The 71,262-nt window shown below is 39.0% G+C and overlaps 5 protein-coding genes across 5 annotated transcripts; all 5 read left to right on the top strand.

Annotated features, from left to right (window-relative positions):
• Positions 1-13,014: 13,014 nt before the first annotated feature.
• On the top strand, positions 13,015-17,706 carry LOC104414756 (protein TIFY 4B). Its single transcript, XM_010025922.3, has 8 exons — positions 13,015-13,240; positions 13,409-13,557; positions 13,657-13,841; positions 14,441-14,531; positions 14,624-14,789; positions 16,077-16,140; positions 16,256-16,410; positions 17,175-17,706. The coding sequence occupies exons 1-8, from the start codon at positions 13,135-13,137 to the stop codon at positions 17,180-17,182; spliced, it is 924 nt and encodes a 307-aa protein (XP_010024224.1). The 5' UTR covers positions 13,015-13,134; the 3' UTR covers positions 17,183-17,706.
• Positions 17,707-19,233: 1,527 nt separating this feature from the next.
• LOC104414755 (1,2-dihydroxy-3-keto-5-methylthiopentene dioxygenase 2) lies at positions 19,234-22,969 on the top strand. The gene is made up of 7 exons (XM_010025921.3): positions 19,234-19,365; positions 21,494-21,605; positions 21,706-21,800; positions 22,004-22,118; positions 22,203-22,327; positions 22,405-22,475; positions 22,564-22,969. Exons 1-7 carry the CDS (start codon positions 19,354-19,356, stop codon positions 22,628-22,630), a joined length of 597 nt encoding a protein of 198 aa, XP_010024223.2. The 5' UTR covers positions 19,234-19,353; the 3' UTR covers positions 22,631-22,969.
• Positions 22,970-28,689: 5,720 nt separating this feature from the next.
• Positions 28,690-31,353, top strand: LOC104414754 (heat stress transcription factor A-6b). Its single transcript, XM_010025919.3, has 2 exons — positions 28,690-29,468; positions 29,956-31,353. Exons 1-2 carry the CDS (start codon positions 29,160-29,162, stop codon positions 30,775-30,777), a joined length of 1,131 nt encoding a protein of 376 aa, XP_010024221.1. The 5' UTR covers positions 28,690-29,159; the 3' UTR covers positions 30,778-31,353.
• A 9,867-nt stretch (positions 31,354-41,220) lies between these two features.
• LOC104414753 (dymeclin) lies at positions 41,221-50,282 on the top strand. Its single transcript, XM_010025918.3, has 18 exons — positions 41,221-41,756; positions 42,522-42,761; positions 43,276-43,339; positions 43,456-43,585; positions 43,658-43,799; positions 44,997-45,245; positions 45,321-45,408; positions 46,559-46,661; positions 47,007-47,132; positions 47,209-47,322; positions 47,860-47,978; positions 48,081-48,168; positions 48,289-48,381; positions 48,485-48,574; positions 48,673-48,792; positions 48,898-48,989; positions 49,196-49,253; positions 49,917-50,282. Exons 1-18 carry the CDS (start codon positions 41,564-41,566, stop codon positions 49,998-50,000), a joined length of 2,193 nt encoding a protein of 730 aa, XP_010024220.3. The 5' UTR covers positions 41,221-41,563; the 3' UTR covers positions 50,001-50,282.
• Positions 50,283-66,949: 16,667 nt separating this feature from the next.
• LOC104414752 (pentatricopeptide repeat-containing protein At5g43790) lies at positions 66,950-71,098 on the top strand. Its single transcript, XM_010025917.3, has 2 exons — positions 66,950-67,105; positions 68,950-71,098. The coding sequence occupies exon 2, from the start codon at positions 69,180-69,182 to the stop codon at positions 70,968-70,970; it is 1,791 nt and encodes a 596-aa protein (XP_010024219.2). The 5' UTR covers positions 66,950-67,105; positions 68,950-69,179; the 3' UTR covers positions 70,971-71,098.
• The last annotated feature ends 164 nt before the right edge of the window (positions 71,099-71,262 follow it).

Genomic DNA, 71,262 nt, shown 5'->3' with positions numbered 1-71,262 from the left:
CTCACTAAAATTCTTTCGACATAATTTCATCAATCATTCTCAACTTTCTCCAAGAAATTTCAAGATTAGTATCTTGAAAGTAGATGATGCAAAAATTGTGAACTTTAGAGTCCAATGAAAAGAATTATGATGTATGCAATTTGAAATTTGAAATTTTAGCCGAATAGAGCATTCGAGGCCTGACCACAACTCCAAGGGAGCCACTATGAGGCCTATCATTGTACCATATGTATGTTTTCTATGATTTTAGTGCATCACGTTCAAACATTCTTTTCAATATAGCTTTCATGATCCAACAAAGCCAATCAATATTCCATTTTCAAATTAAATGAAAATCTTTCTAACTTTTATGTTCGTGACAATTTAAAAGAATATTTGAATATCTGTTACCTGAATTTGTTGATGGTCCATGACCTTACGGCATCTCCTTTTTTATGAGTATTTATCAGACAAAGCCCTTAGCTTACCTCTTATTATCATTTACTATTAGGATTTTTGGTCATTGCGAATATAGACATACTTGCACTATTCCAAATACAAACGTGCCAACGCAAAGTTCATCCCAAGTAACTATTTGTCTATAGATTTTGTGAATATCCAATTATCTATAACCTTGTTTATTTTGCAAAAAATGAATGATTTGGAAAATATTTTCCTAAAAATAACAATACTAAATAATTAAAAAATAAATTTATTACCAACAAATATGTTTAGACATAAATTATTGTCAATAATGAAAATACTTTTCATTCATTAATCATTTCAAGAGTTACAAACTATTTTTTTTAACCACCCACCGCGGTGGCTCGGCCTAGATAGGCACTAGACTTTCATCGAGGAGGTCTAGTGTTCAAAGCTCCCGCAACGCAAGAAGCTCGCAACGCAAGTTGCAGGAAAGCTAACTTTGAGCCCTTTAGCAACTTACTCGGTGACACGTGTGTGGTGGCTAGCACATGTCGCCCCCAATGGTTTATCTCCCACGTCAGGCCGTGCGGGGTTCCATGGGTCACCAAAAAAAAAAAAAACTATTATTTTTAGGAAAATATTTTTCAAATTAATTATTTTCCTCAAAATGAACGGAGTCTAAGTAATTTATAATTCATTTGGTTAAAGTTAATGGTCATCGTGCATTACTTTGCATAGATTTTCATTCAATGTCCACCTTAGAGTCCCTCCTATTAACTAAATAGTCATTGGTCCGACCCACATCAACAATGTATTTCTTCTTTTGGTCAAAATTTGGTTTCAACATGCACACATTTCCTTTTTTTCCCCCTCAATTCAATATTAATTACGTATTGTTAGTAAGCTCATGCACGTTCTCTTAAAGAAAACACCATGAAATTAATAGACAATCATTTCGCTCCCCGTTGCATTGCTTGTAGGGTTACGAAAGCTCGATTTTCAGTGATCCTTTTTTGAGGAATTAAGCTATGCGAATATTAGGATTTTAACAACCAATTCAGTGATTATTCAGTATTCCAATAATTGCAAAAATACAGGAACTTTAAGGGGCTTAATAGACAATCGTTTCACTCCCCATTGCATTGCTTGTAAGGTTACAAAAGCTCAATTCTATCTTGAACTTTTTATTGTCTAAAAGTATCCCTAGTGCTTACTATAATCTCAAATATGTCCACACATCCAAAAATCACCACAATTTTCTTTTCAAAACAACCAACATTAGGGTTGATTAGAGGTTCTTTATCAAACCCATGTTTTCACAAATAGTCTCCCATTTGTATAGAGCAACATCAACCTCATAATATTAATAATCACAAAGAAATCAGTGGTGATTTTTGGACGTGTAGATAGATTTGTACTTACAGTGAAAATTGAGGATTTTTGGGACAAAAATAAGTAGGCACATAATTGTGATTGCACCCAAAATTGGTTTTTTTTTTTTTTTTTTGTTAATCTAAAGAATTACCCCTTTTTTTACACACATAAGAATTTGGTTTAAGGTGCAAGAGCAACAGTGCTTGGACGAGCGTGTCGATCCCCCCACGAAAGGAAAAGATTCGGATGCTGCTGTCCTGCCTCGTACCATACATATTCTCGAACTTGGAAAATCGATTAAGAAAAGAAAAAAGAATATAATTTTTTTTTTAAAAAAAATAGAAAATATAGATGTCCAATTGGTCATACAATATATAACCAAGCCCGGACAACTAGCGGGTGGCTGGTAACTACATATATATAAACCCGTTATAATTTCCACATACAGAGGATATGACATATATTTCAACAGTTGAAAAAGTGATAATATGAAGTTCATACGCTTCAGCCGTGAGAAATGTAAATATTGATTGATTGAGGATACAAATAGCTAATTCGGCTTAGTGTAGTGATTGCCATGAACAAAGATTTTTAGATTCTCCCAAAACAACCCAATAATCTTAAGCCTGTCCATGACCATCGATTCGAAAGTCAAAGATTCAAGGAATAAATTGTCATTTTTACATCCAAAAGTTCGATCTCATAATTTTCAAAAGGGATAATAACACAAGTAGTCCTTAAATTTTAATTATATGCAATACTGTCATTGAACTTTGGTATAATGTATTACATCATCCTTAGACTTATATTTATGTCATTCCTAAACTACTGGTAAATACTCAATAAAGTCGTTAAACTATACGAAAATGTTTAAAAGTTTAAGGACGATATCTCAGAAATCACATCGCACGGATTAAAAATTCAGGTACAACATTATATATTGGATTAGTAGCTCAGAAATACTGAACAAATTAAAAATTTTAAGAACAATGTCTAATCTTAGAAATCACATCAAACAAATTGAAAATCCGGGCATGATATTGCACATTAGATTAATAGTTTCAAAATCATATCATATAAATTAAAAATTGAAAGACAAAATTATACATTGAATTGAAAATTTTTGAATCATTTGCATCATTTTCCATTTCAAGAAGGCGACGATAGTGTTGGAAAAGCTTCCCGATCCAACTACGATTCTTTCTTCGAGGCGATCGATGGATCATTTTCACAAACCTCTGCCGGATTTTCACCTCTCACGCCAAGACATCTCCATTCCATCCGTCCGCGTCCTCTGCGGGGCTTTGCCTAACTACAAAGGACTCGAAGTACAACGTCGACTTTAATTCGGCTTTTGACCGGCGATGGCGATGGTCAATCCAAAGACCCCTCCAAGACCCTTTTCGAAGGCGTGGGGTCCGGCGGGGCGGGGCCTTTCATCAGGTAGGAAGAGACACGACACGTGCGTGGGACGGAGAGGGGGAGGGACAGATCAAGACCCCTCTCGAAGAAAACCCAACACGACACGAACATCTAAAAAGGTAAGTAGAGAGATATGCGATGTCTCTCGCTCGCGAAAGGGGCGACGATACGATCGTGCGATGCGCCACATGATGAGAGTTTGGTGAACAGGGGGTTCCATCAGTTCCCATTTTTAATGAACCCCACCAGCATGATCTTTCTTTCCTTGCATGGTCTCCCGTTATATCATCTAGCGAATTCCTTTTCATTTTAGGGGAAAAGAGAGAAGAAATTATTGCTTGAGGTGCTCCAACTTTGACGCATTTGCACAATGATTCCCAAATTTCGAGCTATCATAGATTATTCTGGTGAATTTCGACACCGTTACATAAGTTATCGATTACACAGATGAAACTTTGATTTTTGTTGAGTGCGTTGAGTTTTCTGCCGTGAAAAGTTATCTAAAAATGGATAGGTGTGAAAAATTACCTAATAAAGTTAAAGAAAGATAAGAGAGAATGCATGGTTGATGAAGTCAAAAAAAATTCAGCAGAGGTTATTTTAGTAAAAAAAGAAGAAGAAAAACTTGCTCCATTTTCGTGTAAAACTAATAATTATGTTGATTGAAAAACTAGTTATTGCCATACAAGTGAAAGTTCATGGGCGTAATTTGTGACTATTTAATGCTCGGGAGTCATCTTGGGAGTTATCATGTAATGATTCCAAAGTTTTTGAGTAATTTCTAGCTTTCGAATATAGAGGTTATTGTGCAATGTCGCCAAAGGTCAGGGAGGTTTCGAGCAATTAACCCTAAAAAATATAATTGATGTCGTAGTTTCTTGTGCAAATTGGACACAACCCACGACCAATATTTCACTGTGCCATGCTATTAGTATGCACATTTAGCAGATCGAATGGTAACTTTTTTTCTAGGTAGTCCAGCAAAGGAAACGATGAGCTATTCACTTATGTCATTAGCAAAGGAGGAATAGTATTCCATCGAGAAGGAGCAATGATGCATCTTTTGGACTTACATCTTCGTCCATTTCCCTCGGGTGGGAAATGGGTTTGGTGGCATTTAATGGTTGAGGGACTCGTCGGAGCATTTATGAAGACCGAGAGAAAAAGGGGTTTCGGTTGGGTCAAATGAGGAATAGTAACAAGGTTGGGAAAAGGAGAATTTCGCAGTTTCCTCTGCGAGGAAAGAGGTAAGGAGGAGGATTCCAAAAGATGGCAGGGAGCTGAGATGACATGAGAGGCCCCCTGGCCTTAGTTTCCCGGAATCCGCTCGGCAAAGATCGCAGAACGCGAAGCCTATAAAGCAGAAGTTGCTTATATCGATCGAGCGAGCGAGCGAGCGAGGGCTGTGCAGTACACACACGTGCACGCATCCGGAATTTACTTGAACTCTGATCCATCTGCTTAGATTCACCTCAGAGGAAATTGGCCCTCTCAATTTAATTGAGTTTCGACAATATTTGGCGGATCGGTACGAACGACAACGACTCCTAATCTGATCGGACTCCGGTTTCTCCTCGACAAATGAGCACGCTGTGGCGAGATTGATCTCTCGTCAGTTCTTATCTTTAGCGGGTTGTCGGCATGACTCGTAGGAATCACCCCGACGTACATGTTGATCGCATCGAGCAGTTGCAATAGTAATGTCTTATCGACGTTTTAACCGGGGGAAGGAGCGACTAATCAAGAAAATGGATCGTATTTTGTATGTCATAAAAAAATTGGAGAAATCATTTCCACATAAAAGATGTGGGGTAAAAAGTTAATGGATATAGGGTAATTTAAAAGGATCGCTAGTTTGTAGATATATAGGCATTGATCATTATGGGCAGACTCAATATGACCGCTAGTGTGTAGATATATAGGCATTAATCATTATGGGAAGACTCAATATTTCGTTGATAATACCGATTTTTGCGACTGAAAATCGCTAGTGTTTATCCAATAATTGTCCCATCCTTTGCTGAATTTCATGACCCAACATTATAATAGCATCACGGTGATGATCTGACTTTTTCGTGCACTTGCTTCAGAAAAATTGAAAGAAAGGTTTATTTCAAGCACCTCTTCAATTTTCTTGCTGAAAATATCGATAGAAAAAAAATCATGCTTAGACTACCAATTCGAATTGTAAATTTTTTCGATGCGTGAGATTAGTGTGCATTTCATATACTAGTTGATCTTCCTCTCTCATTAACAGAAAAAAGAAAATAATTCAATTTTAAAATGCCCGCTATAGCAGCTAGTATTCCCTCATTCAAGTTTGTGCCTACATATATTAGATACAAAACGCCTCTTGGATGTAGATGGAAAGAATATATATTTAGAATATATATAGATATCGCTTGGACATCGGTTCTATTTTTAAGTTCTATTTTTATGAACTTCAAATCAAATTGAAGGTTTGGGTGATTCTCAATTCATTCAAAAATGACAAATCACTACAACTTCACGTCGTTTAATGGAGACGAATTATACGCGTTGATAGAAAAAACAGTGAACCCCCGGGGAAAAGTGAATGTGAATTCGAATTTGAAACTTCATTTTCTTTGTCCTTGTACAATTGTGCTGACGAACAGGAACCTATGCCAATTATACGTATGCTATGCTTAGGTTTTTGCTTCCACGCACTACGCAAAAGCTCTCATGATTGCTTGCGCACGGTGCAACAGTAACCGAAGGGAAAAGGAAACCAGAAACGCGACACCAGAAATCGATGAGGAACAGAGAGGAGAGAGAGAGAGAGAGAGCTTTCAATGCCCATGCAAGAAATCCACAAAGAATAGGAAAAGCGAGAGAGAGAGAGAGAGAGAGAAAAGGGGAAAAGCTACTATCATTTTATGGTTCCTTCTTGCTATTCTCGTGCTTGTCACGCAGACAAAATTCTCGAAAGATAACGACGCAGCAGCTGTCACCACCACCTACCCATTTCTTGCACAAAGCAAGGGGCAAAAGAAAAGGGCAAGAAAATCAAAAAGAAATTGCGCGAGAATTCATTTCGGAGGGGGAATAATATGGCCTAGTGCTGGTGCTAGTCGCTAGTCGGTCGAGACACACGGTGAGAAATGCGTGTCGGTATTCATTCGTTCTCGGGCAATAATGCGGAGGGCAAGAATTAGGTTTCTGACAGAATTAGTCAAATAAAGAAGAAGGGAAAAGAAAGCAAGACGACGAATCTTGTTCTCAGCAAGCGGCTCGTGTGGGCAAAGCAGTGGATCTCGAGCGGTGGGGGGCGAGCCCCAGGCCCGTCCGCGGAATACGCCAAACGCGCGTGGGTGTTTTCCAGAGGGGTGGGTATGAAGTTCCAGAGATAACGCAGGAGGAAAACGAAACTTGCATGCTAGGGTTTTCAGTTCTCAAGACTGAGTTCTCGCTTTCCCTACGGCGAAGAAGCCGAGCTCGCGAAGTATTTTGCTTCGATGCGCGCGTGTTGATGGCTCCTCGAGGCTGCGCCATGGAAGAAGATTGCAGTGGAAAGAGACAGAGTAGATAGATCTAGATGGAGGATTCTATCAGGTGGCCTCTGCCAGAACAGCGTGTCTCGTTGCACCTGAGCTGGAAACCCTCATTGAATCGTTCGACGTCATCGTACTGCGCTCTGCATCCGCGGCAGAGGAACGCATGTGTGCGCAGTTCGGTCGATCTGGTGGGAGGAATTTCCCCCCTCCATCGATTCGGATCGTGGGGGCAAGAAGGATGAGAATTCGTGGGCCGAGCGAAGGAAAAGGAGTCGAGAGGCGTTTGCCTCGGTTTGAATTCAAGAAACGCCAACCCCACGAGAAATAGGGGAGGCCCGGCATAGACATAGTTGTAATGTGACTTTATTTGTGTTGCAATAGCCCTCTCTCTCTCTCTCTCTCTCTCTCTCTCTTCTGACTATAGTCTATGGATAGGAAAAACTTATTTTCTTAGGTGGGGATGTTAGAAGAAAGATGATGTGGGTATATCATGATCGAGGGGAATGAAGTCGTGACATCAACCATGTACAAACGAGTCGAGTTAAGTTGCGATTGTAACTCGGATTATGGTAGTTCCTAATTTTGGTCTTTTGAGAGCCGTTATTGTTATTCGTTAGGGTTAGATAATTCTACATAAATCGACATGTTCTTATCAGATGCATTATATTGACTTAGGAAGATACATGAAAGGTCTTCTCTAAGGAATAGTTCAAATTTGAACTGTTTCTAGGATGAGAAATTCAGCTCCTATACCTTGTGTATCGATATCACACGTTGTAATCTATGATTTCGATTGGACACCTAGTTTTTGTTGAGTATCATAGTCAAAAAAAGACTAGAGAAAGAGAGAGAGTTGGTGAGAGGGGTCTCGATGTGATATTGGTAGCAGTCGAGGCGGAGGGTCAAAGGGGAGATTGCAACACGGTGGACGTGATGAGAGAGGGTCTCGTGGGTGGTATTAGCAACATCCGATGGGGCTATCAAAAGAACCCGAAAGGCTCAAAAACCCGATCGGAATTGCTCGGCCAAAACAATTTTCGAAATTCAAATCGAACTGAATTCATTGTATTCCCAGTTTCAAGTCATATAACCAAAAGGGAAAGAGAAAAATCTCCGGTTTAGTTCGAATTTTTGGTTGAGAACTAGAATCCAAACCACGGCCTGCAAACATTTGGATAAATCTACATTTGAACGAGAAATGCGATCTGCATCCTCTTCAGCTCTTCTCTATCTTAGATACCCCCATTTGAAACAGAAATCCCCATGGCGAGCTCTTTAGGGCCTACATGTTTGTATTCTTTTTTTTCTGTTTATGAACAAAAATCCTTTTTTTTTGTTCCCGGAAACAAAAAAGAACAAAAATGCGTTTGTTTGTGTTTTTTTGTTCCAAATTTATTTTTTTGTTCCCAAGAACAAAATTGGAATAGAATCAAGAAAAAAAAAAAACTTGTTTATTGTTTCTAAACAATTTGGAGAAACAAATTTTCTTTCTTCTTTCTTTTCTTTTTTTTCTTCTTCTTTTTTCTTTGGTCGATCGTCGGCCTTGGCCATGACCGGCGACCGGCCGTCGAGGGCCGGCAATGCCATTGAGGGCTAGTGACCTTGCCGGAGCGTCACCGACCTCCGGTGAGGCCAAGCGTCGCTAGCCCCTGGCGAGCCCAAGCGTTGCCCACGTCGGCAAGGCCAAGCTCGCCCAACCACCGGCGAGGCTCGACCTCTCCGAGCCACCACCAAGTGACCGGTGGCCGGGCAAGCTTGGCCTCGTCGAATCTGGCGAGCCCAAGCTCACCTCGTCGGGGCCGACGAGCCTCGCCGTGGCCGGGCAAGGCCGCCCAGCCCTCGTCGGCCCTGGTCATCGGCCATGGCCGAGGCCGGCGACCAAAAAAAAAAGAAAAAAAGAAAAAGAAAAAATATTAAAAAATTAAAAGAAACAAAAAAGAATGCAAATTTACCAAACGTATTTTGATTCTTTTTTTATTCCCGGAACAAATTTACCAAACGCGTTTTTCTAGTAAAAAATTGTTATTCGGAACAGAAATAGTTTTTTCTATTTTTGTTCTCTTGAACAATTTTTGAACACAAACACAAACAAACATACCCTTAATGGCCAATGCGACATGTCCAAGGCAAACAGCGATTAGTAGGGCAAAGGTGGCACTGTGGATTTTGGCTAACAGTAGGAAGTGTATGTGCTAATTTGCAATAGCAACCAATGTAAGCCACATTGATAACATGCTCTGTCTTATCGTAATATTCCATATGCATGGGTCATGGATTGATTGATCTAATATTCCATAACTCGTGTAGCCTTAGGATTTCTCTCAAATCAGTCTCACTCACATTCGAATGAGTCTCACTCACATTTGGTTCCTCAAGGGTTATACACAGAACTTTAAAAGAGAAGCTCAAGAGTATACTTGCACTAATGAACGAGATGATATAGCTTAGGGGAGGGGCCCTATTTATATGAGTACGAGACTATTTTTAGCCATTGATCTCCCTTTCAATCTAATGATGGAGCTTGAATCTCCATAATCATTACATAGCTATATGATGGGACACTTAAAAAGCCTATATGGCTGTAGAAAGCCCAAGGGTTGTTCGTCTAAGGGAATCAAAGGGTCGCCCACCCATGGATGGGCCAATAGCTCAAAGGTCATGGGCTTGTTCTTGTATGGGCCACGGCTCAGCGCTGGGAATCTTCTAGATCGTGTCCATCTATCGGGCCGTGTCACATGCATGTGTCACAACCAAGAGGTTTCTATAGCTAAAGGGTTGTGCCTTTCCGAGGAGGACCTCCTGTAATCGCTAGGATTCCCGACAAGACTTCTTCCAGAATTTTTCTATGGTGGGCGATACGGTCATTACGCCAAATTCTAGAACTCTCTTGTCATTAGTGTTGATAGTTGGTAGGTTTGGCGAGGCGATCTCGTCCACTAGATGAATTCTCGATTAATGGATGTAATCTAAGGGCTTCTAGTATAAGAAGGGGTGCCCTCCCCTTCATTTGTAACCATCCAAATATTTCAGCAATACAAAGGTTTCTTTCTTTCTAGAAACTTTCTCTCTCTACGATACGGGTGAAGCGAGCAAGTGTGCGATTGATTGAGCAAGGCTTGGCTTAGGTGCCCGACGTTTTAAGTCAATCCAGAAGTACCTGAGTCGCCACATGGTCACGATCCTAATCGATCGGCCTATGACAAGTGGTATTAGAGCAAAGAAGGGATCCATTTCGAGAGATTGAGGAGCACCAATTGTTCGAGAGAATGTCGAGCCAAGAAGCTGTCATGGATGGAGAGGCCGTTCAAGTCAAGGAGACTCGCGGCCGAACGAAGAAAAGAGAAGCCTCAATGGGCGCCATAGTTGCATTGGATGAGAAGCTAGCGAAGGTTCGGAGTGCCATGGTTGAGTTCATGGAAGGACTCGACGACATGAGAGACCATATCATGGAGGTCGAGGTCTCGCTTCATGAAGACTTCACGACTAGCATCAACCAAGGACGGCTCCGTTGCACGACAAGGACGAAGCCCTTAAAGCATTGATCAATGTATTGAAGGAGCGTGTCTAAGTGATCGAGAAATGAAGCCCTTGTAAGGATGAGGTTGAAGTCATGAAGGCGGAGATCCAAGAAATCAAGATTGAGCTCACCTTATGCAAATTGAGTTTTGCTAATGGGTTGATGCCTACACAAGCGATGCCCAAACTTAAGGTGTTGAAGCCTAAAGAATTCAAAGGCAACCGATCCGCCAAGGAGGTGGACAACTTCATTTGGAGCATGGAGCAAAACTTTGGCACCGTCAACATCCAAGACAAGTCGATCAAGGTAAGAACTGCTTTGATATTCCTTACTAATACTGTAATGCTTTGGTGGCGCAATAAGTGCGACAAGACCAAGCGCGGCGTCGATCCCATGGACACATGGGATGACTTCGTGAGGGAGTTATGAGATTATTTCTTCCTTGAGTTTGCTCAATAAGAAGCCCATAGCAAGCTCCAATCGCCTTGAACAAAGGGGCACGATCTGAGAGTACGTGAAGGAATTCAAGAAGCTCAAACTCCAAATCAACAACCTAGGAGAGGAGGAGGCTCTCGGAGCGTTCATGGATGGATTGAAGCCATGGGCACAACTCGAGCTCAAGTGACGGGATGTGCAAAGTCTCACGAGAGCGTAAGTGTGGCCGAGTCCCTCGTCAACCTCACCAAAGCTGAGCCAAAGAACCGAGCAAGGGATTGGAGGTCGGATCGATCCTTCGAAGACGAAACTGGAGACCCTCCCCATGCGCCAAAAGATCAAGGCGGCCGAGTCAAGACATGGGGGGAAGGAACTTCCAAGCCTCCTTCCAAAGGGGACACCCACAAACGGACTACACGACGAGTAAGTTCAATCAACCCCCGCCGTCTCCTTGCTTCATTTGCAAAGGTCCACATTGGACCTAAAAGTGCCCAAAGAAGGGCAAGATCAATGCTCTCCTTGCCATCGAAGAAGAGGAGGAGGAGGTGCCCAGAGAAGAGAAGCGGCAAATCTGACTTGGAGGCATGTAGGTTGTCAACACCGTCCAAGCTCAATCATCGTCCAAAGAGAAGAAAGCTGCCCTGAACTCAGACGTGTTCTTCGTGGAGGTTGAAGTGTGCGGCCGAGTGCTATACACCTTGGTTGACACTGGAGCCTCGAACATGTTCATGTTGACCGAAGTGGCAAAGGCCTTAGGACTTCACATAGAGCCAATCAAGAGGTCCTTCAAGACCATCAACTTGGATGTACTCGATGGCGTAGGATCCACTCCTAATGTGGATGTCCCAATTGGCGAATGGAAGGGCAAGCTTCCTCTCGACGATTATGATCTCATTCTGGATATGCAATTCTTCCATAGCGTGAGGTCTATGATCAACATGAGGACCAAGTGCATCATGATCCTCGATCCAAAATGCTCTGTGATGATCCTCATGACGAAAGGGGTAATTGACACCAAGACCATTGCGACGATTCGGCATCTCGACAAGAGCTTGAAGGCCAAGAAGCGCATGAACAAGCGGTCAACCATGGAAAAGTCGAAGGAAGAGTTGGATCCTACTTTAACACACGCTATGCCGATCCAAGTGCTCTTCCCTGAGGTTGAGTGCTCACCGCATGCCATGCCCGAGCTTTAAGTTGGAAGGGTGTGGTCCATTGTATGAGCAAGTCCGAACAAAGCGGAATCAGAAGAAGAGAGCCCTTGCTTGTGCCAAGAAGGCCGCTTTCCAAGTTGTGAGCGACAAGGGCGTCGCTCAATGAGTGGGGGAGAATGTCACGTCCAAGAGGTTTGTATAGTTAAAGGGTTGTGCCTTTCCGAGAAGGATCTCCTATGATCGCTAGAATTCCCGACAAGACTTTTTCCAGAACTTTCCAAGGGCGGACGATACGGTCATTACGCCAAATTTTAGAACTCTCCTGTCATTAGTGTCGATAATTGGTAGGTTTGGCAAGGTGATCTTGTCCATCGGATGAATTTTCAATCAATCGATGTAATTTGATGACCTTTATTATAAGAATGTGTGCATTTCTCCTCATTTATAACCATTCAAACATTTTAGTAATATAAAAGCTCATTTCTTTTCAGAGCTTTTCTTCTAAAATTTTTCTCTCTCTACAATTCGGGTAAAGTGAACAAGTGTGCGATCGATCGAGCAAGACTTAACTTAGGTGTCCAACGATCCAAGTTGGTCCAGAAGTACTTGAGTCGCCGTGATGGTCACAATCCCAATTTATCGGCTTGTAACACATGTATATAAGAAAACACATGTTAATGGGGCGGAAGGAGTCAATCGCTATCTAACATGTAGCGAATCCCAACAAGTTCAAAGATCATATTAAACAATATGAGTAACCAGTGGTGATTAATGATTTATTTCTAATTTTGTAGTCCTTAGAAGCCGACGGTTAGGGAAAAAAAAAGGTAAATAAATTAAAAGAAAAAAATAATGAAAAATGAAAGAAAGAGACATATTCTTTCGTGGCCACGTAAGGGGGAGGGGGAGGGGGAGGGGGGGGGGGAGACCAAAGGATCTGCGATTAATAATAATAAAAAATAAGGGAAGGGGGCCAAGTTCAGTTAACTCCTCCTGCACCTACACCTCATCGAGGAGAGAAGTGCAGGTGATTTGGCACACACTAATAATTCCGGGCGCGTGCTTACGTGGCAGCTTAGGGTGCATTTCAGCTCCTTAAACCCCCCTCCCTCCCCAACCAAAAAAACAAAAAAAAAGTAAAAATTAAAAAAAAAAAAAAAAAAAAGTTCTCCCTCTCTCTCTCTCTCTCTCTCACTCCCACCACCACACTCTCTCTCCTCTCTCTCTCCCTCCCTCCCTCCCCCTCTCTCTCTCTAGCCCGACGTCGCCGGAGACGCTCCGCCGCCGGGAGCCGGCGCAATCGGCCGCCGGGATGACGTCGCTCCGCTGCATCCTCGACAAACCCCTCAACCAGCTCACGGAGGACGACATCTCGCAGCTCACCCGCGAGGATTGCCGCAAATTCCTCAAGGACAAAGGTCCCTCTCTCTCTCCCTCCCTCTCCGTCTGCCTCGATTTCCCGCCTTCCGTCCCCCCCGCCCGGCCGCCGCGATTTCCGGCGACCGGCCGGCCGGCGGGCGGCGGCGGGCGGGATTTTCCCTCCGGTTCCCGCTCGGGGAGCGAGCTGACGCGTGGCGGTTGTGCAGGGATGAGGAGGCCGTCGTGGAACAAATCCCAGGCGATCCAGCAGGTCATCTCGCTCAAGGCGCTGCTCGAGGGCCCCGAGGACGACGATTCCGGCGCCAGGACGCTGCGGAAGATCGTCGTCTCGTCCGCGGAGAATCCACCGCCGCGGGTAACCGACGGAGTTCTTTTTTTGCGCTCCTTAATTCGTAAATTTTTCTCCGCTCCTTTCGCGCGGGGGTTAGTGGCGGGTTAATTCCGGCAATTGCAGGCTAACTCGAACTCGAACTCGCCCGACTCGGCGAAGGAGGTGAGCCCTGGCGCCAGCGTGTCGGAATTCGCGGACGAGGCCGCGCCGTATCGGCGGAAGGATCCGCCGGAGCCGGCGCCGGCGCCTCATGGAGATGCGGCAGCTTCGGCTGGGGCCGACCAGGAGAGAAATGCGGTTAGTCCCAGGTTGGTGGTTGAGTTGGTGTTTTCACCGTTGGTCGGTTTGTTGCATTCTGGTTGTTGCTGTGATGTCGCCGACTGGTTCGATTAAAGGCGAGCATTTGCGTGTTTGCGAAATTCAGGTTAGGCTTTTTAGCCATTGTAGAGAAGGACTGTATCTCATAGGGTGTAAATTGGTGCGGAGTCGGGACATATTAGCCTAGTCCTTCTCCTCCTGCATAGATGAACCGATCGAGATGTGTCGGGAGGAGTCTTTCTGCTGAATTATGGATAGAGCAATCTGTTTTTTGTCAAATGTTGATGTAGCTGCCTGTTTATATGCCGCAAGTGTCTAAACTTGGAAATGCATACAGATGAATTTGTTCTTCTTTGATATGTCGACAGCAATCGTAGGTATGAGTGCTGTTCTGGTGTAGGATATGCTTTTGCAGGGTTGGCAATTGGCTAGTCATTCTGTTCCTTGAGGTGATATCTCATTGTCTCATGGAGTGTATAAAAAGGAATTTACCTTACACGCTGGGAGCATGGATTGAGACATAGCTCCAAGCTCGAGAGTAAGGTTCAGTTTGAGTTTTTAACAGGCAATGCTTGACGACATTTTGCAGAAATGTTGGTGCCGGAGAGGTTACACTGGGGCAAATGACAATTTTCTACTGTGGCAAGGTGAATGTTTATGACAGAGTGTCTCCTGACAAGGTAACAAAGATTCGGCAATGCGCAGATATCTCCTCTCAAGTCTTACCTGCACAGCTGATGGCCTGTCGACACATTCGTGCATGCTCTTGCAGGCAAGGACAATCATGCAACTTGCATCTGGTCCAATCCCTTTGCCGCTGGATGATTCATCAAATGGAAGTGCAGCAATTTGGTCATTCCCTTGTCACATGCAGGCCAATACTGACAACTTGTGTCTATTACCTCCAAGAGCAATGGTCTCTCATACCACACAAACAGGTGTGATTGACCTTAACAGTATATCAAGATGGTTAATCTGATTAACCTTATTTATTCATCTTGCTTCAGCTTAATGTACTCAATATATGTATGCAAACCTGCAGCGTGATTTAGTGAGTGCTAGGAATAAGGAAAATTCTCGATACAAATCTTTTCCCGTTCATAGAGCATTAGTGGTGTTGCTGTCTGTAAAACCAGATTCCTCTTCTAATTGCCTCTCATTCTAACTGATGAGGGAGTGACACTGATATGGTAGTACTATTTCAAAAGCTAAAAATGATCGAAAGTGGATTTAATTATTTCTGTGAAACTTGGGCTTCATAAGGGAGGAAAAGCTAGAAACGTCAAATATGGAAGCACTGTGTTTTAGAATGAAGATTTGAGAGTCCATTTTTTGCTCTCAACAGACTAAACCGGAACAAAGTAGTACTGGTATCTGTTCATGAATAATATTCTTCAAGCAGTTGGTGAAATTGCATGCTTTGGGAGCCTTCTCAGATGTTAATTGTGGTTTATTTTAATCAAGAAGTTTGAATTTCCTCAATGAAATGGAGAAGTCCTATACAGGTCGAATCTGCAGTATATTCTGTATTGCATGAAGTTCACAAGGGATCTATCTATTATGGGAAATATATAGGTAGATGCTTGCTAATTTTACCCTCATGCACAGTGCTTAGGTTGCCAAGCAGGAAAGATAGACTGTGATTAAACCTAGAAGGAACTTGGGGGTGATTGGTTGCATTCTTAAAATTCTTGGGTTTGGCAATGACACTTTTGGTAGTGTGAAATTGTACAACTTACCTCCATCGTCCTCTAATGGACTTAAGGGTGAAGATGCAAAAAATGGGCAGCTCATCAAACAAAGTCAAAATTTTGCACTATATTTGTTTTGGCATCCAATATTAAATATTTAGAGCAGTAAAACTAATTTTCTAGGATTTCCGATGAAAGAACGAGCATTATGTCATGTGGGGTTAGTGAAACTAACCTTTTCTGGTACTAAACTGGTTTGAACTAACTGATAACTTGTTTATTTTGGATTGTTACCTTATTAATAGATGAACATTGAGCACCTTGAGTTAAAAGATGCCATAGGCTAAGTGACCTTAACCTCATTACTCTCTTCATATGGAAGTTAGATTTTTGTCAAACCAGATATTCCCCATTCCTTGAAAACCATAAAGGCATTGAGAATTAAGGAGTCATCCCTTGCCCTTGTTTCGGTTTTATGACTTTCTTTTGTGATTGTTGTCCATCGGTATGAAGTTAATGATTGTATTTCTTCAGACATGGAAGGTCATATGAATCGAAGAGTTCGGCTGCAGAAGTACTTTGACAAGCGAAAGGACAGGTGAGTGACATGATTGCTTTACATCTCTACTTTCTTTCTGTTTAGAGTCCTCTCAAATGATAGATTTCAAGATGCGTTCATTTTTGTTTTCTTCCTTGGCTTGGAATTTTGTCAGGGGGAGATTTAAGTCAAGGAAAGATGCCGGACCAGCCTCTTCAGGCTTGGAGATGTTCTTGATGAACCAAATAAGGGTGCCTGTTCCAGATGGACAATTGAGTAAAAATGCGATAACCTGTGCACCACAACCTGGGATGGCCCACGGCAAAAATAGTCAGTCTTTCTGTTGATCTTTAGTACTAAGGTTAATTGTTCTGTAATATTGGGGTACCCTGCTCACCACTAGGTTCATAAAGTTTTGATAAACCTAATATAGCTATTGTTGTTAGATTGTAAAGAAGTCTGGCATGTGCACAAACACAAGTCCTGCTGCTTTATCCACTTACTGGTACTTTGACATTTCCTCCGCATATATGTCAACTTTTTGGAAGTTTAGTCATTTCAACAACACAGGCTATCAGTTGAATCCATAAACGATGAGACAACTTCCTGAGTTACAAGTTTTGCCGGAAAATGTTTGCAGCTATCCATAGTTCATTGCTTTTTACCGGGTCATATTCTTCACACAGTTCTTCCTTTATAAAATCTATTTGGTCTATTTTTTGTCCATGAGTGATTGTGTTCCATTATTGATGTTCTGATTAAAAAGACAACACAATTGCTCTGTCATTCATACTTCTATTATTGCTCACTAAAAAGACAACACAATTGTTCTGTCATTTATTCTTCTATCATTGCTCATTAATATACCAGGGTTCAAAATTTTATTTTTACCATTGATCTGTCTAGGACTACAGACTTGATTGAATTTTTTTTCCTGTTGAGATGCATTGATGGGTCGACCAATAATTCAAAGATAAGATTTTATTTAGCTGAGACAGCTTTTTGGACCTTCAACTCTGCTCTTTTGGTGACTTTCATTTCTTCAACTGTTATGTTCATAACTTATATTTTGCCATTTGTTGTCTATGATGCAGGTCCCTAATATGGAGACATTATGTAAGGGGGTGGCCCCGGGAGCCGATGATGGTAGTTTCATTGAGATAATAGCTATACCACGAATAAATGGCAAAATGACGGAACTGGTCTTACTGCAGTCAAGGTGTTCTTCGTCTGCGGACATATCTCTGCCCGTTCTCGTTAGAGATCTCTAGAAGAGGACCAGCTTTGGATCACTCGTCGTGGGATCAAATTTTGTATATTCTAGAAGCTTAAATGTTTATCTTCGAGGCTATCTTGATTAACGATGCTGAGGTTAGGGAACCAAGAGAGCTTTCCCATGCTCTCTCCCCCACTTAGATGCCATGAGGCACGGGATATGCGCTCCGCCATCTGCTGGTATCGGAATAGCTGGGTATGCTAGTGTAGGGTTTAGCTCAATGAGTGTACTCCTTTTCTCACAATTACTAAGTTGAGGGCTGTTGAGCTGTCGGAGCAATTGTCATGAAGCCGAAGATGCCGAACAAAAAAGGCTATTTCATCGCTCAAAATGGAATCCTTTTGGACTCTTGTTTTCTTCTTTTGTAGGCCTAGGAGTAGTTTGGATTTGACTTAACTTGGTGGTGGGAAATCTAGTCATCTTGGACCATGTAGGCCAAGTTGGGCACTGATTTCGCTGGCTTTCCTGATCCAACAAACCTTAAATAAAGACCCTTATGGTCAAACAGATCCACTTGACGAATACTCTAGCCTAGCGTTGTGTGGGGATTTGGAGCCCAAAGATTAATTAAACTCAACCGTTTTAGCAAAGGATATGGCCTTGACTTCTCCACATTTTTATTGACTCGGAGAGGAGGGGCTTTCTGCGTTGTACACCAATGGGGAAAGGAAGAGAAAGATTAAGGGGCAGGGCTTGAGATTTTCGAGACAGCCCAGTTTTCTCTTGACCTCTTATTGGTTTTTTAAAGCTTTTCTTGCAAGTTCTTAGCCACGAGAGTTTCTTGGAATCCTGATTCTGACCATTTCTAGGTTTTGCCTCCTCCCCCATCGGTGTCGGACATTGTTGTTTTCTTCGTAGCGCCCTCAGGGAGCACCGTCGAAACCGTAGACGGCCCCCTGTTTTGACAAACCAGCCGGCCCAAAAAAAAAATCAGGGAGATGGTACAAAATCAGCTGCTTGAGAACCTTTCATGATTAGAACTGATATTTCTCGTCAGAACTTTTGATTTAACGTACGCATGCGCTTATTTTCTCCCACGTTACCGAGTAAAATTTCCATAAAACCGGGTCTCGCATCGTGAAAAAGAACTTCATACGTACAGATCAGGCAATTGAGGTGGCGTGGCTAGTCAATAACAATGTTCGCGGGGACACGTATCCCTAATTCTACATGTGAATACTGAAAGATCACCATCCAAAAAAAAAAAAAAAAAAAAAGAAGAAAGAAAGAAAGAAAAAGAATACCGAAAGATCTTTCACGAGATGTGATGTAATCGATGCGACCAAATTAATCACAATGCTTCTAAATTTGAATACTAAACAAAGACACGACACGATGTATTCAAGTCAATCACAATATCTTATTTACAAACTCCACATTTGGATATCAAAAGATTTTTATATGAGAGGCGATGTAACCAAATCGTGGTGGCTAATTCACACACCAATTTGTCTCTTTTTTTGGGGGAGAAGGTACAAGCCTCTCTCTTTTCCCCTGTTTTTTTAACAAACTCTCTTTTCCCCTGTTGGAGTTGTCTATGGCTGACCCTAATCTTAAAATCTTTTGGAAATTCCCAATTGGACGAATTGAATAATCTTTCCTATCTGCTCTAGCATTGTATGCTTCTCAACCTTTTTGCAAAGTTCCACGTTTTGGAAAAAGAACGGAATATTCTTTTCGAACTGCTGTGGCCTTGTATGCTACTTGTCCATTTTCTTGCATAATTCCACGATTTGAAAGAGTTGAGCTCTTTCTAACTGCTGTGGCTTTGTCCTGAAGCGAAAAGATGTACTTGCTACTTGCTAGCCCCGCTGGCTTCGACCCTTATATAAAGTCAATCATCTCGCAACAAAGGTTCATCAAAAGACCATATTGCACTAAGCAAGGGAGGTTTCCTCAACTCTTTTTGCCAGGGGCTCCTCTTTGCCTTTGTCCGCCACGCGTCGTCTCCTCCATCGGCGAAGCACCGGCCAAGTCCGCTAACCGGAGGCAAAGAAATGGCGCCCAAGGTAATGGCAAGACTAGTACTCTTATCCCTCGGTCATGCACGTGTTTTGTTGTGTTCTTCTGCTGCATGGGGATGGTTTTGGATAGGAGCTGGTGATCTTGAGGTGGGATCATAAGAAAGATTCTAGCTTGCTATTTGTTTAGATGTATGCGGAGCTAGGACAGAGCTTGAACGGATTTGTCAACGAGGGACGACGGAAGAAAGAGCTTTAGTTAGGGACTAGCGGCGGAATCTAGTCGAGTCGAGTCTACATGATATGCTACTTGAACAAAGGACTTTATTGATCTTGAGCTTGTTTTAATATGGTATTCTATGTTATTGGGTTTATGACTCACTTGACACAGTTATCGAAAGAATGAGGGTCAAGTTAAAACTCAAGTTCTTGTCCGTCTCGAGTTTTCGAAGCCCAAAGAAGGAGCAGCGTAAATTGTATGTAGTTTTGCGTAAATTAGTTTCACCGAAAATTTCTTATTGCCAGAAATTATACCATTTTCTGCTATTGGTGCTGAAAACAGGTTGAAAAAATTGATTATATGATCTTTAATAATAAGTAAATCTACTAAAGGCAGCTTATGTCATTAAAAATAATATGTCATGAACTAATAAATTGGAATCAAAATCTTTTTATTTATTTATTCAGTAATCTATCAAAATAATAAGAGTTACAATGAAACTAGGAAATCTATTACGAAATCATGTTTGTAAATTATTATATATGATAGTGCTTTTTTTGGAAATAGGGAAGAACGCAGAGCTTCAATGAAAAAAAAACACATGAGACTAACAACAAAAAGAGAAAAAGAAAAAAAAATGATGAGAGATAGGAAAGAGACACTTATTCTTCTCACTTGGAAGCGCAACAAGAAATCAAGGACATCGATTTCCTTATTGCCAAAAGGCGAGGTCATTTTCCCCAATCTAAATTAGTTGTTTTTTGTCTATGGAAAAAGCTTTCCGTCAATCCATTATAATTTTCATCTCTTGAACGCTGGAAAGTCCGAAAACAATTTCCCCAAAATAGTTTTTCATACCGACCCCCAGAGTTGACATAGTTCTGTCAATTACGCTTGCAAGGAGGTCGGGTCGAGTATTACGAATGGTTGAGCTCAACTTGATTAGAAGGGATTCGACTATGAATCCTCAACTTTCCGAGGAATCCTTCGTCAGTGGTCGGGAAAGGCCGAAGACTTTTTTTTTTTTCCAATTCTTATCAAGGGTTGCTCGAGTCAAGCGGTATCAGGCTTAAGCCCATTGGGTTCTTAGCCCACAGAATAATATGTCAAACTCAACAGGCAACTAAAATGACTGTAGTTTTTGAAGTAGGTGTGAAAACTTTTGTACAGGCAATATGTGATGTAAGTGCTAGGGACTTCATTCAATTGGATAGATTATACATGAAGATCTCTTAGATTTTTTGAGTCCAAAATTGAAAAGGAATCAAGAAAGCATCAAGAAAAAAGAGATGTCGCCATTCGAGACCGCCAGCACCCTAGTTTGTAGCTGCCTTCTTGTTCTCTGATATTTGTGGAATTCTTGGCTTGAATGATCCTTCTTTCTGCTTGAACATTCCTAGATCCAGCGTAGTTTCTGACTGCTGTCTGGATGGAATGTGGATGTCGTGCCCACGATTCTAGTTCTCACTGTTGTGTTTTTTCCGTGACGTTTGCACGTGGAATCTTTTGCTCGAATGACTCTTCTCACCGCTTGAACCGTTCTAAAACCGTATAGTTGCTGCAAGCTACTGAGTTACTGAAGACGAAATATCTTTGTGATTATATCGTTCTAGCATTGGGCACCTCCAAGGTGTTAAGGTCTGAGAACCGTGACATCGAGATAGCTACAGGATTTTGAATGTCAGGAAGAATTCATTTAAACTTTTGATGGATCGGCAATTGTAGAGTCGGTTTCGGATTCATATGGAGAATGCAAATTCATATATCTGGCAGTATAATCCCTTGCCATTGCAATTTGGCGTCAATTGTAGATATCTGATATTGCAAGGTTTATGCAATGATCAGTTTGCTTTTTCTAAGTGAGTAATCTATGCGTCTGTCCCCAGAGGGATGTTTTGCTCTGTTCACTTTCCCAGTATGTTCAATACTTAGCATCTCTTTTGCAACTCTTTGTAGGATCCAAGAGAGGAAGTCATTCAAGCATGGTATATAGACGACAGCAACGAGGACCAAAGACTCCCACATCATCGCGAGCCCAAGGAATTCGTTTCCCTGGACCAACTTGCTGGTTGGATTTACAGAAAATTCCTTTTTTCCTCCACGATTGGGACTATCGAAGTGGGTTGGTTGGTGTATTAACCCAATTGTGTGAACACGTTGATTTGCAGAACTTGGAGTACTTGGCTGGAGACTCAATGCAGATAACCACGAAACAGATGAAGAATTGAAGAAAATACGTGAAGGGCGCGGATATTCATACATGGTTCGTTGCGATCTCTGTGAAATCTATGAATTTGACTTCCATTAGGACTACTCAGGACTATTCTTTGCTGATTTTCTGTTTGCCCTATGTAGCCAAAAGCTCTGCTTGGTATATGTTGCTAAGCGTTGCAACTGCAAGCATGTACAAACCCATTCCTTTCTGTTCTAACTTATTCTCAAATTCCTTTAATAAATTGTCTTCAGGACATCTGTGAAGTTTGTCCAGAGAAGCTGCCGAATTATGAGGAGATGATCAAGAACTTCTTCACAGAACATCTTCACTCTGATGAGGAGATCCGCTATTGCCTGGCTGGTAGTGGTGAGCTTGCTGGTCTTCATGAGGTTTTGTCAGATGCAACTTCCGCAACTGATTTACTCCTTCTAATGTTTGCTTCTGCTACAGGTTACTTTGACATAAGGGATCAGGATGATGTTTGGATTCGGGTTTGGGTGAAGAAGGGAGGAATGATAGTTTTCCCCGCGGGAATCTACCACCGTTTCACCCTTGACTCGGACAACTACATGAAGGTACTTCAGTGTCTGCAATAGTTAGGTTATTACTCGAGTCATATCGAGATCGGTGTCTGAGAACTATGTTCGTGCAGGCGATGCGATTGTTTGCCGGCAGCCCCATTTGGACCCCCTACTATCGTCCTCAAGATCATCTGCCGGCTAGGTGCGCTACGCCGGTTTTTATTCTCGTAACACGAAGTGCATTTTTCACTAACTAGCATGTTGTAAACACGGTATCTTCCACGGTGCAGAAAGGCGTACCTGGAGGCTTTTGGCCGGAAGGAAGTGAGTAATCAAGCTTGTGATGCTGCAGCATGAGACGGAGCACGACACAGTGACGAACAAGAGAGACCATTCGATAACGGCTCAAAATAAATGTACCGACCGTATCATAGGGCATCCGCATCCGGGTCGCCCCTCGCCTATTTGTCTTCTTTAACTCGATCTTGATCTTGTCTATGTCTATGGTCATTACTTTTTTGATCTAGTATATGAACATTTGGTTATGTCATAACGTGTCTGGAGACTGATTGACTATGCTTGCACTCACGGCTTTGCGGTTTCTCTATGGAATTTCGGCTCCGTTTGGGAACCGCTTTCCCAAGGGTGTTTGGAGGCTAAAAGGCCTTTGGGCCAAATATTTAGTGTTTGGCAATCTTTTTTTCACTTGCATTTGCCAAATGCTAGCCTTCCCGAGGCTGAAAGCCCAAGGTTGGGGGTTGTTGGGGTTGCCTTAGGCATTCTTGGATGCTGGCTTTGAAGGTAATAAAATTTTTCTTCCGAAATTGTCCTCGTTAGTTTTTCGTTTCTCTGGCTTTACTTCGACAATTGTTCATCACCTTCATCCTTCCTTCTCTCTACTAAGAACATGTGCAGCATCTACGCGCAATCGTTGGCGAAGGGTAGGTGGTGCGACAAAGGGCAGGCGTGCGGCGAATTTAATTTATCCAAACGTTATTTTACTCAAAGATACTTTACAATAAACTTTCACAAGTACGATTTACCAAATACAATTTACATTTTGAAAAACTCCTTTAATTCAAAGGCCTTTATATTTTCTCAAGGACTTTCCCAAAAAATCTTCCCAAATACACCCATCCATACTTCAACATCGCATCTGCATTTTGACCCTCTCCACGAATCACAGCCGATTGCTCAGACTCCTAGCCTCGTGTAGGCAGTGTCGCACCAGTTTCATCGAATCGAATAGGTTCTTTATCCTTTCTTCACAAGAGAGCTCGAGATTATCTGTTTATACTACAATGTGAACGCTTTCTGTATCAATTTTCAAACCTACTTTGGATTTTTGTGGACTTTGACCTTAGGTCTCGGACTTGCTGTCGCCTTCTATGCCTTTGGTCCTCTGTGGGTTGGTCCTCCATTACATCATCGAATGGCGAGTCCTATCCTCTTTTGTCTTTTTCTTTTCTTGGACAACTAACGCAAATGGGCCGAGAGTGTAAAATCGTTTCTAAATTTTTACTTTATTTAATATAATATTTGAACTATAGCAAATGTTTAATATTATCCCTAACTTTTAATTCATTCAAGTTGGTTCTTAAACTTTTACATGTTCAATTTAGTTCTAAGATTATACGAAATGATCAATGCTATCTCTGAACATGAATAAATCGAGAATAACATTTGATATTTTTATATAATTTAAAGATTAATTTGAACATTTACCATAAGTTCAATAATTGCACTGAATAAATTAAAAATTTAGAGAATAAATTACACATCGATCATAGTATACTTCAGGAATTATATTAAATAAATTAAAAATTTATAGGCAATGTTACACATTGAGCTAATATTCAAGAATTGTCCATGTAATTATTTTTTTTTTTTTCTTCCACTTTGAAAAAATTCTAAATAAGGGTCTAAAATGAACTTTGTTTTAAATAAGAACCTGAAATGCTCTCATTCTCTTAAATAAGAGTTTGAAGTGAATCTTATTTCAAATAAGATTTTGAAATAACTATATTAGTTTTAAAGAATGGCATAACCTTCTATTGGTTAAGGACATTTTTGTCTTTTATCTTTTTTTTGAATTTTTTTCTTTTTTTCTTTTCTTTTTTCTTGTTTTTAATTTGTTCTTTCTTTTTCATCAATGGTCGGTCTCAAGGATGGCTAGGCATCAATGATGCTCGAAAAGGGCTAGGTGAGAGTTATCTCCTCCCAATTTGGTGAGGGCCACCCTCGTTGGTTGCAAGTGAGGTTGTCCCTCGCTCTGGGTGAGGTCGCCCTAATTGATCATAGGCGAGGTTAGTCCTCGCCGCATCTAGGTAAGGGTTGCCTTGCTAGCCATCGGTGAGGGATGGCCTCGCCATGGCAATCCTCGCATTGGGCAAAGCCGTTGTTGAAAGTCACAAGTGAGGGCCATTAGCCCCGTCAGCTTTGATGAAGGTTGCCTTGGCTAGATGAGGTGAGGTCTTGCAAGCCCTCCCCAGCGGCTAATGAGGGCTTACAAGCCCTTGCCTAGTGATTAGCGAGGGTTGCTAGGAAGGAAAAAAATAGAAAAGAACAAAAAATAAATGAAAATTTAATTTGATTGATTGAAATATTTAATTTGCAAGGTCGGGTTCTTATTTAAAACTATTATGATCACTTTAGACCCTTATTTAACACAAAGTCCATTATAAACTCTTATTTGAAAAAAATGAGAGTACTTTATATCTCTATTTGAAATTTTCCCTTCTTCTTTTATTGGGCTTTCTTTGGGCTTGCCTTAGGGGTGATGGATTGACTAGGACCCACATGCATGAAAGGTGGGTGATCACCGACCAATGTGCTCCTTCCACATGTCGACAGGATCTACTCACATGCGTGATTGGCAAGACCTTTGTGACCTCGCCAGAATGTAAAAAAAAATAAAGATAAAAAAAATTATCTTTTGATGAAAATTCCCTTGATCAACTTGCGATTAGTAACATCAGGTTTTTATTTGAAACTGTCGTGGGTATTTTAGGCATTTATTTAATATTGATATAGTCATTTTAAATTTTATTTGAAATAAAGTTCATTTCATAAGAAAAGATGATGATTGAGACTTTTAGTGAGAATTTTTTTTATATTCTTTTATTGGGTTTTCTTTGGCACTGCCGTGGGGGTGATGGATCGACTGGGACCCACGTGCATGAAAGATAAATGACTACCGACCAGGGCGCTCCTTCCACATGTCGGACTGCATCTGCTCACACGCGTCCACCATTATTTTTCCTTTCGGACAAATGCCGCTTGTCAGTTTGGCTGGTAGGGGCCCCATGCGCCCTTGCTTTTTGGCCCGCTTGGCATTTCTTTTTTCCTCTAAAGTGCATAAATATCTTTGCGGATATCAATTAAATAAGCACAAGAATCGCCAGATCAAAAATCGTAGTTTATCATCTGCCGTTAATGTTACGTTTTCCAGAAATCATTCTAGCTGGTTCGACTAGCTGACCCGACCGATTCTAGATGCCACCCCAACTTTCGGCTATTACCTTCGTAGCCTTTTTCTCGAACTGGGCTTTACTAGCCAAATTGGTAGATGAGTACCGACATGAATGGCTTTTTTATATTAGTCGTGCTCAGGTAGTTACAAACTTGCTTTTCTACCTTTTAATTGTTCTAGGGAAAAGAGTGATACATAAACCTGTTAAAACAAGAGGGTCGGGCAAAAAATGGTTTAACCCAAATTTTCTACCCATGTTTGTTCAATACAAATTTGGCTGATCAATACTTGAACATCCCGTATAGCTAAGATAGGGAAAAAGTCATATCTAAATTAAGGTAAGAGCACGGAGTAATCAAGTGCGAAATCAAGTGAATGAGAGAGAAAGTTGAAGAGATGGGGTAGACTTAGACCTTCATATAATTTTAGGTTTAACCATTTTAAATCCATTTATGACCATTTATTGAATATAAATAATTCATATAGTAACTCAGCCAATCAAATTCGAATTTGAAAAAAAAAATGGTTTATGATCTATTTTGATAGATCTAGTAATACAGTCAAGTTCGATTGAAGAATTTCGACGACTTGTTTTGTATGGAAAATACAAAAAAAAAAAAAAAAAGGGCCTATAATGCATTAGAGGTCAAATACACATTCAATTTCGAGTGGACCGATGGGTGCCTACTAAACGCTCCACAGCGAATGAGCTCCGGCCACGCCTCTAAAGTTAGGGCTACCGACATCATAAGTTAATCTTGGTATTGAAGTATTTTGTTTATTGAGGAGGCCGACGTTGCGACACGTGTGCGCACGTTGAGAGGTCGATTATGTCTGAAAAGAAAATCTGCTCCCAATCAAACGGCGCCACGATATAAAGTACCGTGCCTCTAAAGTGCCTTCCTCTTTTAGCATAAAAATAACAATTTTGGCTGCCCCAGATATTTCCAAGTGGCCTATTATTGGAAAGAACGACAAATAAAAATAAAAATAAAAATTGAAAGGGACCCATTTGTGCTGCATTCCACAAAGTTCGAATCCCACGTTGAATTAATCAATTCCATTTTTTTTTGTCGCCTAAAATAGAATAAGAATAAATTAGTGTTGTGACTAGACTCTAAATCTGTTGGTCACGAGATAGATTGAGCTGATCAAGGGTTGCGTTCGTTTAAAGGAAAATTATTTTCGAGAATTTGCTTTTAGACTTTTCTAGTGCTTTGATAGCGAAGTACTAATCGATCCGCGGGAAAACATTTTCTATGGATTACAAACAATAAAATTAAATTGAAGAAGAATGATAAAAAAGGAAATCACTTCTCTAAACCATCAAATAAGTAAAATCTGACAATTTACCTTGAAAATGATTTTTTATGAAAAATATCTTATTTTATCATAAATTTTTTAGTGAAATGAGCAAATCATAATATTACCTAGAAACTCATTATGTTAAGTATATATTTTCGTAAGAAAAAAAGGTGTTCATTTAATCTCTTGAACTCACATTGTTTTCTCAAACGAGATCTCATAAATTCGTAACTTTTGCAATTTTGTATCCGAACTTCCAAAGTACTAATAGACAAGTCAATTGTAGTTTTCTAAAATCAAATGAAGGAGCGCATTTGCTAAAAGTTTATAAGTTTCGAGGATTAGATTATTAAAATTGGCGAACCCAAGATTATATCGAGATAGCAATGCGCGTTTGGGGGATCATTTTGTATGCTTTCTGTTTATGAAACGTGATTGACTAATCCACTAAGATCACATGCAATGATATGTCCCCAAAATGGGGAATTTTTTTTTCTATAGCTCCCTTTGCTTACGTGGGGGAGAAAAAAGGGATTGAAAAAGAAATGGATGTCATGTCTCATAATCTTGTGGAAGAGAAAAAAAATTAATTATTTTAATGGCAAGGATGGACACTTGTCTATCTGTCGAAGGACCATGTGCATTGGCAAATCAAGAGTTTCCACATAAGCCTTTGGCTAAATCTGGTGTTTGGATTGGATGTCAAAGGCCAGGCATCCAACTTGCTTTCTTCAAAGGAGAAAGACCGAAATATCTGATGCCACTCTTGTCTTCTGCTTGCACTAAAGATCTAAACTTTAGTGAGATCATCATCATAAATAGTAATTAAAGAGAATCCCAAACATATGGACCCTCCATCACTGTTGCCACGCATTCCATCTATAATTCTAGATATTGTGATCATATAAAGCACATAAATTAATAATTGATTTTCGTGAGGAGGTAGGGTGGGAATACCCTTTTCCGCTTTCTCGTCAAAATCTGTCAATTACCGGTTGAGTTTCTAACAATTGTGAGAATTCACACACGAATTTTACTCGTCAATATTCGCAAGTCATGAAAATTCCGGGCATTTCAATTTATGAAAAGGTCAAAGTTCTTCCGTTGCAAGATTTGAATTAAGTAAAAAGTGAAAGTTTATCAAGAAACTAGGTTCTAGTTGATGTTCAACATGATCTGAACACGTCCTATCTTTTAATACCTATTTTTTGGTATTTTTCTAAAACAATTTCACTTGTAAGAGCTTTTGTAATGGATAATTTTTCAGAATTTTCCAACGAATAAGAGATTAGGAAAAGGAAAATTTCCTCTCATAATTTGCATATAAGCATCCTTGCAAAAACTCAATTGTCTATTTATTTTCCCATCAGACTATATTTCAGTGATAACTTTAAAATCCGCTGTCAAGTGATCACCCAAAAAAAGAGAGCGAAAAAATCATTGAGTAAAAACTTATGAAAGATTTCCAAAGAAATTTTTACTAAAAAAAAAAAAAGATTTCCAAAGCAAAACAAAGGAGCCAAACACTTTTCTTGACTAGGGCAGGAAATAAATTATATAAAAGAGAAAAGGAGAGAGAGAGAGAGAGAGAGAAAGAAGGGAAGCTTTGGGTATATATGTATGTTGTTATAAGCCCCCACCGGCTCCCTCATTTTTGGTCTCCCTTCTGTTTCCCCTTCTCAGCTTGCCTTTCTTCTCCAACACAGCCATTGCTCCAAGCCTCAGCAGCTCAACCTCTTCTTCCCCTTCCACTTCTGGCTCAAGAGCTCATTCCAGCATCTCAAGCTCACCTTGTCTCCAATCTCGCTTCTCTTCATCTTCGCTTCCTATACTATCTGGCAAGATTCTTGTTTTAGCCTGAAAAGAGATGGAAAGCTCGTCAATCCGTTAGTATGTTCTTGTTCTGGCTCTACTTTTCCATCTAGATCTTCCACATGCAGTCCTTGTTCCTGATCTTTTTCTGCATTTCCGAGCACCCATTTGAGAGGATCTGAGAACGGCCCCCCCGAAGCTACTGTTATTCCTTCTTGGGTGCTGAAAAAATCAAGCCCCCTCGTAGACGAAATTCCATCAGCTCATGCAATCAGCACACTAGCAGACAGATCAATTATGAATAACCCTCGAGTTCAGGCGAAGAAGGAACATTTAGGAGGAGCCGTTTTCTCTTCATCTTCTTCTCCGGTCACTGTGAATGCAATTCCTCAGCCGATTGAGGGCCTCCATGACTTGGGCCCGCCTCCATTTCTCACCAAGACGTATGAGATCGTGGACGACCCAGCCACCAACCACATAGTCTCTTGGAGCAAAGGCAATAACAGCTTTGTGGTGTGGGATGCTCAGGCCTTCGCCATGTCCCTCTTGCCCAGATACTTCAAGCACAACAACTTCTCTAGCTTCATCAGGCAGCTCAACACCTATGTAAGTTTATTAATCTAATCTATTTCATTTAAGATTTAAATGAAGTGATATAGGGTGTTTTTATAAGCCTGTGTAGTGTGTACGGTTTGTTTTAGATGGTACTAGAGATTCCCCCCCGCTGTTCATTGATGTTCATGAAGCTCCTGGAACACAGCATTAATTACTACTTTTCGGAATATTTTATTGATTAAGTGAAGCCCTTTTGCTCTCTAATTGAACTGTTTGTGTCTTTAATTAATTGAGTAAAAAGCAGAAAGATCCAGACTTTTCGTGCCTTTCATTTATGTTAGCTTCTCTCATCATATATAAGCCGTGCACCCAGCTACACAATTAATATCAGACTTTTTCATATCGAAAGTTAAATTCAGTAATTGTTATCATATGTGAAGCTCTTCCTGGAAGTTCTAGACATGACAATAGCATATTGACATTTTAGTCTCTCCATGAAATTTCAAACACTGGACTATACTATTTTTGGATGGTTTAGGGCTTTAGAAAGGTTGATCCAGATAAGTGGGAGTTTGCTAACGAAGGGTTCCTAAGGGGGCAAAAATATCTCCTTAAAAACATCAGGAGGAGAAGAACAACTCATCTAGCACCCCACAATTCACAGCAAGTGCTCGACCCGTGTGTTGAAGTAGGCAGATTTGGGCTCGACGGAGAGATCGACCGGTTGAAGCGTGACAAGCAGGTCTTGATGATGGAGCTGATCAAGCTTAGGCAGCAACAGCAGACCTCCAAGAGTTGTCTCCAAGTGATGGAACAAAGGCTCAAGAAGACGGAAATGAAGCAACACCAGATGATGAACTTCTTGGCGAGAGCAATGAAGAATCCTGATTTTCTACAGCAATTGGTCCAACAGAAGGACAGCAGGAAGGAGCTCGAGGAAGTGCTAGGGAAGAACAAGAGGAGGTGCTCCATTGATCAAGGGCCAAGTAATGTGAGCCTTTGCGATGATGATGATCAACCTGTCCATGATAATGAACCAAGTATTGGTACTTTTGCTAAGGTTGAACCTCAAAATTATGGAGACATCGGTGAATTTAAAAGGTTTGAGCTTGAGAAAATTGTTGTGGACATGGATGGAGGAATCGGTGCAAGTCGATGTAATAACATAGAGGAGGATCAAATAGGATTAGTAGAAGAGAATGAAAATAGAGGTAATAAAGCACTTGATGAAGTCTTTTGGGAAGATTTGTTCCATGAGGGCAACGAACAAACCGGTTTACTTGGTGTTGGAGATGAAGAGGATGGGGAAGACATGAATATCTTGGCTGAGCAACTGGGATACTTGAGCTCTATTCCGTAACTTGAGCGAAGCATAAAGCTTTGTTTGAGTGATCCTTCCATAGATGATTGACCCGATTTGAGGAAACCAAGCTATATGCCAGCTCTTACGTTGTTGGTTTAGTGCATTCGTGGATAGTTAACCTTCTCTTGGGCTTTATGGATTAAGTATGTGTTGAAAAATAACACTCATAACTACAAGGCCTTTCGATGGAAGTGCCAATTCTTTTGACTGGAGATTAATGACAGACTTCACAGATCAGCTTCTAAAGTGTATGCGAAGGTGCTCATATCACTTAGTTACTCTTTGGACAAGATCCTCAGTTTTAGAGAACAAGGTGGGTGGAGTCTATCACAATTTAGGAACGAGATCGGCTTGTGCGTTCCAAGTTCATGAAAAAATGCCTGAGCGTTGACTCGCCATGGTCTCGCAACTGGAATGGCTAATGTTCATTGTTATTTTTCTTCACCAACGTTGTTCCATCATCTGACTTTTTCCAACTGAACGTGCAAGCTGTATTTCCAACTTGTTATCCAATTCTCATTGTGCCTTGTGTGATTTATCTTGAGCATACTGTCCATATATGGTAGTCTTAGATATGTGCTGTCTCCAGCAAATTATAACTGACATATCATTCTTATTTCTCATGTTAAAGTGCACAATCGGTCTCTCTTAAGCTATTAAAATAAGTCGCCCGATATATTTTTGAACTAAACATCTTGCCACATGAAGGCTTATCAGCCTAAAGCATGCAATTCGATGAGTATATAATCTCAAAACAAAATCGGGACCCCGGATTTTAAAACCAATTTAGAATTGAGTTTTTGATTATCTTATCTGAAATTTTAATCTATTAGAATGTGTTGGATATGTTTGCTGAAGTAGAACCCATAGATATGGCAATTAGGAAATGAACTTTCCTTGCATTGTATCTTTCTCTAGAATGTTTCACTTTTTGAGTAAAATATTATGTCCTCTTGGTGAAAAAAAGTGATTTGCACTAGTACTGTCAAGATCTAATTAGTATCTTGAGATGTGGTTATTTTATAAGTAGATCTTAAATGAACAAATGTCTGAATCTCTATATCACACGAGTATAACTTTCTTTTCAATAACATTGGAACTAAAAATTTGATTTCTTATGGGTTTAAGCTATTAGAATATGATGTATATGTTCGTCGAAGTAGAACTGTTAGATAAATTGCAACGGATTATATTGGCAATTAGAATTGAATTTTCATTGTGCTGTACTTTTAAGAAAGCTGCATTACCGTTACGATCCAATTAACATCTTGAAATATGATTATTTTATTAGTAAATTTCGAACGAATAATACACTGAATATAAATAACTCTTTTTGAATGCACAACACATAATAACTGATTTTTATATATATATATTTTTACTTCTGATGGGAATGTCTCTTCGATTGACACAAACTTCATTTTCTTGTATTACTGTTGCTCTTACACTTTTAGAGACTTCCAGCTCTTAATCAATTCCAAAGACGCGTGGGTTGTGTCAAAACCGGATTTGTCATGTCGAGAAAATGATTATGGTAGGCTTAGGATCTACCACATTCCAGACTCAACAGTGGGAAACAAGCATGGAAAGTTGTGTTTTGTGATCATCTACTGAAGGACCAGTAAATGTGAGACAAGTCTTTAATCCTAAAACCATAGAATATATAGAGAAAGATGGTATAATAATTGGAAACATATCCATTTTTGTGCCAAGTCATGTCCAGTTCTGGACAAATTGGCAATTTGTACCTACTACTTCTACATATTATATGATTTTTATGGCTTTATGATTAATGACTTGTCTCTCATTTTTGGACGGCAATGAAAACATCTCCTCAATGAACATGGCAATGAACTCCAATTTGGAATTTGGGAGTGCATCTTTCTACTGATGCCAAATGTATCGTCTTTGCTTCTTATCCTGTGAAACCCCAACTTAAGCCATACCCATTTCCAGTTCCATATACTTTAGAACTACAAAGCACTTGATGAGGTCTTTCGGGGAAGATTTGTTGAACGAGGGCTTTGAACAAACTGGCTTGCTCGGTGTTGGGGGCGAGGAGGACGGGGGAAGACGTGGATGTCCTGGCCGAGCGATTGAGATGCTTTAGCTCTACTCCAAAAGCTTGAGCGACTGTGATCCTTGCACCGATGATTTACCCGATTTGAGGAAACAAAGACGTATGCCGGCTTCTATATTGTTGGTGCAGTGCGTTTGTGGATGGTTTGCGTTCTCTTGGGTTGTATGGATCAAGTGTCTGTCGACTTTCCACTGGGTACAACTACAAGGACGTTTCGATGGAAGTGTCGATTTTCTATTTACTGACTGGAGATTACTCGCGAACTTGATAGATGAGATTTCTAAAGTGCATGCGAAGTAAGGAGTGTTCATGTTACTTAATTACTCTTTGGACAAGATCCTCAGTTTTAGAGAACAAGGTGGGGCGGAGTCTACTGCAATTTGAGAACGAGGTCAGCCTTGTCTGTTCCAAGTTCATGAAAAAAAAGGCAGGAGCATCGACTCGATGCAGTCTCGTTACTGGAAATGGTTATGTTCATCGTCATTTTGCTGCACCAACGTTGTTCCATCATCTGTGTCTTTTCAACTGAGCGTGCAAGCTGCAGGTCCGACTTGTTATCCAGTTTTCATTGTGTCCTTGTGTGATTTATCTTGAGCATACTGCCTATATGTACTAGTGCTAGGTTTGTGCTATCTTCAGCAAATTATAACTGGCAGATCATTCTTATCTCTTAGATTTGAGCGCGCATATAGTCCGATAAGCATACAATCTCATATCAAAATGGAGACCCCTTGTTTTAAAGCAATTTAGAGATGAGGGTGCAGCTATCTTCTCCGAAAGCTTTAAGTTATTTGAACATGCTGAACATGTTTTGCTGAAGTAGAACTCAGTGGACAAATTGCAACCGGATTGTCTTGGCAATTAGAGTTGAACTTTCATTGCATTGTATCTACCTCTAGAATGCTGCACTTTTTGAGTAGACATTAAGTTCTCTTGGTAAAAAAAAAAAAAAAAAAAATTGATTTGCACAAGTACTGCACCCTTGATAAATCACACTTGATATAATATATATATTTTTTAAGGATTTAAGCTATTGAATATATTGGATATGTTTGCTAAGATAGAACCATTAAATAAATTGCAACTTTGTTGTATTGACAATTTTGAATTGCACAAGTACTATCTCAATGTGATTATTACCATAAAGTGTAATCATTAAAAAATATATTTTCAATGGACAAATGATTGGATCTTTGAATCGTGAAAATTATAATTTTTTAAAATCTCATTAAAGACAATAATAACTTTTTATTTGTTTATTTATGGGGTTGGCGTGGCGCTAGATTGATGTAAGGTTCAAAATCATACATCACTGTTGCCTTTACGCTTTTGGAGACTTCCAGCTTTTAATAATTTCCAAAAGAATTGTGGGCTGAGCGAAAGACGAAATTTGTCTTGTCGAACTATGATTATGTTTTGGTTAGGATCTACCACATTCCAGAAGTGGGGTTAGGCACATCGAGAGGTGTGTATTGGACTATTTTATTGTGGACCAATAAAGGGTTGACAAGTCATCAATCATAAAATCATAAATTATATAGAAGCAGTAAGTACATAGAGATAAGGGGAGCACCTTTTCGTCCTTATCCCAAGTATATTTCCGAATAGCTTAATCACCATTTTCTGTGTCATTTTGAAGAGTTTAAAAATTTTATTTCGTTTTGACTTATGTCATCTCATTTGTACTTGTCCTAGAAAAAACGAATTGCTCTCGCTATGGCATACTCGTCAAAAGTTCTTGCTAGATCTATTGTGATCAAAGTAACATTATTAAGGATCGTTTTGTTGATTTCCTTTCAATTCATTTACTCGTTGACAAGTACGAATTTTTATTTATAGCACTCCAATAAAATGACACTGATATGAAAATTTTGTCTTCTAAGAAGTGCATGAGCGCAACATCAAAGTGGTTACATGAGAGAGATTATATTTGAAGTTTATAATAAAGGTCCGGGATAAGAGTCACTAGTGAAGCTATTAGGAAGAAGATTAGAAGCTCAAAGCAAGATTTATTTAAGTCAAAACCAAGGAAATGGGTGGACTAAACCCAATAAAAGCCCATCAAAGTCCAATACAAGTCCAGAAAATGACACTCCATAACAATTTACAAGCCCACTGAAACTATAGCAAACGAAATCATGCTATAGCAGCTGACAAAATTTTACCCACAAGCTAGCCCCTAGCTACCAAGACATTATGCTTAATAAAATGAAGTAGAACTCATTTAAATTATAGCTTTATATCTAAACACCATGCTTCATATGATGAAGAATTTCAACATGAAAAGACCACTTAAACATTGATATCATATGTGAAACTCGTTAATAAAAGACACAATCAGAGGATTTGCCCCGATCTGAAGTGACTAGAGGACTAAGGTAATGGCTCAACTCGACTCGATTTTATCGCTTGAATCCACATAATCAGATGAGGACTGCTCCTCTCTCGACAGGCTCACGTGCATCGCAAGCGTATCTTCGAATTTCTCCCCCAATTAGAGGGAGAAATAAGCGAAACCCCCATCGCAAATCCTCTTATTTTCTTGTTTTTCTTCTCTCTTCAGACTAGAGAGATTTTTCTTTGAGTTGAAGAAAAGGCGTGTTTGCTTTAAGAACCGGGCTTTGACCGAACTCGATTGGCGAGAGCCCGAAGTAACTGACTTCAACGCACGAAGCTGGCGCCCAGTGCAAGATTAACCCAACAACAGCGACAACTTGAAGTAGTCAAGAAGCCAAGCACTAATTCGTTTTCAATGGGTAATAAATAATCTGACTTTTCTCCGTAATTTTAGATTGGACATTGAAGAAGCTATGGGCAAGATTGCCGTATGCTAACAAATGAAGCGTCGGTGAGATTATTAGACCATTTGATGTTTCAATTTTCCAGTGCCGACAGTGATGGGTCTAGGTCGTGATTTGCATAAGTACATTGCACAAGCACTCCATGAGGTTCGCTTAAAGTTTGTCGAACCGGAGGGGGACAGGAAATTGAGATTGTATTTAAGGCCGAGAGGGAAGAGAAGACTAGTGCACAATGGGATGGTTCGCATGGAACGGGTCGAGTTTGGCTCGTTCATTTTTGGATTAGAATGATTTAGACGTTGGAATTAAGATCTCGAGGCTTGAAGATTTCGAAATTCAGCATCGGTCAGAACCGTTGGAATCTTAGTATCTCTTGGTGATTTTCTCGGAGGCTCGATGTTCACTAGACCTTCTCATTACATGTCGGAGTTCAAAAAATCATGTTTAGCAACAGCTAGGTTTATGCAATCACTAACTACAAGTTCTTAGTCCAAAAGCCTCATTCGAGACCCTCGCCTCAGTTAAAATTTCAAAACCCTAATCACGCACAAAATGGCAATTGGAAAATCTAGTTCTATGGTGATTGATGCTCGAGACCTAATCACAGTATTGATTTGGGCTTGAAACCCGATTGACAAGAACAATTAGGGTTTCAACACTATGATAGAGATATTTACCGAAAAAAGTCATAAATTTATTGTATAGAAGCTCATTTGGTTCTAAATCTTTCAATTTGTCTAGTTTAGTGATAAACGTTTTGACAATTTCTAATTCTTCTATGTTAACTTATATCTGTTTCTTTTATGGTCATTAATGTTTTCTGCCTAATCCTAATCAAGTGCCACCAAAAGTTGTTATTTAGTAGGTTTTCAAGGCTCAGCCCAAATTTAGTCCATTGTTTCTCCCAAGCCACACGTCCGATTTTGACGAAGTCGGGAGTTGCCATTTGAGCAATTTTGACGGTTTTAATAACCTTCGTTATCGAAGAGCGGTGGGCAAAGGTCGGCAGAAATTCAATACCTCCATTTGATGAGGTTGCTAAGGTCGCTAAGAGAAAATGCAGATCCGAACATGTTAATTTATTCGGTCAAACTTCCGTTTGCTAAAAAAATTGTAATTTTTTTGTTTAAGAGATAACTATTCTCCAGAGAAACTGTTTTTCAATTTGTTGTTACTTGGACGGCAGAAAACTAATCGATCTATGGATAACATATTATATAGATTGAAAACAATAAGCTTAGATAGAGAGAAAACGACTCCCTCTTACGGTAAGAAAGAAATGACTTCCCTGGACTACCAAACAAATGATGAGCAATTATTCTCCTTGAAAGTGATTTCTAAGAAAAATATTTTCCTTTATCACGAAATTTTCAATGAACAAACGCACCATTAAATCAATCAGCTAAGTTTTGATTAAGATATATTAACAGCTCCACACCACTTGCATGTTTTAATGTGGTATTTATTTCCCCTCAAACATTTACATTCGCATCTTAACCAATTTCTTTCATGTGTGCAAACCGTCCATGTCAAGCTCGTTCTCTCTAACCACTGAGGTTTGCCTTAGGGGACCCCTTCCCTTCCCACATGGGAAGGGGGAAGTGGGGGATTTGAATCATCACATTTTCATGGAGATTGGGGTGGGGACGATTTAGTTTAATGTGTGGATTTCGATACTTGCACCTTATAAGGAGGTATGGAAAAAGTTTGAGAGTGAAAGTTAGAGTAGGAGTATATTAAAACCGACCAAAAAAAAAAAAAAAAAGATTGTTCTTTGTAAAGGATCTTTATGCACCAACACTATGCCATGACAAATCGGTGAGTCATGGGCATTTTTGTTATGCATCTTGTTCTTTTCGTACACTACAAAAGCTCGAGTCCTTTCATGAGTTTTGTGTGCCTACCTATATTCTTGACTTTAAAGATGCGTTTCGATACCAATCTCGTCACTCAAGTCCTTTCATGAGTTTTGTGTGCCTAACTATATTCTTGACTTTAAAGATGCGCTTCAATACTAATCTTGTCACTCGACCTAGCAGATAAAGTGAAATTATAAACATATATGAGAATCGATATGATCAAGAATTGAAGTCATGACTCTTCCGCTCTTAGATAAAACGAATAGGATGATATAAAGAATGAGAAATCACAATTTGTCAAAAAGAACAAATAAAACATAAGCATAAATTTGTCCTATTAAATAATAAGGATATGTTCTTTGCAAGTCCTAAAACTTGTTATATAAATGCAATTGAGTCTTAAAATAAAAAAAAAAAACAAAAGTCCAATCAAGTCATAAAATTTATCAAATGATTTAATCGAGTCTTTTTGTTAATTTCATCTAATTTGGATAACGGAAAACATTGACTTGGCTTAACAAGCAAGATAAGCCCGAAACAATAATATTAATCAAATTAAATTAATAAATAAGCTAATTAAAAAATAAACGGTTGTAAATGTAGCAAACAACGGGCCCTCACTAGCATTGCCCCCACCATCACTGAGAAGGGCTAGTGATGGTGAGGCGAGGGTCAACTTAGCCAAAGCCAACAACAATTAGGGTCACAAAATCTACTACAAATTCTTAGTCCAAAAGCCTCATATGAGACCCTCGCTTAGGTTAATATTTCAAAACCCTAATCACACACAAAATGACAATTGGAAACTCTAGTTCCATGGTGATTAACATTCGAGACCTAAATCGCAGTGTTGACTTGGGCTTAAAACCCAACCGACAAGAACAATTAAGGTTTCAAGCCTTATCCCTGCCACGATTAAGTTTTTGATTAGACACAGCTGCGAATTGTACTCCCGCGGGGATATTTACCCGAAGAGTACTTAGTATATCGCATGGATTTAAACTTCCATTTAACAATTTAATTTTAAATCTTTTGATGATTTGCTAACATTTATCCTAGTAGCCACATAGGACGGTAGATATTCATGTTAGTGAGTTATGTTTAAAATTAGTTAGAAAGACTATTTTAGCAAATTGTTAAAATATTTAAGAGTAAATTGGTCAAATTGAAAAAAATTGAGATTGACTTATCCGTACAATAAATTTAGAACTTTTTTAATTTTTAGCTCTAGATTTAATGTCACTACTATACTAGTGATCAAGGTCAAGTTAACATTTTTTTTTTTTTGTTAATATTATGAAAAATTTTAAATTGATACACCTTGACAAATTTAACCTAAACTAATTTTTTGATAACCGAAAATCTAGAATTTGTATACTTGTACTAAATTTGTCATCCATTAGCTTTCATTAAGTTACCGTCAATTGGTTAGTTGGATGATACACGGAGTTGAAGTATATATTAGTTTGGAGTTTTACCCTTGATTTATCACAAGCGTATCAATTTGTGATTTTTTGTGACATTAATCTAATTTAATAGAAACCAAATAAATTTGTCAAATGAGTATCAATTTGAGTTTTTTTTAAAAAAAAATTAGTTTGAGATAAATTTGTCATGGATATACCGGTTTGGAGTTTTTTATGGTAAAAAATTAATTTAGAATAAAATTTTCATGAGTGTACCGATTTGGAGTATTTTGTGATATTAACTTTTTATTTATCTATTTATCTATTTATCTAGCACCACCTTAATTTCAAAACATGTGGTTTCATGTTAACCTATTTCTGTTTCTTTTATAGTCATTAATGTCTGCTGCCGAATCCAAACCAACTGCCACCGATGGTTATCAATTAGAAGGTTCTCAGGCCTCAAGCCCAAACGAGTCCATAGTTTCTCCCGGGCCACACGTCCAATTTTGGCCTAAGTCAACGATTGCCGTCCGAGCAATTTTGACGGTTTTAATAAACCTTCGTCATCGAAGTGCGGTGGGTCGACGTCAGCACAAATTCAACACCTTTATTTTGGAAAGGCCGCTCGGAGAAAACCCGGACCTAAGCCCGAATCTGTCAACTTATTTAGTTAGATCCCCGTTTATTAAAAATTTAGGACCAATTTGTTTGAGAGAAAACTATTTTTAGAAAAAAAAAAAATGGAAAACCAACCGATCTATGAAAAGTATATTTCATATATCGAAAATGGCAAGCTTAGATAAAGTAAAATGACTTCCCCTTCTAGCTAGAGTCAACCACTAAACAAATGATAAATGACTATTCTCCTTGAAGATCAAATAAAATTTTCTTTTATCATGAATTTTTCAGTGAAACCAACACACCCTTAAATCCATTAGCTACATTCCAATTAAGATATATTAACAATTTCACATTACTCAAACGTTCCGATGCGGTACTCCTTTTGCTTCACATCTTTACACATGCATTGTAATCAATTTCTTCCCTGCGGCTGAACTGCCCAGCTTAGGCCGGTTCTCTTTTGGACTCGAGCATCTTTATGCATCAACGCTACCCTCTGACGAATTGGCAACTTGCGGCTCTTTTGTTATGCATCTCATTATTTATTTATTTATTTATTTGATAAGGGCATTCCTTCACGACGTCCGCCGATCTCATTATTTTCGTACACTACAAAAGCTTGAGTCATTTCGTAAGTTCCGTGTGCCTACCTGTATTGAAAGATGCGCTTCGACACAAATCTCATCTCTCCGCCTAGTAGATAATGTGAAATTATAGACATATACGACAATTGATATGATCAAGAACTGAAGTCATAACATTTCTCTTACAGATAGAACGAATGGGATGATTAAAAGAATAACAAATCACAATCCATCAAAGAGAACAAAACAAAAAATAAGTATAAATTCGTCCTACTAAAAAAATATAAAAATCCCCCATCTTAGAAAAGGGAAAAAAGAGGAAGGACAAAAGTACAATATATATAGGGAAAATGACATGCAATGATCTTGAACTTTTAGTTTGTTCAATATAATTTTTAAATTCTTAGTACATATTCAATTTAATCTTTGAACTATATGAAAATGTTTAATATCATCTATAATCTTGAATTAATTGAAGGATTACATTGAATATTTTTATACAGTTGATGGACTACATTAAATATATACAAAAAATACAATAGTTATATTGAACAAATTAAAATTTCAGAGAACACATTACACATTCAGTTAAAGTTAAATGACTATTTGCGTCATTATCTCATTGTATATATAAGCAAATAATGGTATGCAAAATAGATCGCTTGAATTGAGAATTGCCTGGATAGGAGGTTCTCTATTTCAAGGGGGAATCAGACCGAACCGAACCAATTATGTATACTTTTTCTTAATTTTTCTTTTAAAAAATTTCTTTATAACATATGTCATCAAGTAGTGTGAATAAAAATGACTGGTTCCATTTGATCAGATCGGAACAGGACCGAGCTGGTGGCCCAGTTCAGTTCCCATATCTAGGAGTAACCGGTCCTCCCAATCGGGTTCCGGTTCCGGTTCCGGTTCCGGTTCCAATTTGGAATCGAATGGATTGGACCGGAACCAATCCTCCCTGTAAGCCAAATGACAAGCCAAACGGGGAAAGTCCAGGGGCAATTCCGTCAAGAGAGAAACCAACGAAAAAACGACGCCTCAACGTACACATTTATCTCGCCCCCCACCCCTAAACCCAAACCCAAATTAGCTCACGTCATCATCCCCTTCTCCCCCGATCCCTCTTTCTCTCTCTCTCTCTTCTGCACTCCTTGAAACCTTCATCTCCAAGCTTTCTCTCTCTCTTCTCTCTCTCCACTTTCCTCTACTCGAAAAGCGCTCCCAATCCGCCGCTTGCCTTCGCCCCTCCCCATTTCCCCGCGCAGATCCCCGCCCCCACAATGCCGCCGCCGCCGCCGCCCCCGCCGCCGCGACTCCGCCTCGGCCCTCTGATCGGAGTTTACCCGACCCGGCGCCCCCTCCCCCACCGACGCGACCTCCTCCTCGTCCTTCCTTCCTTCCTTCCCTTCCTCCAGCAGCGGCAATGGGAGCGGCGCCCTCGACGCCGCGGGACGCCGCCGCCGCCCGGCCGCAGGAGGCCGCGGAGTACCTGATCGGGACGTTCGTCGGCGAGAAGTCGTTCCCGCTGGGCTCCGACTTCTGGCAGAAGCTCCTGGAGCTCCCGCTCGACCTCCGGTGGCCCGCCCGGCGCGTCGATCAGGCCTGCGAGCTTTTAGGTGAGTAGGTGCCCTGTCGGCGACGGTCGAGCTGTCGGTGGCCGATCCGCGTCGTTTTGCGGAACGGTCGTTTTTCGGTTTGTTGCTTAATCGGGGAAAGCGGGAGAGGCGATTGCGCGGTGTTCTCGTCGCGATTCCGTTCTCGTTTAGCGAACGGCAGTTAAGTTCTTGCCGTGGCTTTCGGTAATCGAGCGTCGCGCGGTTTTGAATCGTCGATTCCGTGCGTGATTCTCGCTATCTAGATTTCTTGCGACCCGTGCACTCTGCACGCGGTCGTCGTGCTGATTCGCGATTACAAGAGTCTTCCGCTGACTATGGATTTGGTGAATGAATTGCATGCTATGTGAATTCCCCTTTTAGCTTCATGGACATAGATACAACCTTGGCTGTCAACTTGGTCGTTGGATTTCTGTGCTTTGAATTATCCATTAGTAAAACTTCGTCGGATGTTCTTCTCAAGAGATGACAAAGAAGTAGTTAAGGAAGAAAGCAGCTGCAACGTGTGGCGCAATAGGAGCTTGCGAGCCGCATGTATAACATTTTTTTCTTTTTCTTTTTTATATTTTTGTCATGTCTCGATACTTGAAGTTGCAGTGATGAGGCACCTGGTACAGTTTCATCCGTGCTGCGCTCTTGCTCTCGTTCCGAGTTCTACTTCTTTGTTGTTTGTACTGGCCCATCAAGGGCGTGATGATGTTCTCCCTATAAGCTTTGGCATTTGACTCTGTGCATTGTGCTTTCTCCCTGTCTCCATTATTCGTGCAGCGCAAAACAATTGCTATACCAGGCATCTGGCGAAGATTTTGATTCATCTGGCGTGGTGTTTGCAAGAGTGTACATCCGCTTCTGGAGTAACTTCCTCAGTTTCTCTGAAGGCCGCTAATGCACTGTTCATTTCATCGGTTTTCTTGAAACACGTGATTGAAAATGCTAAGAGTGACAATCTTGGAGAGCTTTGTCTATCGCTTGATGAAAGTGAACCTATTCCACCGCAGTTTACCAGAGGTATAAATTCTGAGCTTTTACGACATTTCTTCCTGTACAGTGGGTTCTCTAGAAATGATAGTTCTATGTTTGGTCTTGTATGCATTGTCTACTGAGGGCTTTTTTGAAGGTTTTGGATTGTCTAATCCTCATCTAAGTAGTCAAGCGCTTCTCTGGAGTTTCTTTGAGGTTGGATTTTAGATGGGTGGTGCTTGTTGTATCTCTCTTTTGAATGTCTACATATGATGTTTGGGTTATTGGGAATCTCCAAATTCAAAGAAATCTGACTTGGTCCGTAATTCCTTTTAAGTTCACATTTTAACATTCCAGAACAGGGGGCTAATCTTTGTGTAAATCCAGATTCAATTCAAGTTGTCATGAGGCCTACTTACCTGACTATCTATATTGGTGCAGTTTCAGTGATATTCACCTTAATAGATTTATTGCTTTTTCTCCACCTTGTTTGATAGTAGTGATTTTGGTTGCTGCTTTACAATCATTAGAGAAGTGAATAAACCATCTGGGTTCTTTGCAGATCAAAACATAGAAAGTCTTGTCATGCACAGTGTGCTCAGTTTCATTGGCTCAGTGGATGTAAGGTATGTATGTGTAAACTGTAATCAGTCATGTCTTTTTTTGCCACTACTGTTGCTGCTTTTTTTTTCCTTTTTGGGTCATTGACTTATTGTCATCTTACTCTGTATTTATGTCACAGTCCCAGCACATACCTCCTACACCAGGAGCTGCTAAGGTTCATGCTGGTTGCAATGTCAACTCAACTTCTTGCTGGACCATCTCCAGGACCAAAAGATGTAAACCCATTCCTTGATGCAGCAATGACTCAGGTTAGTAAATATTGCATAGGTCATTTGTCTGCATTCTTCATATTACACACATCTTCATGTTTCCATTTGCAGGAAAGTTCTTTAGTTTCATCGGTGGTCCAAAGGCTGCTCCTCAACTACATGATATGGCCACGTGCTCCCTTTGGGGGAGCATCTAATCCGACATCTGATGATAGCCAGGCTGGCGTTCTTCAGAGGGTCGGCTCTGCAGCTGGTATAGTTGTTTGGCCTTGCTAATTCATTAATTTAATCTTTGTTTTATTCGATACATATCCCTCTTATGCTCACTGGTGTGTTTTTACATTTTCTCTTTTAAGTGGCTAATTTTCTCTTCAAAACATGTGTTCCCCCTTGATTGTCTGTTGTTCTTGCTAGTCTAGTCATGTTTCTTTAATTTTGCTAGGATGCATCTTTTTTATTAGTGTACGTAGTATCTTAGCACATTCTAGCGTGTACCTCTTAAATGGGCTTACTCGTCATCAGAAAAGAAAGATCCATGTGCATGAGATAATTAGTTTGCGGGTAACAAATATGATTTGTGGCCATAATACAACAAGTAGGCATTTTCCCTCCAAACGATGTTAGTAATCTGGTTGCTTTGGCATCATTGTGCTCTGACTATTATCCTTTTGATGTTCATGATTTTAATTTCCTCTTTTATGATTTATGACCATTATATGGAATTTCTTTCAAGAAGTCGCTGCAGATACTGTGTGATATATTTTATGCAGCTAGGGGACTAGGACACAATGCAGCAGTGCCTTTTTTACCAATTTCCATAGAATATTGGACTACTCCTGAATTTTAGAATTTAGGCACCTGCTTTTTTTATCTGTTGGTTTGTACTTTCAGTGTGTCATCTGTACTTATTGTGAATGAGATCTATGTTCATCTAAAGGAGGAGAAATGACCCATCTGGGTGTAGTTTCCTAGAAAGTGAACAAGCGACCTAATTGACAATGGTAAACCAGCAAACAGATTGGAAATGCTATGGAATGTGTGCATGGGTCGATCCCACCATGAATGTGTCTATCAAAATTTCATTATACGCATCCACATGGGTCATAGACTGTAAGTTTTGTTTGATATTATCAAACAAGCTACACTATAGGTGTCTGATATGTCACTGTATGTCTAAAAAACCGTTTGTGGAGGAAAGCTTTGCCTCAGCTGGTTGAGCATAACATTTACTTGAACTTCATGGTGCTAAGTGTCTGGGTATATCTGCCCTTGTTGACTCTGTGTACTGCTTATTTGAGCTAAAATTTCTAGCGTTGATTTATGTCTTTATCATATAATGTTGTGAAAGTCAGGTTTTTTGCGATTTCTGCAATATGATTTTTGCGAACTGATTTTCTTCCTGTTATACAAGTGAGAAGCACTTAATGGATCTTTTATTCTCTATTTGCAGCAAACATTGTCCTGTTTCCATTTAGCTATTTGGTCCCTTCAAGGGATGAGGTACCAAGAAGCCCTTTGTCAGAATGTAGTCTCCTTGTGCTGCTTGTTCTCATCCATTACCGTAAATGCCTTCTGGTTGACGAGTCCATAACAGACAGAAGTGATGACAGTGCCACTACTGATACTTTGTCAAAGGAAAATACATATTTATGCGACAACCCTTATTGCAAGGCCTTAGAAAATGCAAGAGATGTGGAATGTAATTGTACTCCCCTTTTGTACTTTATGCTAGTTATGTATCTATCTTGGTGGTAAAGTAAACCTTTTCTTGCAGTTGATCGCTCAGTGGATGTTGAGGGAAATGCATTCAATGGTCCGCTTGTGAGGATTCCATTTGCTTCTTTGTTTGACACTCTTGGGACGTGAGTAAATTGATGTTCTTCTTTCTTCACATAATTTTACCCTTGTGCATTAGATGCTCTTATTATTTGGTAACTTGCTCTGCTACAATATTTGAAACCCATTATCAGGCTGGGAGTTTTCAGTTTTGGGGAAGTAAAAGAGGCTAGTTATTCTGAAGATACTGATTGAATTTGTTTTTTGTGACTGGATGCTTTCTTTAGTCAACAAAAATGTTGAGCCTGTTCTGTTCCCAACATGATTAACCTAGTTTACGAGTAGATCAAACTGTGTGATGAGTTCTGGCATCTGGATACTGTGAAGATTCTGTCATTCTTTTCACTTGATGGGTACTCATGATAGACGAGGGTTAAGAGCTGTCTCGTACTTTGCACTTCTTCAATATTTATCAGTTGTTATTCCAGCTCTAAGTTTAAGATTTTGGCAGCATGTTCTTCTGTCCGATCTTCTTTAGAAACACAATAAGTAAGGTTTTACTTTTGAGGATAAATTGTTCCAGTTTGGTTCTTGGTCATGCTGGAGAGAAAATCAAAAATATCTTTGTTGATCATCATGGTTTGGAATCCCATGGTGTTTTCATTTTTATTTTTATTTTTAACTTTTTATTTTGTGGGCCTTGGATTTTTTTTTTTTTTTTTTTTGGGGGGTGTTTAATTAATATTATTGTAGTCTCCGAGTGCATGATGCAAACGGTTCCTGATGAATTTATGTTAAAATATATGGGTAGTACCACAAGCACATAGCTTCTGCTCTTATGGGGTTGAAGAGTGAAAATAATCTCATAGTTACTGAAAGATGAAAGGAGAGGTAATGGCACTAGTCTCCTGAAGTTGACTACCAGTTTTATCTTCTCTTAGCATATAAAATCTTTACCTTTCACAGTTACTTCTGTCTCACTAACTTTGAGTTCCATCATATTGGTCTTGCTTTCTTCTTGATTAGAGTGGTCCGTAAGGTTGTCCTGAATTTGAAAAGCAATATACTTAGGTGGCTTTCTGTTAGTTCGTTTCTGTGGGATAAATCTTAAAATTCTAGGTTCTCCGTATCTCTTTGCCCCCCCTCTCCTTCCATGAAAAATCAAGTTAGGTAAAAAAAATTTGCCCGTCATTTTCCTTCTATTATCTTAGGGAAACCTTTTTTGGGCCTCTGCAGGTGCTTGGTTGATGAGACCGCTGTTCTCTTGCTATACTCACTGGTTCAAGGGAATTCTGGCTTTCTGGAATACGTTTTGGTGCGAACTGATATTGATACACTGGTAAGAATAGTAGTTTGATGATCCTTATAAGAATAATGTTATATTTGTGTTTCAGAGGACATTATAAATAGCATGGAAGATTCTTTTGAAAATATTGCAGTGTGTCATGTGTATCTGGATTTAGGTAGTTGTGTTCTTGAAAAGCGTTCTGATTTGGTGATATTAGAGGGCACACGCTTTGTTTGTTGTGAGTTTTGTTTTGGACGGTTTATTTTTTTAGTCTGCCTAGAGATTATAAACGTTTTGAAGACCTATATGAGCATAAATTTGGCGTATTATTTTTTCTCCCGATTTATGAGAGTTTCAGCTGTCTTATATGATTATTGGACTGTGGTTGAATAACAGTTGATGCCCATCCTGGAGACATTATATAATGCTTCAAGGAGGAGCTCCAATCATATCTACATGCTTCTGATCATGCTTCTCATACTTAGTCAGGACTCTTCTTTTAATGCCAGCATTCACAAACTGGTAAGTTGTGCTTTTATTGTCTGAGAAATAGCTCAATTGATTCTGTTATTTATGCAATTACAATTTTCCTGCGCAGATACTGCCAAGTGTTCCATGGTACCAGGAACGCCGCCTTCATCAGACATCTCTTGGTTCCTTAATGGTCATTATTCTCATAAGGACGGTGAAGTACAATCTATCAAAGCTACGGGTATGACTATCAATGGATCAGCTTCTGTTGTAATGAATGCTGTTTATCTTTCTGAAATGTATAGTACCCACAGGTTATAGCAAACAGTTAGTGAACTAATCTTAATCCGAATTTTAAATGATTCATTAGGAAGCTTCAGTGATTCGTTTTCGCAATCCATCTTATGGTAAATCATCATGATGACCATTGGGGGTGGGTTTTCTTCTCATGATAATTTTTTCTCGAAAATCCTAATGGATGTATAGTATAAAGGTATCATCTGTCAATCTTCACGAGTGTCTTGCCCATGGTGAAGCTTTATTTCAAAACAGTGTAAATGAAATTGGAACAGATATGGTTCACCTTTGTGGAGAGACTTGTTGCAAGTGTTTAGTGAAAATTCCATTCTGCAACCATGTTGCCTACTGAATGAACCTGCTTAATAGCAGTCATGTATATGTATGTCTATTATTTTGTTGTATTATGATTAGTCTCTTGAGGATAGCAACTCTTATAGATATTCTGGACCAGTACATTTACCATGCAAGTTGGTTGCAGGATGTTTATTTGCATACAAACTGCCTAGCTACATTGGCAAACATGGCTCCTCATTGTCATCGATTGAGTGCATATGCATCGGAGCGTCTGATCAGCCTTTTTGATATGCTCTCGAGAAAGTACAGTTACCTGTTCCATTGTTTTTGTTAAGGTTTCAATTTTCCAGTTCTAGATCATTTATTGTATCGAGATTTAGACTTGCATTGTTTTGCTGGATATAGGTATAATAAATTGGCAGAACAACGAGATGGGAAGATTCACACAAATAAAGGCAGCTCGCAAGAAGATGAAGGCCTTGCTGAAGACATGGTACAATTGCAGTATTTTCAGATTGTTTCTGATTTCTCTGTTATTACACTCTCTGGTGCCTTTTGATCATTCCCTTCCTTTTATATCCCTGCTTCTAAGTTGAGTTGGATGTCGTTGCAGTCAACGGAGTTCTATATATATACTGACTTTTTAAGGATTGTCCTTGAAATCTTAAATGAGATTTTGACGTATGCGCTGCCTCGGAATCCTGAGGTAAGTGGCCAATAGCAATATTTTTTATATGATGCAGCACCTTACCTTTTATACCTTTTTTCTAAGCAATGACTCATAACTGGTGGTCACTGGTCTTTGGCAGGTTGTATATGCAATAATGCACAGGCAGGAAGTCTTTCAGCCATTTAAGAATCATCCCCGGTTTAATGAGCTTCTCGAAAATATTTACACAGTATGCTTCAAAGCATCCCTAGCTAGCGACTTTTGTGCAATGGTATTCATGCTTTCATTATGTTTTTTCTGTCTTTGACATGTACAATTTTTTTACAGGTATTAGATTTTTTCAATAGCCGTATGGATGCACAGAGGGTGGATGGTGAATGGTCAGTGGAGAAAGTTCTTCAAGTAATTATTAATAATTGTCGATCTTGGCGTGGTGACGGGATGAAGGTATAACGTGCCATTTTCAAGTTTGTTATCGTGATTTTGGATGCCATGTAGTGCACATGGAGATTCCTATGAATGTCATATGACACAAGCGATATTATTTGACAGATGTTCACCCAATTACGCTTCACATATGAGCAAGAAAGTCAATCTGAGGAGTTCTTCATTCCCTACGTCTGGCGGCTAGTTCTACCTCGCTGGTAATAAAATACTATGTGCTGTTGCTTTAATTAGACTCTGCTGATTCTGGTTGCTGGCATGTTGTTAGTCGCTTATAAAAAATGTCTAGTCAAGTATGCTGATTTTTCAGTGTTATCTTTTCAATATTTATCTCATTGTTTGATAATATTCTTCATCTTCCAGTTATGGCCAGTCACTAATATCATGCTGATTTTTCTTTTGTCAGTGGATTCAGTTTTGATCCCAGTGCAATCACTTTGTTTCCAGTGGATCTCTTTGGAGAAGTAAGTATTTGATATTTGGGAAATTCTTTGCAGGAGTTGATTTTGATTGGTAACCTGAGTCTCACTTTTGGTTTCTCGATGTGTGAAATGGTAAATATGACGGTAGTTTGGCGATAAGATACCTACGATGAATGCATTAAAGTTTTGGTGTTTGTAAGACTCACAATGATGTTGTATGAGTTATTGCGGCAGTAAATTTTGGGACATAGCAAATACTTACAGGGATTTGTCCTTTCCTTTGACCGGTTACCATTCTTCTTTCTTGCGGTGGGACGAATGCTGACTATCTTTTATCACTTGTCTGTTAGAATCATCTTTTCTTTCATGTGTTCTATGGTAGTTCAAGCAGGAGCATAATGTGCTTAAAATATACGAGGATTGTACAGATTATACTTGGTTCGAATGAGGCTCCACCAAAAATACCCATTGTAGCCAGTTAGGAAGGGGATGTGTATTTACATCTTCTCTGCCTGCATTTGTATTTGCAGAGAAGCTGACTTGATGCTTGTTTCTATTTTGAGATGCCAATAGGTGCTCCAACTCCGTTATCTTTTTCTGTTTCACATAAATGATTGTTCATGCCTTAGGTTTCTTGCTGCTTCTTCACCGTCTAATTTCCCGTAGCTGACATCTCTCTTTACCGCTGATGCTTTTGACTTTTAGCCACCGAGAGAAAGCAATGCGGAAGATGCTAACAAGCCCCAAGTTGGGGAGCTGAAGGCGAACAGGATTGATCTTGAACCCTAGTGGATTCCCTACTACAAGTACAGACCAAAACTACTGCTGATCAGCACAGATCTTTTAATCTTATATATAGAGAATGTGTACATAGAAGAGAAAATAGTTACCTGTATTCTTGTCATTCTTTTCTGTTCATATGTCTGGGATTACTTGTAGAGCCGAGCTACCGTAGGGGTCATGAACAAGAGAGATATACACCTTATGTAATGAATAAGCATGGTCACCTGAATTCTAATTCATTGTATAATTTTCCACGGGGGAATATGATGATGTCCCTTCTGTTTCTTCTGGGAAGGCCATTTTCTTGCTTTTAACCAAGAATCCAGTCCAAAGCCTAGAACTCACTTTCAAAGGGAGAGATACAAGGAACGCAACTTCGGGGATAAGGATACCAGCTTGGTCACAAAGTGCCTTGAGTTCTGTTGCTCGAGTTATTGATTGAAAAATTAGGGCACAAGTGGTTGATTGAAAAGTTGTGGTACTCAAACGAGCAGCGTAGATATGGTCATGTCACCTATTGTGTCATTTTCTCGATTAAGTGTTTAAATGATTTTTTCAGTTTCTTGATTTAGTGTTTACATGGTTTTTTCAGTGTATGGTGCGAGGTAAATTCGGCTTGAAAAGTACACTCGATGCGAGTGGTTCTCATGATCAAGAGTCTCCATCACGAGGGAATCTTCTCTTGGATTATACCTACCCCCCATTCGATGGAGATTCTCCATCTGAAGCCCACTTCTCGGTAGTTGGTGCGGAAACAATTGCCGAGAACGAGATTAGGGGTGGGGGAACTAGCATAATCAGAATGAGGAATTCTCCTAGCTTGGTCGACACGAAATATTCTGATGTCATGGTATTGCTTTTTCAGCTGCAACTCAGTCCAAGACACCAGACGGTACAATGCCTTGTTATCTACGCGGAAGACTTCGAATTCTAGTTGCTTTGCATCAGGTCATCGGCCGATACTTCCTGGAAATTCTGATCTTAGATGGAAGTCGGAAACGTTACGCTTAATTGCCATCGGATTGGCTGGGATTGGCTGGCTTTAGTCCTTTGCATCAGCTATGCGTCCTAGTAATAGGGGTGAATGGTTTTAGGGCGGATAGGTTCTAGATAGAGAACTTGAAATGGAATCTATCTTCCTAATTTTTGGAATCTAGAATCCATTCTGTACACTTTAGAATCGGAATCGGAATTGATCGGGTATAGTCGGTTCGATCCAGTTCTAGAATCTATCTTGAATTGATGCTCATTCCTATGAAGTATGTGCATCATGTCAAGGATGAACCTTTCAACAATAAAGTAAATGCCGTCCTTGACAATTCTCCTCTCCAGTTGTGATGTCGAGAGTTTGTCTTGTACATTTAGAGCTAGAACACTTAAAAAAAAAGAAAAAAGATGACTTACCTATGATGATGGTGCACCTTGAGTAATCGAATGGATTTCACATATTATAAATGACCGGCCCGACCCGTTTGGCTAGAGTAAGGCTTATCCATCAAATGTGTGTTTTATGTTTCATTGATTTCTTTTTTGGATGGGGGTGAGTGTTGATTTGATCATATTAGAGTGATTTTGGGTAGTATGTACTACGTAACCTTTTTTACCACTCCATTTTAAAAAAAAATCTTATTTAATCATTCAAAATGTAAGGTAAAATTCTAAAATCTGGAATAATATTTTTTATAGTTGAAACAAACTATATGCAGACTATTTGTTTTAAAGATGAGAAAAAGATTTGAGGTGGAGACTAAAATCGTTCACCAAAAGTAAGCACTTGCACTTGTATTATTAAAAATAGGGGCAAGAGTACACAAATCGTTTATCGATTCCACCTTAGCTGCAAGTTTCCCCACTTGATTTTTCTCTTTTGGTCGGATACCCCCTTGGTTTCCAACCTAAAATTTTGTACCTTTTCGTTTTCAAGTTTGCAAATTTTGCATTTTGAGAGTTAAAATTTCTACTTTTGCTCTTCAATTTCGGCAGTTCTCCTGACATTTGATTTTTATCCATTGCCACTGCAGTGAAACCCCAAACTTCGACAAATGGTGTTAAAATTTGATTACAGCATAATTTAATTTCAAATGCAGGATGCATAGAGTCTGATCTTAACACCTCTCATTTCTCTTTGGAATATCTACGTGACACAGTTGAGCCACGAGGGGCTATAGAAGAGTAGCAATGAAGATAAGATTTTTTTATTAAAATGATTGAAATAATTATAACTCGGCTTAAACATCGAGCCAAGATGGAAAATATTAAAATGTGCCCCAAATTTCAGCTTTGGCAATCTTTGGGTGTGAACATATGCCCCTTTTTAATTCTCTTAAAAATATGATTAGGTGTTTATTATCACTAATAGTAAATAGAAGGAATATTTTCAGAATGGATAACGTTATGTAGTGGATCACTTATCGATGTGAAGAAAGATTTCTTCCCTCTGCAAATTGGCAAGACATGGAACCTTTTTGTCTCGATCTAACCAAAATCTCATGGACTGCACTGGGGCTCTGGAGAAACCCACAGAATAGCTTTTTTTCACAGGGAGGAGGAAGAAGAAGAAGGTGGGGGGTTTCGAACTTCTGTCCAGTTCACGGCTCTAACTGCAAAAAGTCTTTTATATGCAAAAACTTGCGCATAGAGATTACGCAGTGGACCACTCTAGGTCTCTAACACTCGACTTCCCTTTAAACCCTGTCATCCTGCAAAAGGGCCAGAGCTTTTACTAGGTCTGAGGCAGATCTCTACAAGATAGGGTTCGCACTAGGAACAACGAGTGCCGAAGAGATAACATGGCTTCTTTTACTTCTTTTTGACACTCTTATTGAAGCTCTCATGTGATCACTATCATGCTACCGCCAAAAGGGTTTGCTCTCAGGGAATCAAGGTTGCTGAAAGCTGAGGAATATAGTGCAGTTTTACTGTGGTACACTCTTAGAGTTCTGCCGTGACTCTTGTTCATTGCTGTTCTTGCTCTAGGGTTGTTTCTTTTTTTCTTTGGTTTCTTTTGGTTAAATGCTTTTGTGTGTGAGGGTTCAACTTACAAGAAAGAGATGGTACTGTGTGATAAGCATTTAATATCCACACTTGACAGCTTAAAAGTATTTGAGTCAACCAAGGAAACAGTTTCTACAACCCTAAGAGCTCCAATCAGTACAGTAAGAGGGAACCGCAACAATCATTAAAGGGTGCTGGCATTTCGGGTGTCATCATATTGCATCAGTTATACTCGTGTCCTTTGTCAAAGCATTTCAACAGGATTGTCTGGGACTTTTATTTTTCTCGTGTTAATTATGTCAATTTCAAATTTATTATGTAGGGTTGGATTTTCTTGATAAATTCATATTACATTTGAGTCCTGCTATTATGCTGTGTTTGGAATTTCCATCATATCCAACTCAAATTGCTATTCTCTTTTTGTTATCCGCAACTTATTTGTCTCTCTCTCTATATTTTTTAAATTGGAGACTAAAATCAGTTTCATGGACTATGAGTTTTTACTCTAATTTGAACGCCCCTTTTGCAGGTGGAATCATGAACACCAAGATGCTTTCAATCTCAATCAATTAAGTATTCCTTCCAAGGAAAGGATAGCTACTCATCTATACCTATCCATGTAGGCTTTAAAGCAACCAATTCGCCCCAAGATTCCTTAATTCTCCATTGCAACCATACTCACGTGTCAGCTCACTCTGAAAAATCTTCCATATTTTACGGTTCGATACGGTAACCCAAACTTTTTTTTGGCCCTTAGAAATTGCTTGTTTGAATTCGGCCATATCTTTGCATGGTACGCACCAAATCTTAAGACAATTCCTAGGATATGTTAAAATCAGTTCCCTTTTGGGACCTTTTTGCGGGTCTAATTATACTGTGGAGCACGTCTAAATGCGTAGAAATTGGACCACTTGCGGATGTTTTAGTGTGTGACACTTTTCTAGGGTCAATAGTGTTACTTTTGAGGTGGCCTCTCATGCCTTGCCAATTTTGAATTTATGAAGGCATCCTCTAGGATAATCATCTTAAAAGATAATTATTTTCCTTGAAAAGATTATGAAGGATAGTCTTAACATGAGGAGGAAAAAATGTTTGCCAATGCTAATTATGTTGTTGACATAGCTTTGTATACGGAAATTGTTTGAAAAGTCTTAAATCTATTGTACGGCGGCCAATTTAGTCTAAATGAATGCCAATTATGTTGTTGACGTAGCCTTTTATGGGACCAAAATTGGCTGAAATAACCATTTTGAAAGATCATCAAAAGGTTTAAGACTAAAGTAGACAAATTAAAATCTTATGACTATATTTGCCATTGTATATTTAGGATTTTTTGAATCACTAATAATATTGCATGTAAGATTTGGTTTCATGGTCTTAGAGTTTGGACTTTAATTTGAATTTTGTCTATGACAATGCCACCCCCACTCATTTCCAAATGAACAAGCGTTTTTACTTTTAGAGTGAGGCTATAGTCACTAAATTTCCATTTATACATATATTATACTAAGTACAATAATTGTTTCTTGATAAGAGGATCGACCCACTTTATCAACTCAATCGAAAGGTATATTCAATTACAACTTTGCCTCATTGCAAAAGTTTTAAAATGGTGATTTATATTCAGGGACCATGAGAGTAACAAGTATACAAAATCTTGAAGAAAATTTTCATATGCTCGAACGATTCATCTAGAGTCTAATAAAGCTTATTTCATTACCGTGATAACTTCACAAGTAGCAAAACATAATCTTGTCAATTTATCAAATATGAATGCTGATAGTCATCCCAAACTAGGTCGATCTCTACATTCAAAGCGATCTTATTTACCATAAAATCTTAGTCATTGAGTAATGCTAGAAATACTAGAAAATCTTCCTATAAGTCTCTTGCTAAATGATGTGGCAGTAAAAGCTACTAGTGGGCCTTTTCAATATATCATTGCCTATGAACTCTTGAGAAAATAAAAAGTAGGAGAAAGAGAATTATATAAATTGCATTATTTAGTAAAGTTTGTATCATGGTTAGTGAGATAGCTTTATTCTCGCTGTTTCTTTTATTTTTTCTCCCATTTTTGTGAATATGGTGATTGTGTGGAACCATACCCGGTAAATATAGATTGAAGAAAATTTTCACATGCATGAAAGATTATGTCAAGAATAAAGCTGATGCCATTAACGTGATAACTTTTCGATTAGCATGATATAATCTTTAAAAATATTAATATTGTATATTGAAAGTTCCTCCTAACTAGATCGATAGTGTGGCATTTTCTGTAAAATGAAATTTAAAAAAAATAAAAAGTACAAAAAATAGTATATTTAATCTGTGGATTATTATGAGTAGAAACTTTTGTGCAAATGACTTATTTGGAAATTCAGTTAAACATAGTGATAGAATTTCTCTCACTTGATATCAAATCATTGTACCTTTTTTTTCTATATTATATAGGATTATTATTAGGTTCATTGTCAATGTAGAATTTTTTTTTATATTTATAAATGGATGAGTGATGTGTGTTTTCTTTTGCAGAACATACATTTAAGAAATAATCCACAACATAATCCAACAATTTGAAATTCACTGCAAAAAGCCTTAGACAGAGGTGACATATTTTTGCAGTCCTTACCAACTGTGATAAAACATTATTCTTGTCGCCTTAAATTTCAGTCAATGGCGACAAAACTTACTTTTGTTGCCTTAGGCACACTCAAAAGTAAATTAAGAAAATGATTTCTGTCGCCTTACGATAAACTAGAGGTGGCAAAATTCTTAGGTTTGTCATCTTAGGGTCAACCAAAGGTAACAAATAAATATATTCGTCACTTAATCGCCTTATATCATACCCAAAGGCAATGAACAAAATTATTTTGTCACTTTAGATCTACCTCCAAGACGACAACATTTTACTTTTGACACTGTAGGTTAGATTTCCCTCCTCAATGGGGATAAAATTTGAATTTTGCGGTTTAGGCCCAAGGCGAGGCAACAAAACCATAACTTCATCGCTTTATGTCAAACTTAAGGTGATATAACCATGATTTTGCTGCTTTAGGTCTAGCCTAAGGTGACAAAATTTCATGTTTGTCTCCATAATTCGTCACCTTATGTTCAAGATTGTTCCCTCTTTGATTGAATCAATGGTGACAACTGCCTTAAGGTATGACCTAAGGCTTAGGTGGCAAACTTAAAAATGTGTCACCTACGGTCACAGTTGCAAAAATTGTGTCACTTCAGGGTGCCTTTCTTATAATGATTCTTGAAACAAACTTCACTTAATATTAACTAAAATTGAACTTCCCTTAGTCTATTAGAACAAAATTTGTTCTATTAGTCTATTAATATTATTCTTAGTTCTCTTACCCAAAAAAAAAAAAAAAAATATTCTTAGTTTTTTTTTTTGGTCAAAACTTCGCTTAGTGTCAACTATTAATTATTCAACATTTTAGAATTTCATTTTGATTCAAATTCATTGTAAATTTAAGTTTCATTTTAGTGTAATTATCTAAAAGTTAACTTCTTTGAGTTAATTAATGGCTCCAATGTTATTTTAGTCACTTTACTTAAATATCTGAATAGGTTAACATGCTTTAGCATTAGAATGAAAGACTGACTTGTTCAGTCCATTTTGTCTAAACAATTAACTTAACATTTACCAATAGAATTCAAATAGGATAGCAAGAAAGGATGGTGTATAGACATATATGTCTGTTCCAATTGAATACGGAATATTAAATGGAAATCTTTTTTTTTTGGGTAAGAAAAAAATTGAAAAATAAAAAGAACTTAAGATATATAAAGTAGTGGGAGAGTGCCATATTGGAGGTGCTTTGAAGCGCCGCTTGACATATATTTAAGTAGATTAGATGGTGCTCAACTTATGTTCACTACAGGAATGATACAAGATCTCAAAGAGAATGGAAATAACATGTGAAACATTCTTAAACTTTAAAACTATGCTGTCCATGCAAAATTGACATCGTACAGCCAGTAACTTTCTCATGATGCACCAATTTAATTCTAATAAAATTAATGATAAGATGTTAGTCTTGGCATGTAGATAGAGACCATATAGAACAGAGACAATAAATATACTTTTCACGCTGGGCATCTTAGGGTTTCTCTCTACATCGTCGCACGCCTGACTTTGGTGTGTAATCGACATCAAGCAAGTGCAAAGAAATTCAATGTTCTGTTTTGAGAAATACACAATCAGTCATTTTCTAGGGTTGTCTTCATCAGATGTCTCTGTAAGCATTTACTATGCAGCTGGCACCCCCCCAATCAGATTGCAGAAGAAGCAAAAGGCACCCAAAGAAATTTACCTGATAGAATATAACTTACCAAGAAAAGGCATCTCCACTGAACCAAGAAAAGAGGGCTTAAATAGAATATGAAATTAAATGCACCTGTGAAGAGAGAGAGAGAGAGAGAGAGAGAGAGAATGTTGCATGGCACTTGTTATCTAAGGCAGAGATGCTCTTGCCCTTTCTTCTTTTTGTGAGAAGCTGTGAGCATAATGCAAAATCTGTGAAAACATGACAAAAACCAACAAAAATCAAAATGACAAAAGGTGGTCCCCCAACATATGCTTGTAGCTTCTACACTATCTCCCCCTAAGTCACGTTTAGAGAGAGAGAGAGAGAGAGAGAGAGAGATGCATGCATGCTAAAGGGTCCCCTCTCCTTTCAGGTCCGACCTAAAAGTTATTAATGCTCTTACAAAATATAGGAACACTCACAAACCTGTCTGCATTAGTCCTGGGGCGTGACAATATTCAATATGCATCTCACTTGGGGACCACCCTTCCTTCCTTTGTTTCAACTGGGCTTTCTTCTTATTTGATTTCACTTTAATTGTATCTTTCACAAACTCAATATTTCAATTCTCATCTAGCACCTGATATAGATTTTTTATTATTTAATTTTACTTGAGCTAATGGGAAGAATTCATTATCATTTATAACGCTCTAAAAATCTGTCGTATAAATGAAGCAACTTGTCTTATCTTTAAATATGTACGGTCATCTTACCTCTAGTCTTGATATTTTTTTTTTCAAGCTCATTTATGAATATATATTGACATGAAACTTAATTATCTAGCATTTCATGAATAATATAAAGGTCCATGTAGAATATTAGAAAATTAATTGTCTAGACTTTATTCTAAGCAGATGAGCCAATTACATGCAAGGAAACGAAGGAGCTCCAAAACTCATACATGTAGTTTCCGCAAATTTCCTCCATTATACATGATTTTTCCTTTCACAATATCCATATTACGAGTCTGTATATTTTAGTTAGAAAGAATCTTGATAAAATATTCTAAATCCACCCTGGATGGAATAAAAATCTTTTTTTCAATAATATTTCTCCCTTGGAGGAGATTTATTCTCCCAATTTCTTCCTGCACCCTTTCTATATAAACCCCCTTTATCCCTTCACTTCTCATTGCGACTCCATTAGGAAGAAGCAAAACACCATCGCAAAAGATCTGTGTAGAGAGAGATATGAAGACCTTGATGATATTGAGAGACCAGCATCGGTTGAAGCTGCCAGCATGATCTCAACCTCCCTCTTTGACTTGAGGATGGATCAGATCATGTGGCATCTTCACCTGTTGCTGGCATCTCCAGAAACCCTAGAATCACTCACATGGCTGGGTTGAAGAATTTGTCGCAGTTTTTCTAGGGTTTTGGTCATTTCGGAACCCTAGATAGGAAAAAGAAAAGGTAAAAACTTCTTCATTATGTGCATTAAACTAATTTAGGGGCATTCTTTTTTAGTCTGCCATGGATATTAGTGCTAGAAAGAAGGGTTTTTGTCATTTCTGTTTCTTACTGGCCATATTTGTGATTAGATTCAGTCATAGACTCACGGGTTCTCAGTTTTCTATGCAGTGTTGATGAGTTCGGGTTTTTTGTGGCACAAGAATGTCTTTTTTGGGTCTCGGGGCGGTCCGATGATGATTTTGAGATCTGTTTTCTAGGGCTTTGATGAGTGAGCTCCCTTTTTGGAGTTAGTTAACCTGCTTAGATACGCATCTTCCTTCTCCAACTGTACTTGATGAATCTCATCTCATGTTATGCTGTGTCTCAGGTCCCGAGTTTCTTTTTTTGCAGATCCAAGCCTTTTCACTTTCACTGGTTTCTGTAGTAATGGTGATATATGAAACAGGTGATTTAGGGTTTCTCGAGCTCATATCAGGTTTCTTTGCTTTTGAGAGGTACAACAGTTTTCTGCTTACTCTTGCCCATACTTCCAAACTATCATACAGAAGGTTAAATTTTCAGTAAACCTGACCCTGAAATGAAGAGGGTGCTTCAGAAAAAGAGAGAGATTACATCTGTATCAGTGCCTTCTTTTATTTAAAACCCTTTTCAACAAGGCAAGATATAATTTCTTGATGTCCGATCAGTGGAACAATCAAAGACGTACTCCAGTAGTTTCTGGTTAGGATTTTTCTTCGGACTTTGGTACTCATATTAAATGAGTTTTGATGTGTAGTGGACAGGACATGACATGACATTTGTGAAAGAAATTATGTGCCCCTGAAAAGAATGTTTTTGGTCGCCATTTTCATCTGTACCAACATTCTCTTCTTCTCCATTTCTCCCCATGTCTCTCTCTCTCACATATGTTCTTGGTTTTGCTATTGTTAAGACTTATCTGTAACTCTTCAGTTCCATTTTTAACCTTAGCGAAAACATACAAACAACCCAGTCTGGATTTTAACTCGAGTTTTTTGTTAAGTGTATCCTCTGAAGAGACTCGGAAGTTCAGAATTGAAAACAGAAGTTTAAATTTCGGGATCACAATGTGAAGAAAAAGCCTCCCTCTTTTGCTGCCATAGAGCAAATCCCAAGCATCTGCTCAGTGAACAGGAACAAAGACCTTAGAAGTGCTTGCACTTCCCAAAATTCTGAGAGAATCGAGTGTTCTCTTTCATTCTTTCTCTTGTGGAAAAAAAGTTAAGGAGAGATGATGGGAGCGAAAAAGACTGATGGGTAAGCCTTTTCATGCAATCTCTTTAAGTTCTGCTACTCCTCCGTTCACGACAGACTGCACAACCATTTTGGCTGAATTTAGGCGGGCGAGAGAGAGAGAGAGAGAAAGAGACTACGACATGCTTTTCATTTTCTGATGCTGCAGTTCATTAGATTTAGACGGCTATAGGTGTCACCAACACTCAACAAACCCCCCAAATTATTTTTAGGTGTAAATGAAAGCATCTATATGCTTCTTCTCTCACTTCTTGAACTTCAACTCCTTCAGTCGGACGCTCTAGACATTGCATTGACTGTAACGCCTCTCTATGTCAACAATAGAATCAAATTCTCGCGGACATGATTAAGAGCCCTTTGGACTCCTTTATCTCACTTTAAGATTATATGGTTTCTTTACTATAATAAATAGTGAGCGCTACCCAAAAAGGACGCTGTTTTCCAACGGACAATGAACGTATTTTCACTGCAAACTTCACTTCTGCAACAGTAAATGGTTTCTTGTTTGCCAAGTTGGTATGATTCCGCACATCAAAAAATTATAGATACGTGTCATTAGCAGATGCGTATCATACTAGCGAAATGCAATTCATAATGCTTTGATGATCGTTACTTGTTCCAGAAAACTTAATATGTTATATTTTACTCTACAAGCAATATCTCAAACACGTGAGACTTATGTCTCATCGGCCTTGGTTGCAATGAAGTATCACATGCTTTTAACCAGTGATTTGATCAAGGGTTTCGCCTTCTCTTACTTCTGAAGTTTGACTGCTAAGCAGCGCCTGGTCTGTGCATTTTGGTGATCTAGGGCAATCTTAATTAGCTATTTTCACATGTTAAACTAACAAATAGATGTTAATTACAGATTGTTGGGGCTCCATTTGCACAGCTAACTCCACACAAAGTGTCTATGGTTACCGTGACTCTTCAAATTTCCAACTATGATCAGCATATAGTGCAAACTTTTACACACTTAATGAAAATGTGTACTGTCGCAGGAGTGACAATACTTAAACGTGTATTAACCCAAAACTACTCTTCGAAGAAGAAAGTAAGCTCTTTTTTTCTATGTGCTAATTTAAATGCTTAAACATGCAATATACACTTTTTTGGGCTATCGAATCTTATTGTATGGTACAAGATTAAGCCTATTGAGATACAAATTGTACATCATAGGAGATATTTCTGGTAACCAATCGATCTAAGCTTGTCCAATAACAAGTCTTTTTGAGCAGAAACTAACAATCTCTCCTTTTCACTTTGTACTATCACCTCCTCTCCCACACGAAACGTCTTTTGGCTTATCTATACCCTTCACGATTTGTGGTACTACACTAACATCCAGTTTTCACGATCTTTTCTGGACCCCTCCTTTCTTTTGTATCAAGCTCCATTCGGGTTATACTCCAATGAGCCTTTCCTTCTGTTTCTAGGACGTCGATAACGTCAAGGAAATTTTTGTTTGGTACTAGCATCATCGCGAAGGAAATTGTACATGAAAGCAATTGGATTGATAACATGTGCGAAGATTCGGTAAAATAGTACAATATTCTTTGACACCAACAATGCATCTAATGCAACTCCTCTAACAAAAACTTGGCGTGCGGGATTCCTGTGAAGCTTTTTGGCATCTCCTTGCAGTCGATCAAGCGGGTGGTTCGCACATTCCGAACCAAGTCCTTCAGCATGCCATTTTCGTGTATCCTGATTTTGCCGGTATCAATAAGGACGCAACCGGGATCATTCCAAATTTGTCCTGCGGGTTTGGAGCTCAGGCTAGGCAGAGGTTTGAGACCTTGAAAGAGACATAGCCGTGAATGAGCACACGTTGAGGGGATATGATGTTTGATGTTTTGAGAGTAGCTGTCGTTTAGCCTTCTCTTTTCTAGTGTAGTCATACTCTCACTTGATGTACCTCATCACTCTCATGAAAAGACCTAGCTTACATGAAGAAAGGAGAAGTTGCCACTATTGTGATCTCCCTCTTTCTCGTAGACAACTTAACTTTATCCTAAGTTGGATTTTGTGCTTTTTTCTGTCCTTATGTTCTTGTCCATTCACTTGGAAGTTGATTGCATCTTATCGGATTGGTGTTAGACGAAATTAATATGCGCCGAGGCAATCCGAACTTCATTCCATTGGGAAGCAACCGGGATCGCTACGCAATTCCTCACTCGAGCTCAAAGTGTGCATATGGGGCCCTGATGGAATGTTGAATCGACAAGAATCTAAGTGCGAGGACTCCCGGAGAGTTGAGTGCGTGCGTGCGTTCTGGGCTGGTGGACGACTCAATTATCACATGTCCATTTGCTGATTACTACTAACTTCTCTTTTGACTTTTCTTCACCATCATCAGCCCATAACAACATCATTGTGAAGGAAATTGTACACAATCGACCTAACTTTGTAATTACCTTTTAAATCGAGAATTAGTCGGATGAATTTCTGCTCCGTTTTGAAACTGCTTTGGTAAGAGACTTTGGGTTCCATCGGCAAATGCAAAAAATGCTTGGCAAATTTTTTGAGAGCTTTAGAAAGATGCAATTGTCTTTCTAAATGTCTCTAAAGGCCTTTAACTTAAGGTAGATCCAGAGGTGTTTTGAACTTTGAGTAATTCCGAAATGTGAATACATTCTTTTCTTCCAACTTTGCCCTAACTACATTTTCATAATTTCATAAATGTCTTTACCTCAATCAACCTCACCAGCAAAGGTTTAGGCTGCCAGTGAGTGTAAATCTAGCTACCAACAAGACATATTTGGTGCCGATAACCTCGTTTGTGTCATGCAACCCAAGTGACTTGACTTGAGGTCGTGTGATGTAAGTGACAACAACCTGGGTTCGAGCGACCTCATGCGAGGCTGTCGACGCCAAATTTGGCTTGCCGGCCACCAGATTTGGCTTCGCTGGAGTCTCATTGCAGGCTTGCTGGTCATCCACTGGTCGTTGAGTTCTTCTCTGGTTTCCATTTTTTTTATTTAAAAAAAAAAAAAAAAAAAGTGCTTTATAGTGTGTGATTTTTCCCAACGCTACTTAAACTAAGATTATTCTCCAATACACTTTTAAATGACATTTTATCAAATAGTATTTTCTTTTTAAAAAACCTCTAAACTACGGACCTTTGCATTTATCTAAAGACTTTGTCCAAAACTGAACCAAATGCACTCTCTCTCCTCTCCTCTGGTCAAGCTCTATTGTTGGTCAAATTTCCCTAAGCTGAGTTCGTTTCCTATGCAATTCTAATTTGGGCCTTAATTAGTGATGGGCCATGATTTAAACCCTCGAACAGCTAATGCAATAAATTCAGGGGGCATAGGTTACTTATTTAAGATGGGTTTTCTGGTCATTAAAAGAAATATCGATAGAAGAGTTTTAAATTTAGATATCTGTTAGAACTGTAAATTTATAATCTTTAAGAGGATAATTATTTTGGGGGTGGTTGTCGCATTTGACCGTGGCCTTGAATTTTCAGCTGTAAATTGATTAACCATCATAGGATAAAAACGCTTTGCGGGATTTATATGCCTTCTGACTCGCCCGTTGTGAGTGACATTTATGTCTATTAGAGTATTAATAGATCATGTATATTTGGGTATTTGAACTTATCAGTAATACATCCTTATCTTTCTAGGTAAGCAAGCATTTAGTTTTTGACAAGGATAATAATATAAATAGTTTTTAAACTTTAGTCCAATATGTAATATCGTCCCTAAACTTTTAATTTGTATAATGCGTTTTTTCAACTTTGGCCTAATGTGCAATGTAATCTCTAGAATTTTAATTGTTCAATATGATCATTGAACTATTAAGTTCAAGAACTACATTGAATATTGGACTGAAGTTAAAAATTTTATAACAACATTGTACATTAGACCAAAAGTTCATAAACCACATTAAACAAATTAAAAATTTAGGGATTACATTGCACATTGAATCAAAATTTATGAATTATTTGTGTCATTTTTTGAGTTTGTGCTTGAACTTGAAACGGTTGCAAATGGCTTATCTCTTGGTAATTGTTAGGGGAACAAACCCAAACTCCCACTCACCCTCTTCCCATTAATCAAACATAGTTTAGTTGAGAATGATGAAGCGGAAAAGAGAAATAGAGAATTTTCTCTATAATTCGATATGTATTGTTAAATAGTACATAAGCCTCTTTTGACACTCAATATATGGCTTGTCTAGCATAAGCATATGACCATCACTTGAGAATTTTTATAGATGATCATGCGCATAATGGGAGTACTAATACAAGCAATGAGTGTGAGGATTGGTATATATCGATTGACTACATTCAGCTGTCGAAGTATGACAACGAATCACAAATAGTTGCTAATATGGATATTAGCAATATTCATTAAAGGAATGTCAACAAGCTGTTTTGAAATTTGAGATCATTAAGACTAGAGGCATACAATTTTCGAGGGACTAGTTATTATTCAAAGACCAAGTCGTCCAATAGAACTATTGGGACTAGAGGCACAATTTTGAAGGGAACAATTGTGGTTTGAAAATCAAATTATCCAATGGGACGGTTGAAATTAAAAACACCTTTTGAGAAACGAGAAGTTACTACCTAGAAGAAAGATTGTGGAGTGAACACTAATAAAGCAGTTTGCACACGCCGAATCTACAAACGTGGAGATAATTGGTAAGGAGTTACTCAAGAGATTATAACTATTGGAACCGTTGAAAAGCAATTACCACTAATCATTATACATACCATTAGTCATCCACCAAGAAGCCTCCAGCACGAATCAAACAAAATTTCATCTTTTAATTTTCTTTTTTGCATTATACTTTGAATTTCCTCAGTTGTAGCTTTCCGATTCGCGTCATCGATTGGATTTCGGCGTGTATCTTTATCTTGATGCCGCATTGTCAATTAAATTTCAACATTGTACTCTTATGTTCTCAAGCTATGTTGTCGATTAAATTCCTGCATAATTTATTTATATCTTATTGCATTATTGAGTTTATGATTTCTGAATCTGGCCATCAATTAAATTCCAACTTGATCTGGAATTGCCTGATGCCATTTGAATTGAAGAAAATAATCTCCTTTGGCATGAGATATTCTCCATCTAGAATTAGCGCAAAAGGCAAAGAACTACTTTCAGTGGAGGATATTTCGTCACGGGAGAAATTCCAGCAAAACAACTTCCTTTATTGTATAACTATTTAAGGTAACAAAATAAACATAATACCAAATTTAATCAATCGAGGATATGCACTATCAAATGAGATAAAGAGATATGGAGAATCAAGTAAATATCCTAATATCGCTAATATCCTCTTAAACTCAAGGTAACTAAGTTGGCTTCAAGAAATCAAGTCAAATAGTGTGCAGCATTTGAGACGTGGTAGATGAGGTAGCCTTTGGCACTGCTCATGGCCAAACATCTAGATTTAGTCGGTGGTGGTGTTGGTTTCTCAAAATGAGAAGCGAATGATAAAGAATCGAAGGGGAAACAACAAGTGGCTGATGTGGCTGGCTTGCAAATAGTAATTGAGCAACGCAGCCTATACTAGCGTCAAAACATCAAGCGGCTTATACGGCTAGTTTAGGAAAATAGTATTGAGCGATGTGGCCTATGCGATCAGCATTGAAAGAAAAAGTCAAATCTGTGGGGGAAAAAAACAAAAAACTTGACAAGGGAACATGGTCATTACCGTTGGTGTCAAAACATGACTATTGTGGAATGAAGTGCTTCCTCAAATTACACTTGTGCCCACGAAGTGAAAACTATTGAGTGGTGGGATGGATTTATTTTGCTATAGGGTGTACTGGGTGCGATTTGCAACCGGTGCACTTAGGATTTCCTAAGGATCGGCGGCCTTGATACCAAGTTGCGAATGATAAAGCGGAAGAGAGAAATAGAGAATTTTTGGTATAATTCAATATATATTGATAATAGTACTTGAATTTCTTTATAAATTTTGTTGGATAACTATTTTAGAACATAAGAAAAACATACTACCAAATCCAATCAATCAATGATATGCACTATTAAATAAGATATATGTATAATCCTGAGAGATATGTAGAATCAAGTAAATATCCTAATATCAGTAATATTGCTAACAAATCTAATTCCGAATTAGCACCTATGTAATTTGAAAATTTTTAACAAATACCTCCACACCACTTGTTAAATGACTAACTAAATAAACATTACAATATTAGACTATTGTAGTGAATCGTGTAAGAATATTAAAATATTAAATCACTCATCCATCTAACAAGTTAAGTTTTTTGAATAATTAATAGTGAGCCTACGAAATTTTCATGACATCAAATCATAATGTCATTTATTTAATAGATTAGATTTCTACAATAGCTGTCATTGATCCCAAAGTTTTCAAAGTGTATAATCCCTGTTTTGAAGACTAAAGCTTTGATTAAAGTGGTCATTTATCAAATTTTGACAAATTCTCATTATCCAAATGTAAAAAACAAATTACCTCTTCTTTCTTCTTATTCCCTAAAAGTCATGCGTATGTCATTGAGTCAGGCTGCTTCCTTTATTCCCGAAGCTCCACATCCAACACTGTAAAAGAGAGGCTAATTTTATCGCGGATTGGATCGCCAAAACCCGTAGACGCAACTTTTTATCTTCAAATTGGGTTGTTTATCTTTTAGACTTTCTATGTACCAAACTCCATTTTAGGGGTCCACTTAACATTCCTACTTAAATGAAGATTCCATATTTCAGACCCAAAAAAAAACTGCGGTAACAAATGAAGTTTTAAAGATGTATTGCATAATAGTCGAAAGTTCTGGAGCAACCATAATTCCAAAGTCCAGTTACTGAAGCTTTCATTAAAGCGGTCGTACTTATCAAATTTTGACAAATTCTTATTATCAAAGGGTAAAAAATAAATTCCCTCTTCTGTCTCTTCATCCCTCAAAACTTATGTGTATAACTGTATATCGACTGCTGTAGCAAATAAATAAATAAATAAATAAAGTTGTTGGTTGAAAGTTGCAGGGCAACTGTCATTCCAATGTTCTCTCGCGTTGCAAGTGAAGATGATACCGCAACTCCAATGAATCACCCGCAGCGATGAATTCCAGCAGCATGTGGACGCTGCTTGTTTCAAATGGGTATGTGAATCTGTAATCAACGTGATCATCCCCTTCTTTGGTTCCGTTTCTCTTGCATAAATTGTTTTGAAAACTGACTATTTGTTGCCCCGTTCCATGTTTCTTGCTTCCTCGTACGCATTTGGTGGGCTGGGGGGGAAGTTTTGAGTATGCTGCGGTTGTGTTCGTTTGATGGGTGGCGTTGATGGGCCATTTAACTGGTGCCCTTGAACTTGGTCTCTGTGAAAAGGCACGGCCGCAGTGTGGTGTCGCGCGGTCTCCAAATGCTTTTTGTTGTGCATGTAAACTGCTTGCGAAAATGCCTGAGTGGCGAATGAATGGTCTGGTTGGCAGGTTGTTGTTATTCGTGCCTTGATCATAATCTTCACTTGTTTACTGAATATACTACATTTGCTCTATGAAATGTTCAAGAGACACTAAAAATCTGTATTCAAATGCGCAGGTACTTGTCTAAATCTGAAAGAAAACATCCATCTCGATTAGTTACTAGAATGATGGTTTTCAATTTGGAAAAGGAGTTATGATGAATTTGAGTACTTCATAAAATTCTCTGTTGCCTAGATTGTATTTGGGAGTTGCTTCTGAATTCTTCAGCTTACTTTGATAACCCCCTGTCAATTATTACATGCCCCTTTTTTCTATCAATACTGGGGTCATCCGATTGGAGTTTTCTTGTTGCACTATGTACTTGCAATCTCACATGATCAGAGATCTCATTGAAGATCTGTATCTGAGATATGAAGTTGTTGATGAGAATAATCAGTCTGTGTGCGTATTCAGAGAAGCAAATGTTTTTCTCTTTCAAATGGGGCACGTTTGACCTAACAGTTGTAATTTTTTTGGGCACAGTGAAAATTCCTAGAGAAATGGCTAAAATATTGTGAATATGGAGCTTGACATATATGATACTGTAGAGTATCTCCTCTGAAACAAACAGAAAATGTTCATTTTTAATTATATAGTGGTTTATCAAATGAATTTCTTTCGCTTGCTGCTAAGCCCCATTGTCATAGTTGAGCTGCGATAAGTGATAATTTTTCCGTTTTATTTAACAGTAATTAGAAGTGAAGTAGGATTAGAACTGAACCATGTGAGCATGACCTTTTTCTTTTTTCTTTTCGTTCTTTGGATCCAGTTATGCAAATTAGCATTTTCTTTGGTGTGCAATTTTTGGATTATTTACCCTGAAAATAAGCAAACAGTGGTTGGCAAAGCTGAGCAAGTTTAACTGATGCTGTTAGACAGACTCTTATATAAATGTGTAGTACTGCATAATTGCAGGCACTCTTCTTCTTGTACTTCTCCTTTACCGGTAGTCCCTTTGTACCCCGCTAAAGACTGGATTCCAAAAGGCAGGGCTCTTTTATTTTTAGTAGGATGTCCGTTTTGAAATGACTTGCCCTTGTCCGTTAATCTGTTTGTAGTCTGCACAGTTCTGTGGGCTTTTCAGAGTAAAGAAGTAATTTTAATTCTATAACTTTGACAATGTCTTATTTTCCATTTGATCTCTTTTTGTTCCACATTTTGCAATGAAAATCAGGAAAAATGAGCAGAAAGTAGAATGATTGCTTCAGGATGAAGATTAATTGCTGTGTTTTTCTTGTGTCAGTATCATATTTGCTTTAAGTTGATTGTTGTCTTGAATTGAAGATGACTAATCTGAGGGTTGCTAATGGAATGCTAAGCTACATGTAAGGCATCCTCTGTTAGAGTTTCTTCACCTTTTGACTGTCATACACAGATGGATAATCCTGGTATCATTGGTAAATGGCGGGTGTCACTTGAGTGGTTCATGGTCTCGTTTTATGATATAATTTGACAAACTAATTATCTTTGTTTTCCAGGCTTTCTATCCGCAGCATTACACTGGAGAAGTTGTGCACAGATCTCTGAAAAGTCCACTATGTCCTCCACTTTCTGGAAGGTCTGGCAAATAAAAGCAATTAGGCAAGTGCTCAAAATTTGAGGAGGCATTGTTTGTTCGCATTTACTCCCCTCCTAAAGATGCAAATTGAAATGCAGCTGCCGTCTATCAAATTGACATGTTGAGACCATTATTGAGAATTAAGAGTTCATGTTCTCCCTAACCTGTTTATCCACTCATCCAGTTATTCAACTTCTAGATAAATGTATTACCTTGAGGACCTTTAAGCAAGTTCATGCGCAAGCCATAACAACTGGTCTGGCAGTCCACACATACCCTCTCAGCCGTATCCTTCTCATATCGTCAGCTCTATCCTTAAGTTATGCACTCTCCATATTTAATCAAATTCCAAACCCAACAATCTTCTTATTCAACACACTCATCTCTTCAGTAGTCAACTGCAAGTATCACACTCGCATAGCCTTCTCTCTTTACAACCGTATTCTCAGTGACAAGACACTTGTACCAAATAGCTTCACTTATCCATCTCTGTTTAAAGCCTGTGGATCTTCTGAGTGGGCAGAGCATGGTCGAGCCTTACACACCCATGTCTTGAAGTTCCTTGAGCCACCTTATGATCACTATGTACAGTCTTCCTTGCTTGTTTTTTATGCCAAACTAGGGCAGGTGGGTACCTCTAGATATTTGTTTAATGAGATCAGTAATCCAGATTTAGCTACCTGGAACTCTATATTAAATGCTTATGCACGTAGTAATGGCTCCGCCTGTGCCGGAATCCTAACTGATAAGGATGCTACATCGTCCTTAGAATGCCTTAATTTGTTTAGAGAATTGCAAGGCTCTAAAGTAAGGCATAACGAAGTTACCCTTGTGGCTGTCGTTAGTGCTTGTGCTAATTTGGGTGCTCTAGCTCAAGGTGTCTGGGCGCATGCATATCTTAGAAAGTACAATCTTCAGTTGAATATCTTTGTAGCGACCGCACTCGTAGATATGTACTCCAAGTGCGGATGTTTGGATTTGGCATATCAATTGTTCAGTCTGTTGCCTCGAAGGGATGTATTCTGCTACAATGCAATGATTGGTGGATTTGGATTCCACGGTTTTGGGCATCAGGCGCTTGACTTGTTCAACAAAATCAAAGTTGAGGGCTTAATTCCTGATGATGTGACTTTCGTGGTTACAATCTCTGCTTGCTCACATGTTGGGTTGGTAGAAGAGGGTCGGAGAGTTTTTAATTCTATGAAAGAGATTTTCGAGATCGAGCCCAAGCTTGAGCATTATAGTTGCTTGGTTGATCTTCTTGGTCGAGCTGGACAACTAATGGAAGCTGAAGAAATAGTTAGGGACATGCCCATGAAGCCAAACGCTGTTGTTTGGAGATCTTTACTCGGGGCAGCTAAAGTTCATGGCAATTTGGAGATGGGAGAAGTTGCACTCAAAAAGTTATTGCAGTTAGAACCCGGGACCAGCGGGAACTATGTCCTCTTATCTAATCTGTACGCCAGAATGAACAGATGGGAAGATGTGAATAAGGTCAGGAGACTCATGAAAGATCATACTATCGACAAATTCCCTGGAAGCAGCTTGGTGGAGATCGACGGCGCCCTGCACGAGTTCCTTACTGGTGACCGAACGCACCCACGGTTAGAGGAGGTCCATTCCAAGCTTGATGATATAAATAGAGCATTACGAACATATGGTCATAAGCCAGGTACCATGGACGTGCTGTTCGACATTGAGGAGGAGGAGAAGGAAGATGCACTGTCTTATCATAGCGAGCGGCTTGCGATTGCTTTTGCTCTAATCGCATCCGATTCCCGTGTTCCCATCCGGGTCATAAAGAACCTCCGGGTATGTAGCGACTGCCATGCGAGTACCAAGCTTATTTCGCTGATATACGGTAGAGAAATCATAGTTAGAGATAGAAGTCGCTTCCATCACTTCAGGGACGGCACTTGCTCTTGCTCGGATTATTGGTAAACCAGTTTGATCTTGTGATTAATTGTTGTATGCCGGAAAGCAAGAGGTGATTTCTTTCATATTCGATCATAGTTTGATGTGCAAAGCTTTTTGGTTGACATCGAACGCTCGATTCTATTGCTACATCACTAGAAATCCGAGGGCGATGCGCCTAACTAGATATTAGTAATGTTGTAAGTTCCAGATATTGATAAAGGAGAAGAAATTAAGATGCGGTAGAGCCCCGGATCATGTGAAGACTTCCTTTTCTACGCTTTTAATAATTTCAGAACTAATTAGTAAAAAATGGATA

The sequence above is a fragment of the Eucalyptus grandis genome, chromosome 8 (assembly GCF_016545825.1).
Source record: "Eucalyptus grandis isolate ANBG69807.140 chromosome 8, ASM1654582v1, whole genome shotgun sequence".
Lineage (NCBI taxonomy): Eukaryota > Viridiplantae > Streptophyta > Magnoliopsida > Myrtales > Myrtaceae > Eucalyptus > Eucalyptus grandis.
The sequence above is the reverse complement of the archived record's forward strand: the minus strand, read 5'-3'. Positions and strand labels throughout refer to the sequence as shown.

What these genes read in the sequence shown, in the direction of transcription:
- LOC104414756 (XM_010025922.3), top strand. Translation starts at nt 13,135, where the DNA reads ATGACGTCGCTCCGCTGCATCCTCGACAAACCCCTCAACCAGCTCACG. An exon ending in CAAATTCCTCAAGGACAAAG is followed by an intron (nt 13,241 to 13,408) that starts GTCCCTCTCTCT and finishes GCGGTTGTGCAG; the next exon opens with GGATGAGGAGGCCGTCGTGG. An exon ending in CGGAGAATCCACCGCCGCGG is followed by an intron (nt 13,558 to 13,656) that starts GTAACCGACGGA and finishes CGGCAATTGCAG; the next exon opens with GCTAACTCGAACTCGAACTC.
- LOC104414755 (XM_010025921.3), top strand. An exon ending in TTCCCTGGACCAACTTGCTG is followed by an intron (nt 21,606 to 21,705) that starts GTTGGATTTACA and finishes GTTGATTTGCAG; the next exon opens with AACTTGGAGTACTTGGCTGG. An exon ending in ACTCGGACAACTACATGAAG is followed by an intron (nt 22,328 to 22,404) that starts GTACTTCAGTGT and finishes ATGTTCGTGCAG; the next exon opens with GCGATGCGATTGTTTGCCGG.
- LOC104414754 (XM_010025919.3), top strand. Translation starts at nt 29,160, where the DNA reads ATGAATAACCCTCGAGTTCAGGCGAAGAAGGAACATTTAGGAGGAGCC. An exon ending in TCAGGCAGCTCAACACCTAT is followed by an intron (nt 29,469 to 29,955) that starts GTAAGTTTATTA and finishes TGGATGGTTTAG; the next exon opens with GGCTTTAGAAAGGTTGATCC.
- LOC104414753 (XM_010025918.3), top strand. Translation starts at nt 41,564, where the DNA reads ATGGGAGCGGCGCCCTCGACGCCGCGGGACGCCGCCGCCGCCCGGCCG. An exon ending in AAATGCAAGAGATGTGGAAT is followed by an intron (nt 45,246 to 45,320) that starts GTAATTGTACTC and finishes CTTTTCTTGCAG; the next exon opens with TTGATCGCTCAGTGGATGTT. An exon ending in ACAATCTATCAAAGCTACGG is followed by an intron (nt 47,323 to 47,859) that starts GTATGACTATCA and finishes AGTTGGTTGCAG; the next exon opens with GATGTTTATTTGCATACAAA.
- LOC104414752 (XM_010025917.3), top strand. Translation starts at nt 69,180, where the DNA reads ATGTTCTCCCTAACCTGTTTATCCACTCATCCAGTTATTCAACTTCTA.